The 57,234-nt window shown below is 50.7% G+C and overlaps 2 protein-coding genes and 1 pseudogene across 4 annotated transcripts; all 3 read right to left on the bottom strand.

Moving 5' to 3' along the window:
- Nucleotides 1–24,550: 24,550 nt before the first annotated feature.
- NOLC1 (nucleolar and coiled-body phosphoprotein 1) lies at nt 24,551–37,003 on the bottom strand. 3 transcript variants are annotated; one of them, XM_056120513.1, is made up of 14 exons: nt 36,813–37,003; nt 34,648–34,703; nt 34,403–34,542; nt 34,161–34,303; nt 33,316–33,481; nt 31,152–31,276; nt 30,931–31,066; nt 28,225–28,353; nt 27,952–28,062; nt 27,795–27,868; nt 27,158–27,761; nt 26,896–27,014; nt 26,495–26,587; nt 24,551–26,348 (listed from the first exon to the last, which is right to left on the bottom strand). In XM_056120513.1, exons 1-14 carry the CDS (start codon nt 36,930–36,932, stop codon nt 26,190–26,192), a joined length of 2,175 nt encoding a protein of 724 aa, XP_055976488.1. In that variant the 5' UTR covers nt 36,933–37,003; the 3' UTR covers nt 24,551–26,189. The 3 variants fall into 3 exon arrangements, with proteins under 3 accessions (XP_055976488.1, XP_055976487.1, XP_055976489.1); XM_056120512.1 differs by having other exon boundaries at nt 27,158–27,868; XM_056120514.1 differs by having other exon boundaries at nt 27,158–27,868; nt 34,403–34,558; nt 36,813–36,928.
- A 2,600-nt stretch (nt 37,004–39,603) lies between these two features.
- Nucleotides 39,604–57,026, bottom strand: PPRC1 (PPARG related coactivator 1). The gene is given in 13 exon segments (XM_056120510.1): nt 39,604–40,000; nt 40,277–40,428; nt 40,697–40,818; nt 40,928–40,994; nt 41,092–41,241; nt 45,825–45,882; nt 46,849–46,902; nt 47,171–48,821; nt 48,823–50,028; nt 50,116–50,217; nt 50,308–50,454; nt 52,548–52,736; nt 56,835–57,026. Coding segments are annotated over 13 exon segments (4,155 nt in total). The 5' UTR covers nt 56,988–57,026; the 3' UTR covers nt 39,604–39,896.
- Nucleotides 51,117–51,281, bottom strand: LOC130029988 (uncharacterized; annotated as a pseudogene).
- Nucleotides 57,027–57,234: the final 208 nt, after the last annotated feature.

The following is a 57,234-nucleotide window of genomic DNA, read 5'->3' as shown; positions in this document are numbered from 1 at the left end:
CATGTAACTGACCCAAACTGGATTCTGGGCACTGCATGATCGCCTAAGCACTGTCAGGAAAGACCTGAAGCACAAAACAAGGAGTAACTTCCAAGCACTGCCAGATATGCCCTCAAAATAATATTAATAAAAGATAGTAACAGTAACTAACATTCACTGAGTTTTGATGTGTCAGGCATTGGTTAAGACCTGTTTAGAGCAGGAGAGAAAATCAGCAAGCTAAGGGGATGCTTTGTATGCAGGAGGCCTGCTTCCACTCCAGTATCACCTGGGCCCCAGTACAGAGTCAGAAATAGCCCCTGAGCACTTCTGAGTGTGGCCGCAAAGCAAAACAAAAAGCAAAGATCAGGATTATCTGCGGGGCTAAGGAGGGTCCAGTGGTAAAAGTACCTGCCTTGCAAGACTGAGGCCATGAGTGTGAGGACAGAGAGTTTGCCCTTTTAGGGTTAACAGTGGACATGGCAACCCAATGAGTATGTTCTGAGGATTGTAGCCAGGTGTGAGAGTGATCACTGCAACAACATTAGTGAAAGGACTGGGAATTTATTACAAAGATCGGATAGGGAGAGAGCACTTACTTAGCACCTTCACTTTTTTTTTTTTTTGAGTCACACCCGGCAGTGCTCAGTGATTACTCCTGGCTCTGCACTCAGGAACTATTCCTGGAGAGCACCTTCACTTTTATTTCCATTACCCTTCTGCCCAGATTACTGGGTGTGGTCTTGGTGGCCTCCAAGCTCTGAGCTTCTTGAAGGTTTATGCTGGCCCCCTCTCCACTCCCCACCCCCCGCCAATTCTATTGCCACTGAGTCTATTGCCATCCAAGTGCTCCTCAGCCCCTGCCCCCCAAATTATTAAGGGCTTTTTTGTGAGCCACACCCAGTGGTGCTTAGATGCCATACTTTGTTCTTTTTCCTTTTTTTTTTTTTTTCTTTTTTGGTCATACCCAGCAGTGCTCAGGGTTTACTCCTGGCTCTGCATTCAGAAATTGCTCTTGGGGTTGCTCAGGGAACCATCTGGAATGCTGGGGATTGAACCTGGGTCAGCCACATACAAGGTAAATGCCAACCAACAGTACTGTAGGTCCATCCCCTTAGCTAGTTCTGTGCCCAGGTGCCATGGCAGGCAGTCCTCAGGAAACCAAATGCAGTGGTGCTGAAATTTAAATCAGGTTGTGGCCATGGCTACTTGCTAAACCAGTGCCTTAGTCTTTGTACTGTGTCTCTGGCTCTTAAGTTCTATATTTTGGGTTTTGTTTTTTAGCAGGGAGGTGACATACCTGGCGGTATACAGGGGGAACCGTGCAGTGCTGGGGATTGATTAATTATAGCAATAGAAATTGCACACAGTGGCTGAGCAATAGTACAGTGGGTGTTTGCCTTGCATGTGGCCAACCTTGGCTTGATTTCCGGCATCCCATATGGTCCCTCAAACACCACCAGGAGTAATTCCTGAGTGCAGAGCCAGGAGTATCCCCTGAGCATGGCTGGGTGTGATCTCACTCCCCCCAAAAATTGCACACAAAAGTTATCTATATCCAGACAGTTTGTAAGTTGTGGGTTCATCAGAGAGAGCTGGCTTCTTGCAGATGAGGCCACTATCTGCTTCACAGTAAATGTGAGGAGAGAGGAGTCTATGGAACTGGTCATACCCACTCAAGCAGTCTTGGTCTCTGTGGGCCCACTCAAGGAGTCAGTGGGCCCCAGAGGACTATCCCAAATCTCAGGATCTTATTGGGGAAGTCACAACCCAACCAAAGTTCTCTGTTGAATCAAAGGGGGGAAATCCTGACAGGACATAAAGGGTTTCCAGAGTGACCCAGGAAAACCTCCGGTATAAAGGAGCTAGTCTATTTACAAGCTCTGCCACCTTGCAGGAAAATAAGTTTGCTGTGTGCTTGGAAGAACTGGGGCGGGGTGGGGGGAGAGACAGGGAGTAGGGAAAAGAAGGATGTAGGGGTTGGAGAGGAGGGGCTTGCACCAGGCCAACCCTGATTTGATCCTCAGCACTACAAATGGTGCCCAAGCCCCACTAGGAGTGATATCTGAGCACAGAGCCAGAAGTAAGCCTTGAGCACCACCAGGTGTGACCCCAAAATTATATATATATGTGTGCGAGTGTGTGTGTGTGTGTGTGTGTGTGTGTGTGTGTAATGTAGAAGGAAGTTAGAAAGGAAGAAAAGAAGGAAGCAGGGAATAATGAAGGAAAAAAAGAAAGAAAGAAAGAAAGAAAGAAAGAAAGAAAGAAAGAAAGAAAGAAAGAAAGCGAGAGAAAGAGGAGGAGGAGGGAAGAAGGAGGGGAGGGAGGGAGGAGATATCTGGAGGGTATAGTATACAGCAAGCGGTCAGGTCTGTGGTCTGTGATAGGAGATCATCTCACTCTGGTCTGATTGCAGCACAACAGGAAATGAGCTGCAGGTGGTACAGGTGTTAGCAGGAACCGAGGCACCCAGCCTCCCAGGACCTGCTCTTACCTTTTGCCTCCCAATAACATGAGTGACACAAGCTAGAATCTGGATCCTGACTCTTCACCTTCTGGGTTAGGCATTTTCCTGAGATAATCTCTAAGGGACTGGAGCGATAGCACAGCGGGTAGGGTGTTTGCCTTGCACGTGGCGGACCCGGATTCGATTTCTCTGCCCCTCTCGGAGAGCCCGGCAAGCTACCGAGTATCTCGCCCTCACAGCAAAGCCTGGCAAGCTATCCGTGAGGTATTCGATATGCCAAAAACAGTAACAAGTCCTGCAATTTTTTATGAGATGTTACTGGTGTCCACTCGAGCAAATCGATGAACAATGGGAGGACAGTGCTAATCTCTAAGAATCTCTATATTCTTGGCTTCCTTGGGACATGGCACTTTTCCAGTTCCTCTGTGTCCCAACAGTGTTCTGTATCTGAGGGCATGGTAGGGTGTCCATTCTCTCCCCCATCGGAACTACCAGCAGTTGTGCCCGGAGGAGCCATTGGGAACGTGCCCCTTGGGTGAGACCACAGATGGTCCCAATCGGGATCTTGTGTTTTTCACTAGACTGTGTGTCCTCTATTCCTCAGTTTATGATAACATTTTTGCAAGTCAGAGTCCACATGACACACCCTGAAACCTATCAAAATCTCAATCTTCTGGGGCAGGGAGATAGTATAGTAGATAGGAGGCTTGACACAGCTAACCTGGTTTCAATTCCTGGCATCCCACATGGTCCCCCAAGCTTGCATGGAGTAATTCCTGAGTGCAGAGACAGGAGTAACCCCTAAACATTGCCTGGTTTGATTTTAAAAAAATCCAAAAACTCAAGGTTCCAAAGCTGGAGACATAGTATTACAGCTAAAGTATTTGCCTTGCATGCAGCTGACCCGAGTTCTATCCCTGGCAGCATATACGGTCCCCTGAGAACCACAAGGATTGACCCCTGAGCACAGACGCAGTAGTCAGCCCTGAGCAGAGCCGAGTGAAACCCAAACCCATCGCCCAAACCTTCAGGGTTCTCCCTACAACATATCCTTTGTTCTTTCCATTACATTCAGCATTCCCAAATTAGGAAAAATCTAGAAAAAAGTTGAAAAATATCTTTGTGCTGGGGAGCACTGCACCTCTAGGAAAATTGGGGAAAGGGAGCCAGGGCCAGAACACAGTCACGAGACCCAGTGCCCCCAGCATTACGGAGACTGGGAACTGGAACAGCCTGCTTTCACTGCCACATGCTGCCTCTGCCCACCTGTCCTTGCTCCACTCTGCCCCACATTGCTCCACATTGCCCCAGTGGCTAAATTCAACAGCAGCCAGATGATCTAGGAGATAGATTAACAGGCAGCTGGGGGGGTTCTTAGAGCACAGAGGACAAGAGGCGAGTGGGTCTGGAAGGGTCATGCAGAGACCATCTTTAATCCAGTTCCTACAGTAACTGCATTCTGGAATCTGATTTTTTCACAGCTACCAAAGAATTCATTTTTTTTTGGTGGGGGGGACATTTGAGTCACACACCTGGTGGTTCTCAGGGGTTGTTTCTAGCTCTGCACTTAGGAATCACTCCCAGTGGTGCTCAGGGAACCATATGAAGTGTTAGGAATTGAACCCAGGTTGGCCATGTGCAAGGCACCCTACCTGCTGTACTATTGCTCCCAATTTCTTTTTTTTAAACCCTGAATATTGCTGGAGCAATCATACCGGAACTGTCTACAACCACTACTGAGAGGCAAGGCAGCCTCATATGATCTTGAGTAATACAGGTTTGTGGTAACTATGACAAATTTGTTGCAAAATGTACATATGATATGACACGGTCTAGTGTGGGAATATTAAGTCTGTTGGAGGTTAATAAATAATCTATAATCTAGTAACAGTACTCAAGGAATTTACAATTTAATGGAAAGAAAAAAAACAAATAATTACATAATATTAAATTAAATTAAAAAAAAAGAAAGAAAAACGGGCTGGAGAGATGGAGAGATAGTACAGCAGCTAGGCCGCTTGCCTTGCACACAGCCGATCTGGTTCTATCCCTGGCATCCCATATGGTCCCTCAAGCACCACCAGGAGTTAATTTCTGAGTGTAGAGACAGGAGCAGAGCCAGAGCCCTGAGTGAAGACTCTGGGCATTGCAGGGTGTGACCTAAAACTGTCACTGTCCATCTGCACTTGTTTGTTCATTGCAGCACTGTTTACAATAGCTAGAATCTGGAAAAAACCTGAGTGCCTGAGAACAGATGACTGGTTAAAGAAACTTTGGTACATCTACACAATGGAGTACTATGCAGCTGTTAGAAAAGATGAAGTCATGAAATTCATATACAAGTGGTACTACATGGAAAGTATCATGCTAAGCAAAATGAGTCAGAAAGAGAGGGACAGACATAGAAAGATTGCATTCATCTGGGGAACATAAAGTAACAAAATAGGTGACTAACACCCAAGAATAGCTGAGATAAGTACCAGGAGGATTACTCCATGGCTTTGAGGCCAGCCTCACACGCTAGGGGAGAAGACAGCTCAGATAGAGAAGGGAGTACCAAAGAAAGGGTGTTGGGAGATTTCTCTCACGGTGGGAGATACGTGATGAGAGTAGACTATAGACCGAACATGATTACCGCTCAATGTCTCTTTTGCAAACCACAGCGCTCAAAAGGAGATAACAAAAGGGAATATCCTGCCACAGAGGTAGGGTGGGATAGGGGGATGAGGGTGGGTGGGAGGGATACTGGTATCAGTGGTGGTAGAGAATGGGCACTGGTGGAGGGATGGGTATTCGATCATTGTATAACTGAAACCCAAGCACAAAAATTTGTAAGTCTACAACTGTACCTCATGGTGTTTCACTAATAAAAATTTTTAAAAAATAAACTAAGGGAAACGGTTTCTAGGGTTTTTTGTTATTCGGTGCTGGGGATTGAGCCAGCACTCAGGCATGCCAGGCACACACTTGACCACAGGGCCACACACCTCCTGTCTCCCATTATGCTCTTGAACCATATTTCCTTGATGTTTAATGTTACTGAATGTTATCTCTTCATGATTTCATTGTCCATCAGTGTATCTTATTTATTTTATTTAGTTAATTTTGGGGCTGGAGTGATAGCACAGTGGGTAGGGCGTTTGCCTTGCACGCGGACAATCTGGGTTCGATTCCTCTGCCCCTCTCAGAGAGACCGGCAAGCTACCGAGAGTATCCTGCCCGCATGGCAAAGCCTGGCAAGCTCCCCGTGGCGTATTTGATATGCCAAAAACTGTAACAAGTCTCACAATGCAGACGTTACTGGTGCCCGCTCAAGCAAATCGATGATCAACAGGAGGACAGTGCTACAGTGCTACAGTTTATTTTGAGTTTTGGGGATCACATCCAGTGGTTTTCAGGGATAACTCCTTGGCTATGAGTTCAGGGATCACTCCTGGTAGTGCTCAGGGACCCATATGTGTTGACAGGGACAAAATCAGGATCAGATGCATGTATAGCAAGTGTTATGTACTATCTCTCCAGCCCCTCTGCCATTTTTCATTTGTCTTTTTAATTGAGTGGGAAGAATTCTGTTTTTTTTTCTTTTCTTTACTTCTTCCTTCTTTTCTCTTCCTTTCTTTCCTTTATTTCCTTTTCTTTTTCCTTTCTGTGGATGTTCAGGGCTAACCTGAGCTCAGTACTTGGAGGTTGCTTCCACCAGTGTTCAGGGACCTTGTGTTTCTGGAGATCGAACCTGGGCCCCTGCATGTAAGGCAAGTGATCCAGCCCTTTGGGTTATTTCTCCAGCCCCTGTTTTTCTTTTTGTTGTTGTTTAATTTAATGTTATGTAAATACTTTTTTTCTTTCCATTAAATTATAAATTCCTTGAGTACTAGTACTAGATTATAAATTATCTTTTTTTTTTTTTTGCTTTTTGGGTCATACCCGGCAATGCACAGGGGTTACTCCTGGCTCTGCATTCAGGAATCACCCTTGGTGGTGCTCAGGGGACCATATGGGATGCTGGGAATAGAACCTGGGTCAGCCTCATGCAAGGCAAACGCCCTACCTGCTGTGCTATTGCTCCAGCCCCTGATTTTTTAATCATTAACCTCCAACAGACTAAATATTCCCACATTACACCGTGTTGTATCATATGTACATTTTGCAACTAACTAATCATACTTATCATAAATCAATATTACTCAAGAAGGTTGTATGAGACCGTCTTGTCCCCTGACAGTGGGTGTAGATAGTCCATCAAGTATTATAGAGAGCGATGTAGCAATGCAGAGAAACAAAACAGTTGCTTTCTTAGCACTGTCAAGCCCGGAGATTAGGAGCTTGGCTGAACACCCTCCAAACCGTCCTTCCCTCCTTTCTACCACCAGGAAGCTTTCCACAGCACCCCGCTCACTGGTATAAGCTACCTCATCTACAGACTTGTCAGATCCAATGAGGTGCATCCCTCTGAAATGGAACTAATAGCATGTAATAGCATCTAATGGCAACCAGATAGAATATCAACAGTTACTTTCAGGGGCTGAAGCAATAGTACAACAGGTAGGGTGTTTGCCTTGCACGTAGCCAAGCCAGGGTTCAATCCCCAGTATCCCATATGGTTCCCCGAGCACTACCAGGAGTAATTCCTTAGTGCAGAGCCAGAAGTAGCAAAATAGTTATTTTTGAAAAGGATGTCACACGTCCCACAGCTGCTGCCACATAAAGGGCCCAACTTCAGTTTCACCACTAATCTCAGAAGTGATGCCACGCCAATAAAACTCACAGGTACAGTGATCTTCAGGCTGAAAACTCAGGGCGCCCGCCTGGGAGGGGGGCAGGCCGAGTCCCTGCCCTGCCAAACCCCTGGCAGCTGTACCCACACCCCACAGCCACTGTCATATACATGGCTGAGATTCATGACTAATTTCTGAAGAGATGAAATGTCAATGAAACTCCAAGGTACAGTGCATGTGTGCATGTGTGTGTGTGTGTGTGTGTGTGTGTGTGTGTGTGTGTGCTGGAAACTCGGGTTTTCTCAGCGTGAAGGTGGGCAGCCAGGAATAAGAGTATGCCCTGAGCACTGCCAGGGTATGATGTGGTCCAAAAAACAAAAGGGGAAGAGAGAGAGAGAGAGAGAGAGAGAGAGAGAGAGAGAACTCACTTATCTATATAGAATGACGAATGACGTGTCTGGGAAATGGACAGTATCAAAGATGAGTAAAACACTGCCACTATAGGACCAGAGAGAAAGTACAGCAGGTAAGGCGCTTGCCTTGCATGTGGTCAATCTAAGTTTGATCCCTGGCATCCCATATGATCCCTCAAGCTTGCCAGGAGTGATCCCTGAATGTATGAAACTCCAAGGGCGGTCAAGGGCCCGGGCCATGGGGCAGACGGTGGAGGAGACAAGGGCCAAACCAGTTGATTGATCAGATGCCGTTTATTCCATTCTCATCCCCGTTCGCTCCTGTCTCTCTCTCTCCTCTCCCTGGTCGATCTCCTGGCTCCGGCTCTGGATCTCACACTTGATCTTAATCCCCCAGCCCACTCTTAGAGTCTAGTTAAATCCCCACAACCTTGAGGGGCTGGGCTTGCTCATAGGTGTGGTAAAAATCAATAGGGTTAAAGTTCTTCCCCTCAGGTGATTAGTAGATAGTCCACTGTTCTTCTCGGACAGATTCTCTTTCAGCAGGATGACCCTCCCAAGAGCAGAATCCCTTGGGTGTGTTTCTCCTCTCCTTGTCCAACAAACATATAAGCATTCATAATCACTTGATCACTTGATATCCCGTTACTCATTGATTTGCTGGAGCAGGCACCAGTAATGTCTCCATTCATCCCTGTTGCGTGCTAGCATAGCCCAATGGCATCTGCTCATTCTAGGAACATGCAGAGCCTCAAACCAGGGTCTTCACGAAGAAGTCTGACCATCTCGTAGGTGAGCGGCCACACAATCTTTTGACGTCCCATGGAATCCAGTCGGTAATGGCTCTAGTCCAGTGGTCATCTCTAAATCTCATTACGTGTCCAGCCCATCTGATTTTCGATGCGTTGGCAAATGAGACAGCGTCCCTGATTCTTGAGTGTTGACGGAGTTTTGTACTCCGGATTCTTTCTCTTATTTGAGTGAAGCGTGATACTCCAAGCATAGCTCTTTCAATTCCTCTTTGAGAGACCTGAATAGCATTCTCATCCTGTTTTCGAAGGGCCCAGAAGTCTGATGTATGTTAATGCAGGAAGAACAGTGGAATCGAAGAGATGTGCTCGGAGCTGGAGGTTCTTCATCCTCTTAGTTATTTCTTCGACACTCTTGAAGGCGTTCCAGGCCACTCTCTTTCTCCTGTGCAACTCAGATGCCAGGTCATTCATCATGTTGACTTCTCAACCTAATTACACATAACTGTTGCATTCGGAGATAGTCGTTCCATTGAGAGTGAATGGAACGTCAGGAATGAGACTGTTTCTCATGAACATTGTCTTTGTGAGATTCAGCTGTAATCCGACCTTTCCACACTCAAGGTCGAAGTTGGTCAGCATTTTTGCTGCTTGGCTGATGTTTGGTGTTATTAGAACGATGTCATCAGCAAAGCGGAGGTAGTGTAGTTGCCAACCATCTATCTTCACTCCCATTCCTTTCCATTCCAGTAGTCGCATGATGTTCTTGAGGGTGGCACTAAAGAGTTTCGGTGAAATAGTATCACCCTGCCAAACCCCTCTCTTGACATCAATGATTACTTCTTTGTAGAATGGTGAGATCCTGGTAGTGAATCCGTAATACAGCTCACGAAGGATCCTGATGTATTGAGTTTGAACGCCCTGATTGGCTAGGGCTTCGATGACCGCTTCCATCTCAACAGAATCAAAGGCCTTCTTTAAATCAATAACATTGGACAGAGTGGCATCTTGAACTCCCAAGAAACCTCAATGAGCTTGGTTATTGTGTGGATATGGTCAATCATGCTGAACCCTTTGCGGAACCGGGCTTGCTCACATGGTTGTCCTTCATCTAGTATTCTGTCAATCCTATTCAGGATGACTTGAGTGAACAGCTTGTAGATGACTGACAACAGGCAGATTGGGCGATAGTTGTCAATGTTGTGAATGTCTCCCTTCTTGTATAGTCGTACAGTCCTGCTGGTTTTCCATTGGGACAAACCTTGCATTCAGACAGGTAGCGTGTGAAGAGCTGAGCCAGTGTATTGATGAGTACTGACGGTAGGTTCTTCAGGTGTTCAGGTCTGACCTTTTCTGGGCCAGGTGCTCTTTGTTTTTTACCGAGAAGATGGCGTGTTGGATTTCGGAAGGGAGAATGTTGGGAACATATCTATTCTGCGGAATTTGGTATGGGCAAGTGGACGTGGCTATTAAAGAGATCTGAGTAGAAGTCATGAATAATCTTCTCCATTGCCCTTCTGGAAGATGTGATAGATCCATCAGGATGTCAGAGGGCAGTCATCTTGGTCTTGTAGTTGGTGAAGTACAGGTGGGCATTATGAATGCTTTTCCTGGCTTCTGCCGCCTCTACCAGCACTGCTGCTCTTCTCTGAGGTCTTCCTTGATCGCTTCTCTGCACTGCTTTTCGAGCTCGGGATGTTCACTTGTGGTTGCCTGAGGCATGCTCCAAGCCATGTTGGCGAATAAGCTCAAAAGTTTTTGAAGACAGGCGTTTTTTTGTGGTTATCTCTCTCTTGGCGTTCCTCGCACAATCATGGAGGTGCAGAACCAGTCGATCGTATTCCTCATCAATGTTGTCAATGACGTCATCTTCCCATGTTGTGGCCACAGAGCCAAAGAGCTCCCAGTTGGTGGTCATTCTGGGAGTTCTCTTCTTAAACTTTGCATTCCTTTCTCCCCGCTCTGTGAAGTAGAATTTTGCATGAAGGAGACAGTGGTTTGATCCTGTTTGGAATTTTGGGACAACAGTGACATCAGTCATCAAAACCATCGATTGAATATGATGTGGTCAATTTCGTTGTGGAACCGTCCACCGGGAGACTCCCATGTCCAATGTTTAGATTCGGCCTTCTGGAGCTGTGAGTTACCATGGATGGTCTTGGTCAACATGATGAACTCAGACAGTCTCTCACCCTGTTCGTTCCATTCTAGGCCATGGGTCCCAATGTGGAGTTTTTAGGCTGATCTTGGTCCTATCTTGGCAATAAAATCACTGACAATGATCTTGTAGAAGGTGTGGTCTTCTTTATAGAACTTCTCCAGCTCCATGTAGAATTTCTCAATTTCTCCTTCATCATAATTGGATGTTGGTGCTAGACAACGAAGATAGAAACTGCCGGCAGTGAGCCACATCTATTCAAGTGTAATCGTCCGATTCGAGTTGTTAGGCATTCGAATGAATCAATGCTCATGGCTAAGTTCATGTTGACAAGGACACCGACACCAACACCTCTTTTGTCGCAATTTCTAAGGAACAGTTCTTCTCCACTGTCGAAAACGGCGTGATGTGATTGATTCCTGCTTGTCTCGGTAAGACCAATGATGTCATACATGATCTTTCGCGCTTGTACCATCCGGTCCTCGATGCCAGTGTACGTGCATTGAAAGTACAGACAGTCATTTTTATCTTTCTTCGTTTTGGTAGCCTAGTTCGGCCTTGAGATTTTATCAGCCTCTCCTTCCACATCCTTCTCAACGCTGTCATATTCAGGGTCAGGGGAATGAGACCCACTGTATTTACTGGATTTGGCATATCGAATATACCACGAATAGCTTGCCAGGCTCTGCCATGCGGGTGGGATATTCTCAGTAGCCTGAAAACACAAATAAACTTTACAGGTGTTCCTATTCAAGCATATGTGCTGGTATGATATTCTCAGTAGCCTGCAGGGTTCTCTGAGAGCAAGAACTAGAGAATAAGAAGTCGCGCGGCCACTTCTATAACATAACACTGGGAGCTTGGTGTTATAGTCTCCGGATTCTGGCCATTGATGGGGTTACACAGCAGTTGATGGGTGTAACTGTCTAGCTACTGGAAAGCCCAGTTCCGAACCAAGCAGGCTTAGAGATCTCAGCCCCAGGTCCCGCACACCTGGGTTCCTCTGCTGGTTCTTTCATGCATGAGGCTCATCCATAATATTAATATTATTTAATATATTAAAATTAATTTGATCCCTGGCATCCCATATGATCACCCAAGCTTGCCAGGAGTGATCCCTGAATGTATAAAACTCTGAGGGCAGCCAGGGGTCTGGGCCATGGAGCATATATATATATATATATATATATATATATATATATATATATATATAAAGTAGCATTCATAATATTAATAATTTTGTATGGACACAGTAAGAGATGCATTAAGCTTATGGGATTGCTCTCCTGGAGTCATCTTGATCTCAGACTACAGTGCTCTGACCAGATTAGTCTTTTCTATTCCTTGCAGGGTCCTCGTCTCATCGTTACTTAGTCCTGAGTGACTCGAGAGCACTTTGATGGGTGTGACCCAATCAACCTAAGCTCCTTGTGGCAAGGGAGAAAGGACAAAGCAATGTTATCCTACACCTGAATGCAGAGCTAGGAGTAAGTCCTGACATCGCTGAGTGTGGCCCAAACCCTCTTAAAAAAAACTGTGTCTGTGAAGGAGTCAGGTTGGGGGTTGGGAGAAGATCTGGGGTCATAGGTGGAGGGAAGGGTTCACCAGGTTGTAGAATTAGAGGTAGGAACATTTTATGTCTATTATAAAACCCTATTATAAACCCTATTATAAACAACTTTGTGAATCACTGTGTCTCAATTAAAAAATAATAATATCAGGTGTCAGAGAGATAAGAGCGATAGTAAAGTGAGGAAGGCATTTTCTTTGCACACTGCCAACCCAGATTTGATCCTGGGCATCCCATAGGTCCCCCAAGAGTGAGTCCTGAGTGCAGAGAGAGAAGTAACCCCTGAGCATTGCTGGGTGTGGCCCAAAAACCAAAATAATCATTATCATAATCAGAAATGAGCCATCTGAGTCAGGAATAAGGCCTGAATACCACCCGGTATGGCCCCCAAAACAAAAGAGAATGATCTGATTCCAAGTAACTGAACTGCACACCAGAAAAACATATCCAACATTATTTAAAAGAATGGACTGAAGCAATAGCACAGCGGTAGGGTGTTTGCCTTACAAGCGGCCAACATGGCCTACCCGAGTTTGACTCTTCCGCCTCTCTCGGAGAGCCTGGCAAGCTACCGAGAGTATCTCGCCCGCACGGCAGAGCCTGGCAAGCTACCCGTGACGTATTGGATATGCCAAACACAGTAACAACAAGTCTCACGATGGAGACGTTACTGGGCCCACTCGAGCAAATCGATGAACAACAGGAGGACCGTGATTTAAAAGAATAGAAAGGGCAGGGCTGGAGCGATAGTACAGCGGGTAGGGCATTTGCCTTGCACACAACCGACCTAGGTTGGATCCCCGGCATCCTATATGGTCCCCTGAGCACTGCCAGCAGTAATTCCTGACTGAGTGCAGAGCCAGGAGTAACACTTGAGCATCTCTGGGTGTGACCCAAAAAGAAAAATAAAGTATAGAAAGGGCTGGAAAGGTAGTTCAGTAGTTCAGCAGGTAAGATGCTTTCTTTGTATGCAATGGACCAGGTTTCCATCTACGGTACCCTATATGGTCTCCTGAGCCCCATCAGGAGTGATCCCTGAGTTCAGAGCCAGGAGAAAGCTCTGAGCACAATGGGGAATGGCTTCAAAACATAACAATAGAATATAGAGAACCAGGGATATGGCGGAGTGGGAGAGTGCATGTCTCATATGTACAAAGTGCTGGGTTCAATCTCAGGCACCTTTTGATCACCACTGGGTGTGGCCCCCCCACAGCAGTTAATTTTTTAAAAAAGAATACGATATAATCTAGCAACCAATAATGCAAATTTGCAAATCTTACCTACTCAAAAATACTAACATCTGGGCCGAGGCTGGCTCACTGGTGAAGAGCCTGCCTTGAAAGCGCAAGGTTACAAGCCCAAAGGCCAGAGCTATCCACATGCACATGCTTGATTCCGGCAGCTCTGCTTTCAGGGATGCCCCCCAGGGCAACAGCACCTACACCTCCCAGCACAGACAGCTGTGAGCAAGCACTGCGACTGAAGTGTGCATCCCCCCACAAGCACAACTAAAATGTGTGTGTACGGGAACGGAGCAGGCGTATCATACTCAATGAAACCACGTCCAAGTGTGTGTGAAACCCCACTTATGGCAACAAACAAACAAAAAAAAAAATCAGTAGGGGGAGTGAGATAGTCCAGAGGAAGAAGGGAAGGCACTTGCTTTGCATGTAGTTGTGGTTTGGTTCAAATCCCCAGCACCAGACATGGGTCCCTGAACACCACTAGGGGTAACCCTGAGCACATAGCCAAGAGTCTTCCCTTAACACCACTGGCTGACACCCAACACTCCCCCCACACCCACCCACTTCCCCCAACTCCCCACCAAACAATGAAATTTTTTTTTTGCTTTTTGGGTCATACCCGGCAATGCACAGGGGTTACTCCTGGTTCTACACTCAGGAATTACTCCTGGTGGTGCTCAGGGGACAATATGGGGTGCTGGGAATTGAATCCAGGTTGACCGCATGCCATTGTGTTGTCACTCCAGCTCCCAAACAAGGGATTTTTGGTCTGAGATACAAATGATCAAAGTGATCATCCATACTCTGAAGCACTAGACAGATCTGAGAACTGGAGAAATCACATCAACAGGTTAAAGGAACAAGGAGATCCATTATATTGTTTGTTTGTATGGTTGATTGGTCTTTTTTTTTTTTGCTTTTTGGGTCACACCCAGCGATGCTCAGGGGTTACTCCTGGTTCACGCACTCAGGAATTACTCCTGATGGTGCTCGGGGGACCACACGAGATGCTGGGAATTGAACCTGGGTTGGCCACACGCAAGGCAAACACCCTATCTGCTGTGCTATCGCTCCAGCCCCAGAAGACCCATTATAAATGTGCTCAGGGACCCGAGAGATGGCACAGTGTACACATACCTCTATCAAATATAGTTATACGATCCATAAGTTCAAAGAGGTAGGTGAAAAACCTAACCATAATTAGAGAAGTGAAAAATATAAAAAAATATACAAATGAGGGGCTGGAGAGATAGTACAGTGGGTAAACTGCTTTCCCCAACATCCCATATGATCCCATGAGTACTGCCAGGAGTAATTCTTGAGCACAGACCCAGGAGTAATGCTGAGCATCACTAGGTGTGACTTCCTCACTGCCCACCCCCCCCCCCGCCTTGGGTATACACACACACACACACACACACAGCCTTAAAAAAAATCCAAACAAAAAATTTTCCCCATTTTTTATAATTTTATTTATTGAATCACCATGAGAGCAGTTACAAAGCTTTCGGGTTTAAATCTCGGTCATACAATGAAACACCTGTGCTCATTCTCCACCACCAAAAACCCCAGTATACTCCAGTATACCCCCATCCCACACCCTCCCCCTACCTGTGGGGCAGATGATTTCCACATCACTCTCTCTCTACTTTGATTACATTCAATATTTTGACACCAGACCCACCATTATTATTTGGAATTTTACCCCAACACTCAGATCTGCCAAAAAGGCAACAGTAGATAATTTGTTTTTTATTGCTGGTTATGAATAACATATGGTGTCACGTGGCTGCAGTAGTGGCCGCGCGATTTTGGAATTCCGAAGTTTTAACAATTAAATCTGGAGGGATATCTGTCAAAAGCCACTAGGTTTCGAGATTTGCTCCTGAGTCTCTGGGATCATGGCTGTTGAGCAGCTTGATCAAGAGCCAGAGAGGCCATTCGTGGGTGGTGACTGGGGGTCTCGTTGGGACAGGGAGGAAAGGGCCGGTTCCATCCCCATTCCGTGAGGCCCCGCGTGTCTCATCACTGTGGGCCCAAACCTGACTGTCCAGTGGCCTCTGGAAGATGGTGGCCACCGAGCCACCTAGGGGGAGCAGGCAGAGGGACAGCCCCCTGGGTTGGCCTGGTGACAGTAAACTACAGTGCAGTCCGGATGCATTTCTGCCAAAAGCCGCTGGGTTTCGAGATTTGTTTCTGAGTCTTTGAGATCATGGCCATTAAGCAGCTTGATCAGGAGCCAGAGAGGCCGTTCATGGGCAGCGACTTGAGGTCTCGTTGGGATGGAATGGAAAGGGCCGGCTCCACCCCCATCCCATGAGGCCCCATGTGTCTTGTCACTGTGGGCCCAAACCTGATTGTCCAGTGTCTTCTGGAGGATGACGGCCACCGAGCCGCCAGGGAGAACAGGCCAAGGCATGAAACCTGTTCCCACCTGGGGTGGCCCAGCACTGGTAACCTATTGCAGGGACCGGATGCATTTCTGCCAAAAGCCGTTGGGTTTCAAGATTTGTTTCTGAGTCTCTGGGATCATGGCCGTTAAGCAGTTCGATAAGGAACCAGAGAGGCCATGCCTCCAATTATATAGCTGAGCTGGAGGTGGTTTGTGGGTGTGTCTCCCACATACCTAACTTTTGGCTGTTTACTTTCTTGGTAAAGTTTGCCCCAAGTTTTTGGGGTCTGGCCAAAGGCACAGCAGCAATTTTAAGGTATCTGCATCATCTGCTGATGCATTCACCTCGCAGGTACAGATTGACCCGCTGGCAGCACCATAACCCTGACCAAATGAAATTTTTGTCTACAATTAAACAATAACTCCGAGGGGCCAGGGAAATTGTTCAAAGGGCAGAGTGCCTGCTTTGCATGCAGGGACAACTCAGGTCACTTCCTGGAACATCATGGTCCCCAGTACCTTCAGGAGCAACCCCTGAGATCCAGATTCAAGCTGAAAGCAGGGCTAGGCATGGCCCACAAATAGCAAAAGTAATAATAATACAATACAGAAATGTAAGGTACTGAGATGGGATAAAAGTGGATGCTGGGCTATTGGCATTTTTCTGGGGTAGAGTACACAGCTTGCATATGAGTCCCTAGGTTAGACCCCCACATCATACATATCAAAAAACAAAATCAAAACAAGAAAGCCACTGGTTCATAGTATAAGTGAAATCAATTTATATAATAATAATAATAGCACAAAAAAATGAGAATTGGGGGTATGGTGCCGCCAGCAGGCTAATCTGTACCTGTGAGGTGAGTGCATCAGCAGCCTGATGGCACCTTCAGACTTCCAAATAACCCAAATACCTTTGGCCAGACCCTAAAACCTTGGGGCAAAGTTTACCAAGAAAGTAAATGGCCAAAAGTTAGGTATCTGGGAGACACACCTACAAACCATCTCCGGCTCAGATATATAATTGGAGGCAAGGCCTCTCTGGTTCCTAGTTCCTGATCGAACTGCTTAACGGCCATGATCCCAGAGACTCAGATACAAATCTCAGAACCCAGCGGATTTTTTTCAATATTATTATTATTTTTTATTGATTATTATTATTTTTTTTTTAGTGAAACACCATGAGTTAGTGTTGCAGACTTACAAACTTTCGTGCTTGGGTTTCAGTTATACAATGATTGAGTACCCATCCCTCCACCAGTGCCCATTCTCCACCACCAATGATCCCAGTAGCTGTCCCACCCCCCCACCCCATTCCCCCCACCCCACCCCGCAGGGCCTTCCCTTTTGCCCACTCTTTTCTTTAGGGTATTGTAGTTTGCAATAGAGATGTTGAGTGGCCATCGTGTTCAGTCTATAGTCTGCTTTCAGCACGCATCTCACATCCAGAGAGAGTACTCCAAACATCCTTTACTTGGTGTTCCCTTCTCTATCTGAGCTGCCTTTTCCCCCAGCATGTGCTGCCGGTTTCCAAGCCGTGGAGCAGACCTCCTGGTACTTATCTCAACTATTTTTGGGTGTTTGACTCCCATTCTATTACTTTATATTCCCCAGATGAGTGCAGTCTTTCTATGTCTGTCCTTCTTTTTCTGGCTCATTTTACTTAGCATGATAATTTCCATGTAGAACCACTTGTATGTAAATTTCATGACTTCATCTTTTCTAACCTGCATAGTATTCCATTGTGTAGATGTACCAACGTTTCTTTAACTAGTCATCTGTTCTCGGGCACTCAGGTTTTTTTCAAATTTTGGCTATTGTGAACAGTGCAGCAATGAACATAAAAGTGCAGATGCCAAACCCAGCGGCTTTTGGCAGAGATGCGTCCAGTCCCCACAAAGGGTTACCAGTGCTGGACCATCCCGGGGGGAAAAGATGTTGTCCCTCCACCTGCTCCCCCTTGGTGGCTCAGTGGCCGCCATCCTCCAGAGGCCATTGGACAGTCAGGTTTGGGCCTGCAGTGACGAGACACATGGGGCCTCATGGGATGGGGGTGCGGCCGGCCTTTTCCTCCCCACCCCAACGAGATCCTGAGTCGCCGCCCATGAATGGCCTCTCTGGCTCCTGATCAAGCTGCTTAACGGTCAAGATCCCTGAGACTCAGAAACTAATCTCGAAACCCAGAGGCTTTTGGCAGAAATGCGTCCGGACCCTTCAGTAGGTTACTGTCACCAGGCCATCCCAGGGGGGAAAGAGTGCTGTCCCTCTGCCTGTTCCCCCTTGGAGGCTCGGTGGCCATCATCCTCCAGAGGTCATTGGACAGTCAGGTCTGGGTCCGCAGTGAAGAAACTTGTTGGGCTTCACGGGATGGGGATGGAGCACGTCCTGGTCTCCCTGTCCCAACGAGACCCCAAGTCATCGCCCACGAATGGCCTCTCTGGCTCCTGATCCAGCTGCTCAACAGCCATGATCCCAGAGACTCAGGAGCAAATCTCGAAACCTAGTGGCTTTTGGCAGATATCCCTCCAGATTTAATTGTTAAAACTTCGGAATTCCAAAATCGTGCGGCCACTACTGCAGCCACGTGACACCATATGTTATTCATAACCAGCAATAAAAAACAAATTATCCACTGTTGCCTTTTTGGCAGATCTGAGTGTTGGGGTAAAATTCCAAATAATAATGGTGGGTCTGGTGTCAAAATATTGAATGTAATCAAAGTAGAGAGAGAGTAATGTGGAAATCATCTGCCCCACAGGTAGGGGGAGGGTGTGGGATGGTGGGTATACTGGGGTTTTTCATGGTGGAAAATGAGCACTGGTGTAGGGATGGGTGTTTCATTGTATGACCGAGACTTAAACCCGAAAGCTTTGTAACTGCTCTCATGGTGATTCAATAAATAAAATTATAAAAAAAGGGAAAAAAACGAGAAGGGAAAAATGATAGTAAATTATTGTTATGTTCCTTTTAAAAATTTTTTTGCAGGGGGCTGGAGCGATAGCACAGCAGGTAGGGAGTTTTCCTTGTACTCAGCCAACCCAGTTTTGATTTTCAGCATCCCATATGATTCCCTAAGCACTGCCAGGAGTAACCCCTGTGCATCGCCAGGTGTCACCCAAAAAGCAAAAAAAAAAAAAAAAAACAATTGTCTGCAGGGCCAGAGAGATAGTACAGTGGGTAGGTGTTTGCTTACAGTCAATCCGGGTTTGATCCCCGGCACCTACATGGTCCTCCAAACACCACAAGGGCTGTAAGCTTAAAGCCAGGAGTAAACTGCCAGGTATAGCCCCAAAACAAATAACTCCAACACCCCACATGTTGGGCTGGAGCGATAGTATAGCGGTAGGGCGTTTGCCGTGCACGCAGCCAACATAGCCAATCTGAGTTCGATTCCTCCGCCCCTCTTGGAGAGCCCGGCAAGCTACCGAGAGTATCTCGCCCGCAGGGCAGAGCCTGGCAAGCTCCCCATGACGTATTCGACATGCCAAACACAGTAACAACAAAGTCTCCAATGGAGACGTTACTGGGCCCGCTCGAGCAAATCGATGAACAACGGGAGGACAGTGACCAGTGACAGTGACTAGTGACCCCACATGGTGGGCATGAGCGCCACCTACTGACCTCAGTAAAGTATATTGTCACTGTCACTGTTCTGTTGTTCATCAATTTGCTCGAGCGGGCCCAGTAACGTCTCCATTGGAGACTTTGTTGTTACTGTGTCTGGCATATCGAATACGTCACGGGGAGCTTGCCAGGCTCTGCCGTGCGGGCGAGATACTCTCGGTAGCTTGCCGGGTTCTTCGAGAGGGGCGGAGGAATCAAATTCGGGTTGCCATGTTGACTGCGTGCAAGGCAAACGCCCTACCGTTATTATTGTAACGTTCCTTTAAAAAAAATTCTGCAGGGGGTTGGAGCGATATCACAGCGGGGAGGGTGTTTGCCTTGCACACGGCCGACCCAGGTTCAATTTCCAGCATCCCATATGGTCACCCAAGCACCGCCAGGAATGATTCCTGAGTGCATGAACCTGGAGTAACTCCTGTGCATCGTTGGGTGTGACCCCCCCCCCAAAAAAAAGGCAACTTATGCAAGCTCTGCAGGGACAAAGGGGAAGGAACAGAGGCGGTCAGTAGGAGCTTATGCTTCGCTCTCCAGAGCATTGCTTTGAATTACCCATTCTCTAACATTCCCAAGTAGCTCAAACAAAAAATTCACTCTCGGTATGGACACAAAAGGCCATGAACAAGGGGTAAAACTTGCATGATCTCACCCTTACCTCCCAAATCTCTCCACTTGATCTAACCTAAATGCCCTCTTTTTTTCTCACTGGAAAAACTTCCTCTTCTTTGCACTGTACGTGCCTTCCTCACATCTGATAAGCTGATATACTTTCTTTGGATTCTTAGGACATGGTATTCTCTTGCTTGTCCCCCAAGGGGACAGTATTTTGACTTTTGGTGGTTAGGTACAGCAGTTCCTGAAGTTGGTCCAAAGAAATGAAGAGCTGGATTCATGCGACAAGACATGGCTCAATGAGTTGAGTGAGACATGCTTCACATGAAGTGGGTCCACACCACCAGGAATGACTCCTGAGCACAAAACTGGAAATAGCCCCCAGTACCACTTCACCACTTGAATGGAAAAGAGGAAAGGGGGAGGGGGAGGAGGACAAGGAAGAGGGGAAGGACAAGGAGAAGGAGAAGAAAGAGAAGGAGGAGAAAACTGGATTCAAAAATGAAAGAACAGCAAACTCAAGGGCTGTTGAGAATGAAAAGAGCATCTCCTGTGGGACAGAGAGGAGCTCAAAATGTGCTGAGCACAAAGTATAAAGGAGACCCAGGTTCAATTACTGACTCTGCATAGTCCTTCAACCACTAGCAGGAACAACCCTGAGTACAGAATTGAGAGTAGCCCCAAAGCACCGCCAGATATGTGCCACCCCCCAAAAAAATAGTTTCCCTTATCACCCTGCTCTAAAAAATTAAAAAATCTATTACAAAGAAAATGCATTTAAATACATCTGAGGAGCAGCCCATGAGGAAATCTACTGACCATGCTGGTGAGATTTATTGATCATCAGTCTGCCACCAGCCCTTTCTGTTTTGTTTTGGGCCACACCTGAATTACACCCAGCTCCACACTCAGGAATTACTCTGACAGTACTCAAGGGATCATATAGGACGCAGGGAATCAAACCCAGGTTTGCTGAGGCAAGGCAAGCGCTTTCCCTGCTGTACTATTGCTCCTGCCCGCTGTAACCGGCCCTTCTGAAAACGAACTTCCTGACCTTTTTCCTGTATGTGGCTCATGAGCCTTACAAGCCAGATGCTGCTCTAGGACGTGAGCTCTCCCCATCCATCACCCTCTTGGATGTTTTTTTTGGTGGGGGTGCTCCCAAATATTGCTCGGGGGGCTTGGGGATCACTCCCATAAATTCTTAGATGTGTTGCTGGCAGTTAACTGGTGGTGCCAGTGGTTTATTGCTACACATGTAGCAATAAACTTGCTTTGACTCCTGTTCTCTTTGAACTCTTGCCTCTTGATTGGCAGCCTCAAGTGGCAATGGAACCATTCCAAACCATCAGAAAAGTATTCCAATGTGCAACATTCCCCATTGAACAATGAGCTCTCAGGGTACCATGTTTTTCATTTTTGGTGGAGGGAGAGTCACACCGAAAGAGGTTCAGGGATTGCTTGTGGCTCAGTCTGCAGCTGTGTTTGCATTGCAGTGCCAAGGAGAGAACCTGGAGGCTCATTCATGCAAGATACTTGCTCTACTACTGAACCACATCCCCCAGTCCTTCCAAGGGAGTTAGATGGTAGGCAAACTGTAGGTAATGTCAAATACAGGCGAATTTTTTTTTTTTTTTGCTTTTTGGGTCACATCCAGTGATGCTCAGGGGTTACTTCTGGCTCATGCACTCAGGAATTACTACTCTGGCAGTGCTCAGGGGACCATATGGGATGCTGGGAATCGAACCTGGGTCAGCCATGTTGGCTGCGTGCAAGGCAAACGCCCTACCCGCTGTGCCATCGCTCCAGCCCCACAGGTGAATTTTTAGATCTAGACAAAAACCTCCTTGTCTCAAAGAACCACTAAAATACTATTTAATCAACCCTGATTAGCTAATCACCAGATACTCTGGGCTTTTCCCTAGTGGTTCTTAATTAGTGGCAACATTATCTACTGGATATCCGGCAAATATCTGGAATCATTTTCAGTTGTCCAAACTGGGAGATGTCATTGGCATTTAATGGGTAGAGGCCAGGGATGCTGCCACATGTTCCAGGGCATCCCACAGGAGAACAGCTTGGCCAAATGGTACAGTAGGGCGCAGATATAACTCACTGGCAAAGCACCTGCTTCTCATCTATGAGGTTCTGAGTGTGATTATCGGCACCAAAATACAAACAAAACAAAAGACTGGGGGAGGGAAAGGCAATGATCCCGTGGTTGAGAAACTCTATTAATATGTGCCTAGCAGGACTGGATAGTATAGGGCTAAGGCACTTGTTTTGCAGACAGCCGACCCAGGTTTGATCCCATAAGGTCCCCTGAGCACCACCAAGAGTGATCCCTGCCTGTAATCAGGTGTGGCCTCACAATACAAAGGAAAACAAGACAAAAATCCTGCCTAGCCAGGACATAAACTGCAATGAACCAACCTACAGAGAATGCTGGAGGGTCTTTTGCCTATATCTTGCAGGGCCCTCTGAGCACAATCACTGATCAGTGGATTTATTCCAGCAATGGTGCCAAATGTCCAGACCGTCTCATAATTCAAGTTTCTAAAAGGACCAATTCTATATATAAATCGAGTTCAAGACCCACATGTTCCAAGCATAAGCCTCGAAGCGAGCAGCTATCACTGGTGCCACAGTTGTACCACAGGTGGGTGGGTATGAACTGAAGAACCCAAGGGCGGTAGACAAAGATGGAGATGGAGAACACACCTGGGGCCAGGAACAGAACTCAGGGCCTCACGTGCCAGGCATGTAGCTCCATCCTCTTCAGCCACATCTTCCGTCTTAGAAGTTTAATTTTCATTTTATTAAATTTACAGGGCATAATATAAATGAAAGCATGAGGGGAAGGAATGGGGGGAAAATGCCAATTCATTTATTTTCAAATAGCAGTCTTCAATTCCAGTTACTGTTTACTTGAGGAACTTTTTAAGAAAATCCTCAGAGAAGGATCTCTGGTTAGCCTACCCATGGACAGGTCTCCTGCTATCCATGTCCTGAGAACACCGCATGGTCCTCCAAGACTCAGATCAGGCTCAGTAAACTTTCACTTTTTCAGGAGGGGAGTCTTTGGACCACACCCAGCAATGCTCCTGGCTCTGCACTCAGTAATTACTCCTGGCAGTGCTCAGGGGATCATATGAGATGCCAGGTGATTGAACCTGGGTCAGCCACATACAGGTAAGTGCCCTACCCACTCTACTATTGCTCTGGCACTGGCCAACTTTTACTCTAACCAACACTAACCAATATATAAAAATATTTTATGAGATACCCATCATCTTGACAGCAGAGAAATGGCCCAACTCCACAACTAATCACCAAAAGAACATGCCACCAAATCATCCCAGATAGACTGGTCTGGACTGAAAACTCTGGGGTCTTCTTGGAATGGGGATAGGCAGATTCCCTCTCTGCCCAAAGGCACAGCAGCCAACAGCCATACCTTGATATCCTTGACTTAGAGAAATAGCTCTGAGCCTCACCAAGTTGCCAAGTCACCCCATTGTTTCAGCTCTAAACTTTGGTGTGGCTGTACACAGAGCCATGGGACACCTTCAAATTTCATAGTCCCGTCACACAATAGAATCACAGCAAATCCAGTGAGAAAGTTTTATAGAAGCCAACCAAGCTCAATGAGCCTAAACAATAACACAGAAGGTGTGAGTAGCACCAATCAGCCCAGTAAATTCTATGACTCCAATTAACACCGTTGTGATATATAACAATGATCGTGACTTTTGTCAATCTAACTTTTGATAATCCCATTTGCCTTTGTGTTTGTTACTTCATAACAATATGAAGTAAATTTGTTTATACCTGCTAAAGGGCAGGCTGGGTTGGTGGGTCGGAAACTGGGGGAGGGAAGGTGTGGGATTGGTGCTAGATTGAATGCCCTAAACAACTGCATTATGGGGGCTGGAGCAATAGCACAGCGGGTAGGGCATTTGCCTTGCACGCGGCTGACCCGGGTTTGAGTCCCAGCATCCCATATGGTCCCCTGAGCACCGCCAGGGGTGATTCCTGAGTGCAGAGCCAGGAGTAACCCCTGTGCATTGCCAGGTGTGACCCAAAAAGCAAAAAACAAAACAAAATTTAAAAAAAACAACAATTGCATTATGAACTTAGTAAATCAGTGTTACAATTAAAAAATTTTCAAATTTATGATTTGAGGGGCCTGAATTGCTAGTACAGCAAGTAGGGTGTTTGCCTCACACGTGGACTACCTGGGTTTGATCCCCAAGCATCCCATATGGTCCCGAGCCCCGCCAAGAGTAACCTCTAAGCATTGCCGGGTGTGGTTCAAAACACAAAAGATTTATGATTTGAAAATGTCATGTGAGACCCATCAAATATTAAGTTCCTAAAATATGCAAAAATCTCAGGCAATACAAATGCAAGCTGGATCTCACTGTAGACCATTTTTACCAACCCCAATTTATAGCAGGCAGAGGCTGGACTACTGCCTGGAAACAGCACCAGGAGACAAGTGATCAGGAGCCAGCAGACCACTGCCAAGGAGGCTTTGCTAGGAATTCACAGAACTAAACGTCGGTCCTCTGATAATGTGAGCTCTGGTCTATCGGGAAGGGATTTGGACTCAATAAAACTCCCAAGACACATTATAAACCAACCAGTTTATTATTTTGTTAGACCGTTTAACTTTTACCATGCAGACTGATGCACCTATGTCAGCATGAACAGTACATTTTCTTCCCAGAGGCAGTTACACGGAAGACCAAATTATGATCTGGTTAATTAGCAGGTGTGGATTCCAACAGGAAGAACTCATCTTATGACCTACAGCTGATGCATGAAGTTAGGCCATGCTCCCACAGTCCAGGGAGTTGGTTGGCTGGCTCTTCTCACTTCATCTTGTTCAGGCCTCTGAGAACCTCTTACAATCAGCCACGTTTGACCTAGGAGGCAAAGCTCTGCTCACTGGTTTTTATTTCGTTTGGGGTGACAGACTCTGGGGTGTTCAGGGGTCCAGGTGGTGCTGGGATCAAATCCAGGCCTTCGTCATGGAAAGCCTGCACTCCGGCCCACTGGGCTATCTCCAGCCCTCACTATTCTTTACTCATTACTTTCACTGCTACAGTTGAAAGTTCAGGATGGCTCCCAGGTAACGACGACAAAACACAAATCCTGTTATGTTTTTGCAATCCCATTCTACTCATTTTACCAGTTAACAGACTTTTGGAAAGATTCTTCCTATCTCCATCAGCGCATGTTTAGGTTACCTTATAAATTTACTTGACTAATAAAACCCTAATTCCTACAGAGGATTGAAGTTTTTTAATTATAGTATTTCTACTCTTCCTTTCTTAATTCTCAACCATCTAGGAGTTAGTAAAACGCTTTCTGGGTCGCACTGCTGTCAAGACAGAATTATCAAGTGTTATGTGCTTTTCACATTAAGTTATTTTATTCTCTAAAAGGTAAAAAAAATAAAAATAAAAAAGCATGCAGTCCTCAACTGAGTACGCAATGCTAATAAGGGCCATCGAAAAGTGTTTGAATACAAAACTTTATATGCTCAAATTAAAAACATGTTTTACAAACAATAATAACCAAAACAAAACAAACTACTCAAACAGATCTCCGACATTCACACTACACCACAATTCTGCCTGTAACAAAGCAATGAATTTTATCCCCTAAAAGTAGGTAAATGCATGTGGGATAAAAACTTCGTTTAAACTTAATGAGTGAAGATGCACAATTTCGTGCTGAACAGACAGATGTAAACCATTCCTCACCCCCCTCACCAGGGCTCAGGGATCAGAGGGGTGTAAAGGGCACCCGTGTGCTACATAGGCAGAGGAACCCCACTGGCAACCCATAAGGTTCCCCTGTACTATGTTTTGCACAACAGCTTTTATCTGTCGGGACCCACTCCTGAAAATCACAGCCAAAATCAACAGGAAAACAATTTAATATAAAATATACAAATTTCTCAATACGAGGACTTCCACAGGGCAGGGAGTGGGGACCACCAACAAATTCCCTTAAACAAACAAACAAAAAAACCACTCCCCTTACCTCATCCTTGCTACTCGACACTCAAAATCAAATCTGTACACAGCTACCAACACAGAAAGGACCAGAGAGAATGTTGGGACATTCAGACCAGTCTTCGGACCAAATCTAAACCGTGGCCTTCACTAATACCCTCCCCTTATGGAGCTGAGGACTTCCAGGTCCACCAGGGAAAGTGGTCTTGGTCACGGGGAGGTGGGCTTGAGGGGCGCAGGTCACTCGCTGTCAAACTTAATAGAATTGACCTGGACAGAGATGGAGCCTCCCCGGTAGCTGCCCCGCTTCTTCTTGGTTTTCTCATGCCGGAAGGATTTGCCTTTGGTGAACTTCAGAACCTGATTGGCTCGCTCCCCCCAATCTCCAGCGGCACCTCGCTGGGAAAGAGAGAGGCAGCTCACACGAAGGCCAACAGGACCCTGACGCGTGCTCCCTGTTCAAAGCCACCCAAACCCAGAGAGCTCCCACCAGCTGTCCTCCCTGCCCCCTCCCACCCACAGCGAGCCGACACCCTTCAGCTCACCTTGGCATCAAAGGAGTTGTCGGCCACTCGGGCATCCACCTCGATTTCTTCTTCCCTGACCCTTCGGAATGGGGACGAGGCCCTCTTTTCTCCCTGGAGAAGAATTCAGTAGGACACTAAAGATGAAGGGACAGTTGACCGAAATGCCCTCCTAAGGCCACACAGGGTGCCTGTGCCAGGTGACCCCAGGTTTCCCTTTTTCCTTTTGGGGGGGCAGGGTGGATAGGTTCCTGGTGGTGCTCAGAAACCACTCCTGGGAGTTTTGTGGGACCACGTGGAACGCCGGGGGTTGAAGCTCGGGCCAGCGGCGTGCCAGGCACGCGCCCTTCCCACTCTCCTATCGCTCCAGCCCCTCCTGCTCTTTACGCACGGACTCTGGAGAAGAAACGAAGACAACTTACTTTCTTCCTTTTGGGAAATGTGTTAGGGGTCTGGAGCTTTATCTTCTTGGCTTGAGGCGTCTCTGTCTCCGTCTCCGTCTCCTTGGCAGCTCCGTTCTGCTTCCGCTTCTTCCCTGAACCTACACAAACCAAAAAGGCAGACACTCAGGAGAGCAGCCTGGTCCCTCCACCCGGCTGCCCGCACAGGACCTGCCACTGGCCAGGGGCCTCCTCCACCTCCCCCATTTACCCACCGTGAACTGGGGGGCCCAAACCCACGGACCTGGCTTAGGAACAGCAGCCACCGCCTTTTTCTTGCCCCCCTCCTCCTCGCTATCCTGCTCCGCTTTCCCATTCTGGGCAACCGGTGCAGAGATGCCATTGGTCTTGGGGGTCTGCGGTTTTGCGGCGCCCTTGCCCTTGGGCTTCTCTTCCTCCTCCTCTTCTTCCTCACTGGAGTCGTCAGAAGAGTCGCTGCTGCTGCTCTCAGCCTTTACTTTCTTCGCGGCTGGCTTGGGGGTGCCTGCAGCTCCTGCTGCCTTCTGCGGCTTCTTTTTCCCTGGGGCTTTGGACGGCTTCTCTTCCTCCCCGTCGTCTTCCTCACTGCTCGAGCTGTCAGAATCAGAGCTGCTGTCCCCACCTTGCGGAGGGGCCTTCTTTGCAGGCAAAGACGTGGCGGCTTTGGCTGGTGCCTTGGCCTTCGGGGTGGCTACTGGCGTCTTGGTCGCCGCTTCCTCCTCACTGGAACTGCTCTCCTCCTCACTGGAGCTGCTGTCGGCTTTTCTGGTCAGTGGCTTCGGGGCACCGGCTGCCAGCTGCTTGGGGGTGGAGGCTGGCTTTGCTGCAGGAGACTTCGGGGTGGGCACTGGCTTTGCTGCAGGGTGCTTAGGGGAGGGGGCTGGCTTTGCTCCAGGGTGCTTGGGGGCGGGCGCTGGCTTCGCCACAGGGTGCTTGAGGACTGTGGCAGGAGCTTCATCCTCAGAACTGTCCGAGTCTAGACAGAGAGACTGAATGAAGAGCTCCGCCAGGCAGCCTGAGGGGAGGCCCAGCTGCCCCACGGGCTTCCAGGTGCCTTACCCGAGCTTTCGGAAGAGCTCTCTGCCGCCTTCTTTGCTGGAGCCGCTTTAGCAGCCACTTTTGGGGGGACTGTCTTAGCTGCGGGTTTCATCTCTTCCTCGGAGCTGGAATCTGGGGAGAACCTATGGCATTAGACTGAGGCCCGAGTCGCAACTAAAAAAAGCAACAAAAAGCTGGGTACAAAGACCGACAGAGCCTCCATCCCAACTTCAACCAAAGAAGACAGACGTGGCTCTGGTCCCCGCTCTGCACGTGGCCCCCAGGCCGGCTCACCCGACTCCTCGCTGCTGTCCTCGCTGCTCTTGGCCGGCTGTTTCTTCTCTGCTGCTTTCTTGGGAGCTGGGGTTCCCAGGGGCTTTTTGGGAGGCAGAGCTGAAGGTGGGGGAACTGAACTATAGGGACCTGTTTGAAAGGGACAGAGAGGTGGTTTTAAAATATGTAAAACAAAAGGCTGGAACAATAGCACAGTGGGTAGGGCGTTTGCCTTGCATGTGGCTGACCCAGGTTCGAATCCCAGCATCCCATATGGTCCCCTGAGCACCGCCAGGAGTAATTCCTGAGTGCAGAGCCAGGAGTAACTCCTGAGCATCACCGGGTGTGACCCAAAAAGCAAAAACAAAAACAAAAAACATATATATATGTAAACAAAAAGAAATTTTTTTTGGGGGGGAGGTGAGGGAGACACCCAGTGATGCTCAGGAGTTACTCCTGGCTCAGCACTCGGGAATTTTACTCTTTGCGGTGCTTAGGAAACCACGTGGGAGGCCAGGGCTCAAATCTAGGCAGGCAAGTGCAAGGCAAGCCCCTTATCATCTGTACCATCTCTTCAGTCCCTGTACACAGCCTCTTTGTCAACAAAACCTTTTAGAAATGACACTCTGGGCCTGGCTTGCCAGCATAGGCGCCCAAGTTCAAATCTCGGGCATCCTGCCATATACTGAGCGCACTCCCAGACAGCTTCTGTTGGGTGTTTTGTCTGTTTGGGGGCCAGAACATTTAGTGGTGGTCAGGAGAGACACCTGATCAAGAAAAGTCTTCACTGCAGCCCTAGACCTGCCCCCAGGCCCGCAGCTCTGCTGAGCCTGGAAGCTCTGCTCTCTCTGATCCCTAATACCTCTACCAATTTGTGGTCACATACTATGTATGGAGCGATAGCACAGCGGGTAGGGCGTTCGCCTTACAAGCAGCCAACATGGCCGACCCGAGTTCGATTCCTCCGCCCCTCTCGGAGAGCCCGGCAAGCTACCGAGAGTATTGGATATGCCAGACACAGTAACAACAAAGTCTCCAATGGAGACGTTACTGGGCCCGCTTGAGCAAATCGACGATCAACGGGAGGTCCTTTACCTTACCTTACCTTACTATGTATGTATGTAAAGGTAAAGGTAAAGGCCCTCCCGTTGATCGTCGATTTGCTCGAGCGGGCCCAGTAACGTCTCCATTGGAGACTTTGTTGTTACTGTGTCTGGCATATCCAATACTCTTGGTAGCTTGCGGGTAGGGCGTTCGCCTTGCATGCGGCCAACATGGCCGACCCGAGTTCGATTCCTCCGCCCCTCTCAGGGAGCCGGGCAAGCTACCGAGAGTATTGGATATGCCAGACACAGTAACAACAAAGTCTCCAATGGAGATGTTACTGGGCCCGCTCGAGCAAATGTATGTATGAGTACCATAAAAATAGGGGTAAGCTCCCCCTAGCGACAACAGCTCCAACAAGCACCTCAACTGAAAATAGAGGAACACCTGGTAAGCACCTCACGTTGTGTGCTTCAACCGGAAGTGTGACCCTAGGCCAACACATGCAGGTACCAAAACCAGGAGTGTGAGCCTCATGAGCACCCAACATGCCGTGTGAGCCTGACAAGCAGCTTAAAAATATGAGGGGGCTCACAGATCAGGGGAGGTAAGATGCTCGTTCTGCACACAACGCATGTTCAATGTTCCCCGACACTGACAGGGTCACCACCTGAGCACAGAGCCAGGAATAAGCTCTGAACACTACGGATACGGCTCAAACCTCATCAACCCCTAACCAATAAAAATGTGATGGCCAGGGAGAGCTTGAAGCACTGGAGCACGCACTCCGCACAGTGGAGTCTGAGATTCAATTCCCAGCCCCACGTGATCCCAAGGACACAAAGCCAGGAGAAGCCTCCAACTCATAACAAGGGGCTGGAGCGATAGCACAGCGGGGAGGGCATTTGCCTTGCATGCAGCCGACCGGGGTTCAAATCTCAGCATCCCATCTGGTCCCCTGAGCACCGCCAGGAGTAATTCCTGAGTGCAGAGCCAGGAGTAACCCCTGTGCATTGCCAGGTATAACTCAAAAAAAAAAAAAAAAAGCAAAGTACCACAGCCAGGCATGTGTGCAGTGGCTATCCCAACAACAAAGGAAAAGGCAAAGTAGGGAAATAAAAATCTAGTAACTTGGGGGGGCTGGAGAGATGGTACAATGAATAGGGCATTTGCCTTGCACGTACCAACCCAGGTTCAAGCCCCTGAACCATGTGGTACTCCAAGCCCTGCCAGGAGTGATCCATGAGTGCAGAGCCAAGAGTAAGCCTTCAGCACAACACAACTGGGTCTGGGCACACAACCTGCACTAAAAAAAAACAAATAACCCACAACTCTGAAGATTAACAGAAACGGGGCTTAATTCCAAAGGGGCCACAAACAGAACTTAGCAGGTCACTTCCAAACATAGGTGACAAAGGCTCTCTCTCTGGGAGAAGCTGATGGTCAGTAACAAGATGATCCATGGAGAGACCAAACAGTACAGTGGGGAGGGCACTTGCCTTGCACGCAGCTGACCCAGTTTCGATCCCTGGCACCCCCATATGGTCCCCCGAGCCCTACCAAGCATGACCCCTGCACAGAGACAGGATTAAGTGGCCCCCAAATCAAAATAATAATAAAAAAGAACAAAAGATCCTGTGGGGAGATCCCGGCCACTGTGCAGCACAGCTTGCGTCCAGTCACCTGGCTTTTTCATGGGTTTTTTCTGCTCCTCCTCCTCTTCCTCGCTGGAGGAGTCCTCACTACTGGAACTCTCCTGGGCGGGGGCGGCAGCCGCTTTCACCGGGGCCTTGACCACAACTTGCTTTTTTGGGACAGCCTGTGCCAGAGAAAACCAGTTACACGGGGAAAAGCAGAGGCTGCTGGGAAAGAGCTGCCCTCCCCGCGCCAGCTCCGGCCCAGACCTTCTTGGGGAGCGCCGCTGCCGGCTCTTCCTCGGAGTCATCGCTGCTGCTGCTGCTGCTGCTGCTGCTACTGCTGCCAGCAGCTGCTTTGCCGTTAACTTTAGGCGCTGCCCGCGCTGGAGTACCTAGCAAGGAAAAGGGAAATGTGTCAGGACCAGAGCGGATAGTACAGCAGGTAGCGCACTTGCCTCGCACGTGGCTGACCCGGACTCGATCCCCCACACCCAGCCAGGGGTAAGACCTGAGCTCCGAGTGTGACCCTAACCAAAAACAATCCCAAAAAAGAAGCTCAGCGCATGCAACGCAGGCTGGGGATGAGAGGGCTTAGGGTTGCAGAGCCTGCTCCTGGCTCTGTGCTCAGGGATGACCAGATGCAATGCCAAGAATCAAACCCAGGTCTGCTGCATGTAAGGTGCATCCTGCCTGCACTTTTCAGAGCCAATTATCACCCACCACACAACACGGCGTGAGATTGTGTGGCCTCCATGAAGAAAACGAGGCCCAGGAAACATGCGCGAGCACAAGTAAAGGGGAGCAAATCTCGAGTACTGCAGTCAAATGTGCAAACATCACGCGCTGGGGCTCCACGGCCAGGCACATGTCAGCACCCCCAGTGTAGCAAATGTCAACAACAAAGAAATGAGGCAGGGGGTTAGAGGGGGATTTAGAAAAACAAATCGGGACCTGAGAGATCACAGGCTGAGCACAGGCCTTACGTGTGGGAGGCCTGGTCTGAGCCCTTTTTAAAGCAAACCCTGAGTACTCAGAGTAACCTTTGAGCCACCCAAAACATCAAAGATATTTTTTCAGGGAACTAGGGGTTTTCCGGTACAGCAACACAGGCCTGCAGGTGAGATGGCCTAGTTTCAATTCCTAACACCACAAAGCACAAAAGATCATTTCTTTTGCTAAAGACTTTCTCTATTGACTAGACCTTAATAAAATTGTACAGTAAGCCAAAGTCTTCCTTAACGATACGTAGGGCCAGAAAAATAGTTCAAAGGATTGACTGCATTTTGCATGCGGGAGGCCCAGGATCAATCCCTGGCACCACATGGTCCTTTGAGCCCTTCCGGCTTTTTCTTTATTACTTTCGTTTTGGGGGCCATACCTGGAGGTGCGCAGGCCTTACTCAGACTCTACTCAGGGGTCACTCCTGGCATGTCTAGGGGGGAAATATGAGGTGCGAGAGGTTGAATCCAGGTCAGACACCTGCAATGCAAATGTCCTACCCACTATGCTATTGCTCCAACCCCTCTCTGGGCACTTCTGGAAGTGACCCCCAAGCACAGATATGGGAGCAAGCCCTGAAAACCAAATGGGTGCAGAAAAAAAAAGAACCATTAATAACAAAATAAATATACACATCTGGGGGCCCTGGGTTTGACCCAGTGGCTGAGTGTGAACCACGCAAGCATGAGGCTGCGCGTTCAGTGACCAATGCCTCCCACTGAGTATGGTGCCCACAGCACCTCCAACACCCCAACTACAGGCACGAGCACAATATCCAGAATGTGCTTGAGCACCACCACTGAGGAGAACTATGCTGATGGGATCTATGTGACCTCTTAAGTGGGCCAGAGCCCAGCAGCCCCCAGCAAGCACCAGAACTGGGCAAAAACCATCCATCAACACAACAAAGGCAATGGAAGGTGGGAAATAACCCATTTAAAGGGGGCAAGGTGTGGGAGGGAAAGTGCATATCAGCACGATGAGCACATGTGTTGCCCCTGCGAGAGACCTGGGTCCCATCCTGAGCACTATTGGGAGTGACCACTGAGCACAAAGCCTGGAGTAGCCTGAGTACCTCCAAGTATGCCCCAAATCAACAACAATGAAGACTCATCAGTAGTCTCTCATCAACAATTTTTACCATTTTGCTTCTGTGGTGAATGAGCAATTTAAGCACAGACCCCAAAAGAACCTGGTCCCACAGGGCTTCTTGTGAGCAGAAACTGCACCTGGGGGGCTGGAGTGATAGCACAGTGCGCAGGGCGTTTGCCTTGCACGCAGCTGATCCAGGTTCAATTTCCAGTATCCCATTCCAGTTTCCTGAGCACCACCAAGAGCGATTCCTGAGTGCAGAGCCAGGAGTAACCCCTGAACATCACTGGGTGTGCTTTTTGGGTGACCCAAAAAGCAAAAAAAAAAAAAGAAACTGCACCTGGTTTGGTGGGGGCCTTAGCCTGTGATTTAGCGGCAACAGGAGTTGTCTTTTGCTTCTGGTTCTTTGGTTCCTCATCCTCTGAGCTGGAGTCAGAATCCGAATCGGAACTTTCGGCCTTTTTAGGAGGAGCTTTGACAGTCTTGGCCTGGGGTTTAGCTGCCTTCTGTGAGGAAACACACAAAGAGCACAATCAGCTAGAGCTTCTGGGACCCCAAAGGGCTCTATTACCTTTCAGGGTTTTGGAGAAGAGCAGGGAAAGCTAAGCAGAACCAAGAGGGCAGTAATTGGACATGTCTGCCCCGTCCCCACAATCTAGGACACTCTCCCTCCTATAGACGTGGGAAGCCCAACACCACTAAGGAGACAATGGGCTAAATTTCCTCAAGACTGAGAGCCCAGGGTTGACGTGATGGTACAGTAGGTAGGGCATTTGCCTTGCACATGGCAAACCCGGGTTCGATCCCCCAGCATACCATATGGTCCCCTGAGCACCACCAGGTGTAATTCCTGAGTGCAGAGCCAGGAGTAACCCCTGAGCATCAATCACCAGGTGTAACCCAAAAAGACTTAAAAAAAAAAAAAAGACTGAGAGCCCAATTGCAACTTCCCATTTTCTGGGGAGCACTGGGAATAGAACCCGAGCTCAGACGGCAAAGCAGGCCCTCAGCCACTGAGCTACTCCCAGGCCCAGACTGCATTCTTTTATCAACTCTGAAGGTTCCCAGGATTTCATCCCACATCTATTGTATCTACCAACTTGGTCTCTACCTAGGCTTCGACCTAGAAGTCAAGATGTTAGGGTTATTCTTTCCAATCCCTTAAGAAACCCCAAAGCTGCAAACCTGAACAGGCTTTTTCTTGCTGTCCTCCTCGTCATCGTCGTCGTCGTCATCATCACTGGATTCTTCACTGCTGCTGCTCTCTGATGCTTTGGCTGCAGCCTTTCCAGGAGGCTGAGGCACACCAGCCCGCTTGGCAGGTACAGCTGAACAAAAAGCCCCAATAAGGACAGTCACGTGGCACACAGACAGGTTACAACCCCACCCCACTCACCCACCAATGCCTAATTCCTGCTCCGCCTCACCAGCTTTCTTTGCTGGAGGCCCCTGGGCTTCCTCCTCTTCCTCACTGCTGTCCTCACTGCTGTCACTGGATGAGGCCTTCTTAGCCTTCTTTGTCAAGGGTCCGTTTGTCTGTGACTTCCGCTTTGGGGCCTTGGGGGACCTACTGAGGTAGAGTTCTGGGAGTATCAAGAGCTTCCCCAGTCAAGATAAAGAGCCCAGCCCATGGGAGGGGAGAAGAAAGCCAGTGGTACAGAGACAGACTTACCTGAGCCAGAAGCTATAGATGTCCAAGAGGGATGAGGCATTGGCGTCCTGCTGGGTCTATAGGAGAAAAGAGAAAGAGCCAACTAAGAATATTTTATTCTGGAGGCCGGAGAGGTGATACAGCAGGTGGGGCACTTGTCTTACATGCGGCCAACCCAGGTTCAATCCCAGGCATCCCATATGGTCCAGAGCCCGCAAGGGGTAATTCCTGAGCACTGAGGAGTGTGGCCCCAAAATCCAAAACAGAAAAGAGAACATTTTGTTCTGGTTACAAGAGGGTTGAGATTTTGTGTTATTCTCTCACTTGTTAAAGATGACTCCTTAGATACAGGGAGTGGCTTGGAGGTGCTTGCTGTGCTTTGCAGGCAGGAGGTTCAGGTTCTACCCCACACCCCAGGTGTGACCCAAACATACACAGACACACAAAATCTGCTTTATGTATTCTCCGATATAAATGTTACACCTCTATTTACTTTTGTGGTTGTGTCCTGCTGTGTTCCAGGCTTATTCCTGGCTCTGCCCTCAGGAGTCACTACTGGAGAGGTTCAGGGGACCATAAGTGGTGGTAGAGATTGTGTCCAGGTTATCTGCCTGCAAGGCATGCACCTTACCCACCACTGTACTATCTTTCTGGTCCCTAAATGTGACATCTTTAAAGACTTCTTGAATAATAGGATGGAGCGACAGGAAGTGGGTAGGGTGCCTGTCTTGTATGCCACCAACCCAAGTTCGGTGCCCTACACTCCTGAGCACCACCAGGAGTGATCCCTGAGTCCAAGACAGGAGCAAGCCCTGAGCACCGCTAGGTGTGGGCCCCAAAAAAGAACCCCAGGGCACCAATAGAGGTCAACCTTTAAGGGATCACTGCTGAGCAGAGCCAGGAACAGTCTCTCAGCATCCAAATGTGTAGTCTCCTCCACCGCGCCCACCCCCTAAAAAAGACACAACACCAAGAAGCAGACTGGAGCAATAGTATAGCAGGTAGGGCACTTGCCTTACACACAGCCAAACTGAGTTCAATCCTGGAAGCACATTTTGTACATATAAAAGCAGTACACTATGTGATCACCTAATAGGCTGCCCTTTCTGAAACTAATCAAATTTTTGCAACTTCACTGTCCACAAAGAACAAGTCATCAACTACCCTCTTCTACTAATGGGGATGTGGCTCAGTGATAGAACACATGTTTGAGGCCAAAGGTTTGATCCCCAGTCCAGCATGGTGCCCTGAGAATCCATTGCTCCCCCCCCCCCAAAAGCCCTCACTTTATTCAACCTTGGTTTTCCCCAGACACTGTTTTTCTTGAGTTACAGATTCCAGACCAGGAATACATCCTTAACATTCCACATTAAGCCAACAATGGTAACAGCTTTGTCCTTAGTACTTTCAGGATCAAGTACTGAGATCACTACTTTGTATGCATCAATTCTACCAAATGGGTGATGACATCACATTCCTGTAGGGGGACAGAGTCTGAGCAGGCTGCCTGAGTCTTAAATCTCTACAATTTAAAAGTCGTGGAGCCGCGTGGCAAATCCAGATTTAAACTGAATGCACAGATGAAAGGCCTGCCGGGTAGGATCAACCTCGCTTCAGCATGACCAAGTCAGAACGCTGCCTCTACTCTCATTCAATTTTTTTTCTTTTAAAGACGTGAAGGTAGAGAAAGAAGTAAGCGTTCTGGAGAGAACACGGGATTCTTCGGAGTGGAAATATGCCAACAACGAAATATAAAGATAAGTAAGCGAGATACGGACTCAAGGGAAAACGCGGGCTTTAAGAGCAAGCCATACTTGATTCTTTACTAAGCCTCCGTTTCTGACGCGATACCATTATCTATGAGTCCTGGGCAAATTCAAGTGATTTAATCAGTCAGCGTAAAGACCAAAGTGGGAACCAGCAGCTTGCAAAGCCTCGAGTGGGTCTCAGGGACTCCCTGCTCCCTGCCCAGCCACGTGACCCGAGCACGAGGGTCTCACGCCGCCGTCTCAGCACCAGAAAACCCGCACCAAGTCCTGTCGCTAGCTGGTCCTAAGGCCTCGACACCAGGCTCTCTCCGATCACCGCTAAGAGCACCTACAAAGGCCCCGCAGCCAGGCTGCCGGACCCCACAAGACGCCCCCTCCCCGGAAACCCGAGGACATAACAGCTCCGCCCTTACTCACCGCGCCTGTTGCCTTGGCAAACTTATTGGCCACCTCCGACAGCTGGTTCTCGCGCAGGAAGCCGAGCACCAGAGGATACAGGTCGCTAGGAACCACGCGGCGCAAGCCGGCGTCCGCCATCCTCCGGGCAATACGCGTCACTACCGTCGCCGACACGCACGACTCAGGAACTCGAGCATTAGGCGTGCTGGGGGCGGCGCTGCGTGACGCCATCACGCCGCGCGGGCGCAGACCGGAAGGGGCGGGCACACCCCCACTGCGCAGTCCCGGCTCCACCGCTCCGGCAGGGTCAAAGTTCTTTCCGGTCCCGCCAGTGTCGCCATCTTGGTGAGGGCGTTACCCGACGTCCGCCACCTTGTGAAGGCGGAGCCTTCCTAACGTCAGGCGCCACGCCCTCGGCCGTGGCGGGAAAACTCCGGATTTCCCGCGCTGGTCTTTTCTGGTCTTTTCTGCTAGCGGCAACTGTCTAGGGGGCACTGGTTTCGCAAGTCTCCCAGAAAGGTTTTGGATTCCAGTATAATTAGTAAATTAGCATGCGCGAACTGATCGTGAACTCTCCAGACTTGGGTCACGGGATCGTCCAGCCGCTACTTGCACTCGCCCCGCCAGCGAACACCCGTCTTTCTTCTTCACTGCCTTTTCTCCGATGACTTCCGCCTCCACTGCAGAGAATCCTTCAGATTATCCGGCATAGTACTGGGGTGTTGGTCCCCAGAACTGCCCCTCTCGATCATGTCTTGCCCTTTGAGACTCCCCTTCCTCCCCTTCCCAACATTCAGCCTTAGCTCCAGAAAGGGAAAATCACAGATTGGGCACCTAACTGCAGTGGCACCACCAATTTCTTCACCACAGCTCTGAAAATCACCGTTTTCAGAAGATTGAGGGGGAAAACTCGTAAATTAAAAAAAAAAATTTGTCCTGAGAACTAAAATATTAATGACCATTAATTACCTACTACTTCCTGACAATACCCCTCAGAATTATGGACCCATTTCCCCATCTGTAGAGTCTTATCAATGAGCCGAGAACATGCATCAGGCAGGAGGACCAAGGGTACAGTCCTGGCAACATATTCCCCCACCCCCTCACCATCATGCTCTGCCAGGGCTGGCCCCAAAGCAACCAAAAACAGACTTTCTAGTGCTGGAGAGAGTACACGGGTCAGGGCTCTTGGTCTTGCATGTGGCTGACCTGGGCACAGAAGCAGGAGCAGGAGTTGCCCTGAGCATCTCTGGTGTAGCCCAAATCTCCCAAAAATTAAATACAGAATATGCTATCACAGAGATAGCACAAGTGATAGAGCATATGCCAATGTGTTCAGAAACCTGAGCTCAATTCCAGGACTTGCATGCCCTAGTCCACCAAGATGGCCCTTAGAAAGAAACGTGGCTGGAGAAAAAGCTCAAAGGCTAGTGTATGACTTGAATGTGGGAGGCCTGGATTCTTTCCAGGTACGGCATGGGCTGCAACAGAGAGCTGGGAGTATCTCCTGAGAACTGCGGAGATAAAACAAACCCCATCTCACCCCACCCCACCAAAAAAGTAGCATCTTTGGCCCTATCAAATCAGGCTGCATTCTAAGAATTTTTTTAAATATTTGGGAGGAGGGGCAGAGAAACAGTAGTGATAAAGCATTTGCCTTGCTACACACAGCTAACTGGACTGTATCCCCAGCACTGCCAAGAGTAATCCCTTAGTACAGAACCAGAAGTCTTGAGTACTGCTGAGTGTGCCCCCAAACACATTTTGGTTTTGTAAACACCCAAGGGTATGCAGGGGAAAATGCAGTGCCAGGGATCAAGACCACAGGCAAATCATGCACTCAGTCTGTCTCTCCACCCACCCACCGTTTTTTTGCCACACTCAACAGTTGTAAGATTCATTACCTGAGGTCCTAGCAGTGCTGTGGCCCACTCCTGGAAATACTCAGGTCCTATGCAGTAGTGTGAAGACTTTGTGGGCCACACCTAGAGGTGCTCAGGGCTCACCCCTGGCTCTGAGCTTAGGGATCACTCCTAGTGGGGTCGGGACCATACTGGGGTACAGGGGATCAAACCTAGATTGGCTAAGTACAAGGCAAATACCCTATCTGCTGTACTGTCACTCCAGCTCCTGAACCCAGACTTCCTGGAATGCAGTACAGATGTAGAGCCCAGGGCTCCTGGGTACAAGTATAGTTCTTTGAACTAACTTCCCAGATTCATATGCCCCCCTTTTGTGGGGGTGCTGGAGAGAGAGTCATACTTACCAGTATTCAGCAGTTATTCCTAGCTCTGAGCTCAGAAATAATCTTGGCAGTGGACAGGAACTCAAACCAGGGTTGGCAGGATACAGGACAAGCACCTTAATCCCTATACTCTCTGGCCCTATCAAATGTTTTCAAGTTTTTTGTTTTGTTTTGTTTTTGCTTTTTGGGTCACACCCGGCAATGCACAGGGGTTACTCCTGGCTCTGCACTCAGGAATTAACCCTGGTGGTGCTCGGGGGACCATATGGGACGCTGGGAATCAAACCCGGGTCGGCCGCGTGCAAGGCAAATGCCCTTCCCGCTGTGCTATTGCTCCAGCCCCAAATGTTTTCAAGTGTGAGAAGCAGCACTCTAGATGACTGACAGCAAAGTCACTGTCACATTTTAGTTCTAGTTTTGTATTTAAATACAATAACGTTTTGAACCTGGCCAGAGGTATTCTTAATGAACTTAACAAAGTTACTGATACAGGATGTGTGTTCAGGAAAAAAGTATGTGTGAAACTAGCACCACTGAAAGAAGCACAACACTCAGGTTCTTTTGAGTTGATGTTTATTAATCTGCATAGTTACTCAGATGTTCCAAATACTGGGGGCACCCCACAACCCCAATCTTACACAGGAATGCAAGTTAACTTTTTTAATGCTTATTTAAAAAAAAAAAGAAAAGGAAAAAGAAAAACCCCTTAAAAATCTGATTTAACACATTTTTATTTCACTTTTTTCCATTTCTTTATAAAACAGTCATTCCTCACTAGCAGCTCTCCCCCCTATGGTGGGGGAGGGATGAGGCTGGGCACCTCCACAGATAAGGGAAAGGGGGAGAAGAGCCCAGGGTTACCTCCTGAGGTTCTTCTGGGCCTGTTTCAACAATGTGTCAAAGTCAAGAGAATCAAATTTGCTCTTTACAGGAGCTGGGTCAAAATCTTCCCGATTGGAGTCTAGAGAGAGAAACACACACACACACACATACACACAAACTCGAGAGTGTTCTTCCCAACCACGGGTCCTCAAAGGGCCCAACCCAGTAACGGAAGCTAAATGCACCCTGATTTTAAGTCAAGGAGAGCCCCCACTTCTCATTTCTGCTCTCATCCCACCTTTTAGATACTTGATGTCTGATGAAGACAAGTCTGCTAGCCTTACTCTCAAAAGGTTGGGAACCCTTCTGGGGAGGAATCAAAGTACAAGGGAGTTCCCGGCCTCCCTCTACTCACCAAGATCAGAATAACTTCTCTTGCAGAACTGCCTGCGGCCCCCAAAACAGAGATCAAAGGGCTGCTCATCTGCTTGCCTCAGCTTGTGGCCACTCTCGATGGCTGCAAAGGCCTCCTCGGCATAGCGGTAAGTGACGAAGCCATAGTTGTCACTGGTCAGGAGGGTGGGGAAAGGACTGGGATGGCTCTCTGGGCACAGGCCACAGAGAAGAGAACGCTCCCCGGGAGAGAGGGGTACTGGGGTGGTTCTCATTCCCCAAAGGGCCGACCTTTCTGACTGTAGGAATGAAGGTGCCCCCGTTGCCCAGCACACATCAGCAAGAGGTAAAGACAAAGTATTACAAAAATCAGCGAAGACAAAAGCATCAGAGAGATGAAGGGACCGGAAAGCACGTCCTGATCACTAGGGCCCAGGCTTACCCTTGGACACGGAAGTGGATGGTGCACTCCTCAATCTCTCCAAAAACAGAGAACCTTTGCTTCAGCTCTGACCGAGTCATGCGGCCAGGTATCTTCCCAATGAAGACTACTCTTCTCTCTTCCTGTGTTGGCAAGAACATTGGGGCACTGAGCCTGCGCACGGGGGGGCAGGTGGCTCTGCTCACGGCACAGGCACAAGCCCCCCGCGCCCGGGACCCATCTTCCACTCACTATTGCACGCTCCTTCTGCAGCACTCTCTGCCTTTGGTAATGGTCGTGTGAACGGTAAGAGCTGTACCTGACAAAAGAAAATGCCATGAAACCCCCAGATGTCTCGAGACTCTCAGTCAGGCACGTGCCTCCCAGATGCTCTGACTCCCTGAACACGTGCTCACCGCCGCCTCCTGTCACTTCTCCGGCGGGGGGATGGAGAACGAGAACGGCTTCGGGAACTGGATGAGGAAGAGGATGTTGAGGAAGATGATGATGAGGAGGAGGAGGAGGAAGAACATCTTCGGGACCGTCCAGAGGAACTGCAACTGGATCTGGGGAATAAAGGGGCCCACAGGAATGCGGGGAGTGACGCCGCTATTCACATACTAGCCTCCCTTCGGCTCCAGGCTGCCGTGCTATCAGGAAGCTCAGGACCAGAGAACAAGCAGAGAAATCTGAAGACCCTCCACAACTGACCTGAGAACCACCTGTTTAGTTTTGGGGTCACACCTGGCAATGCTCAGAAGTTACTCCTAACTGCACTCGGGAATTATTCCTGCAGGCTCAGGGGGCCATGTGGGGTGACGGGGTTCAAACACAGGTCAACTGCGAGCAAGGAAAGCAAGCTAGCCAATGTCCTATCATTCCAACCCTTCACGTGAGCTTTAGATGTAGCTGGAAATATTTCAGAGTGTTTCATAGTATATTTAAGTATGTAACAATGAAATTTTAAAATATTTAACAAGACAGAAAAAAATGGAGGTCTGCGGTCAGAGCAACAGTAATACAGTGGGCAGTGTTTGCCTTGCACATGGCCAACCTGGGTTTAACCCCCAGCACCTCAGATGCTTCCCCAAACCCAATCACTCAGGAGTGATTCCTGGGCACCGCTGGATGTGGCCCAAAAACAGAACAATAAATATTAAAATCAAAATATAAATGGAGGCCCGACACTATTAGAAATGTATCAGATAATGCAGGTCCAAGTTTCTGGATCCCGCTCCCCTACTGTGTCTCAAAGAAGTGCTATGACACAAGAGTAAGTGACTGTGCGAGACCTGCAACAGGGGTCATTTCTGAAGACATGCCTTACTGTCAAAAACCAAAAATTCTTGGGGTTGAAGAGGGTAGTACAGGGCATAAAGCACTCAACTTGCATGTGCCACTGCCCTGCCAGGAATGATCCCTGACTAGAGTCAGGAATAAGTACTGAGCACCACAGGATGTGGTCCCATAACCCCTCAAAAAAAAAAAAAAAAAAACCCAGAGGACAAGAGTGATAACACAGCAGGCAGGGTGTTCTGAGAAGCTTTGAGCACCGCCAGGAATGCAGGAATGATTCCTAAGAGCAGAGCCAAGATTAAGTCCTGAGCATTGTCAGGTGTGGCCCCAAAATGGAAACAAACAAAAAAAAATCCAGACACAAATTTAAAAAGGTCCTCAGGAGCTGGAGAGATAATTCAGCAATTCAGAGGGTAGGGCATTTGCCTTGCATGGAGCCAAGCCCAGTCTGATCTCTGGCATCCCACATAGTCCCTCCAAGGCCCATCAGGATTAATTCCTGAGTGCAAATCCAAGAATAACCCTTGAGCACCTCTAGGTGTACCCCCCTGCCCCCCGCAAGTCTTCAGTAAGTGGGAAAATTTGGGCATTACTGAGAAAAAGGTAGTCCCATGAGACATTGGGCACATAGTAACACCCAACAGACTGCCACACTCTTTAACAGCCATCTATTTCCCACCTTCCACCTTCTGATACAGAAATGTGAAGAATATAAGGAAATCAATATGATCACTGACAATCAGACCCTTCTGGTCTCCCCAAAGCAAGTCTCAGAGAGTTTTAGGTGCTGAGCACAAGCTTTGCATATTGGAGACCACACAGTCCCCTAGGATGACTATAGGTGGCTCAAAATCAAGAACCAAAAAAGAAAAGGGAAAGAAGGATCCCCCCCACTCCCAACCCCGCCCGGGATCTCCCAAGCCTCAGAGGGAAATGAAAGCTAGGGCCTTGGTTTGCCTTTCAACTGCCCAGAAAAGGGGACCACAGAGCAGCCTCAGGGCCTGGAAGCAGCAAAGTCCATCAGAGGGTTGGTCCTCTCAGTGGAGAGGCCCAACAGACCATCGGAGCTCACCTTCGCCACCTCTTGTGTGGGGGGGAGAGGGACCTGGACCGGGACCGGGATGAGGACGACGATGAGGATGAGGAAGATGATGCTTCGCTGGTCTGGTTGGACCCAGAGCTGACAGAGCGACTGCTGCGGCCCCGACGGCCCTGCCAGCCCCGGTTCTGGGGACTGGCCGACCTGCAGGCTTTGCGGTAACAGCGCATTGACCGCTGCTTGGCTGAGGGCTCGGGAAGAGTCCTAGTGTCAGTCCGGCACGGCGAGGCCTCAGGGGAAAGCAAGGCGGAAGGGGCGAGGCACGGGGCAGGGGGTTCTGCCTGCTCATTGCTAGTCCTGTGGTCAAGTGGCTCCTGGGAGGCAGCAGTACGTGGGGGCACTGGGGCAGCTGGGCCCAGGGACAAGACAGGTTTGATGGTGATGTCCTGATGGCGTTTGACATTCCAGCGGGAGCCCACCTCTGGAATGACTAGAGCAGGCATCCTTTTGGGGGGTGTCCTGCTCCGAACACAATAGTCATGGTCCCCGGAGCCCACATGAACTGGACTGGGGCCCTGGGCCCCTTCTTGGAGGCGGGCTGCAGCTGGATGTTTGGCCTCTGTAACTCCTTCAGACTTCAGGGTCCCCTCCTGGGCCGTGGATTTAGGAGATTTGGCTTTGGCCAGCAGAGAGACAGCAGCCAGGGGCTTCCATAACTGGTGGGGAGGGGTGGCTGGAGGGGTGAGCCCTGTGAGGGGAGGGAGGATGGACAGCAGAATGAGATCTGAATCTACACTTCCAAACACGGCGTTAGGGGATCCCGAGACCCCCACCTATCTCACAAAGTACACCAACAACGGTCAAGGGCCCAGCGGCTCCCATGCTGCACTATTCCCTCAACTTCCCCATCATGGCACCTGCAAGAGAAGCCCCGCCAGCTAAAGTCCTCCTGAACCCCTCAACCTGTCACTGCATTAACTTTGCTGGGGGCCAGGGCCTGTGGCATCTAGCTCTTCCTTCACTGGCCCACCCTCCCCACCCAGCACCCGCTGGCCTCTCAGCTGTACCTTGCCTGGGCTCAACCTTGAGATGATCGCCTACCCCAGCGTCCTCTTCATCTGCCTCCCACATTCCTGCTGGGCAAACCCCAAAAGCAACCTGGCAAGGCTTCTCCATGCACAGGATAAAGTCTGAACGGTGTGTCTGGCACTCAGCTGTTATGATCTGACTTCCTACAGACGACTCACCCACCGCCCAGGTCCGTTCACCCAACTCCAGTCAAAACTAACCATTCGCGATCCCCACCCCCCCGAAACAGCAGACTAGTTCTGTTTCTCGCTCAAACTGCTCTCCCTGTTAGAATGCGCCATGGCCTCAGTCTACCTGAGCCCGGTGCCTTTCTCGTCACCTTCTCCATAAGCCTTCCCTGAATGTACGCCTTCCGTCCCAATATGAAGACACAGACTGCTTTCACATTCAACCAAATCCGCAACGTGCTCACTTGTGCGCACATCCTTGAGGCGGAGTATCAGATCTCTGAACTCCCAACACCTACATACTTGGTGCAGAGAAGGTTCTACAAACGTTGGCTGCAGACACTAATCAAAGGCACGAGATCCCCACCCTGAACCCACCTGCCACGTTGGCCAGTTCTGGGGCTTGTAACCGGTCTAAGGGCTTCTTCTCCTGGGGAGTGTCAACGCTGCTGGTGGGGGGAAAATGGAAAGCCTGATTGATTGCCTCCTCGACATCCTATACATCTGCTTTCCACGCAGAGCAGAGGGAGAGGAGAGGAGCGTGGGCGCAGAGGAAGTAAGGTACACACACTGCCCTTATCATTCTCCTCCAGCACGAGAGAGGATCGTAATGACCAAATTGTAGGCGGGGCCCCAACTAAGCGCTGTCCAATCCAGGAGGTAGCCCAACTATATAACTGCAAAAGCACCACCCAATTCAAGGCAGGAGACTCACTGGCCCAGCTCAAACCAACCCGAAATTAACATGTAAGGGAACACGCTGCACAGAATGGGACAGGGTATCATGAACATGAGAAATGGCCTCTCCAGGTTTGCAGATGGAAAATAGGGAGGTCCAGGGCACTTATGTCCTCCAAGGAGTCGGGACACGGAGTCCTCGCTGCCAATCCCCTCCACCCACATCCTTGTTTTCCACCACCCCATGTTGAGCAAACTTCAGATTTCTTAAAGGAAGGAAATACCCAAAGGCATGAGTTTGCCGGAAGGTAAGGGTACATCCAGGCCTTGGCTGGAGGACAACACACATCCTCCTTACCTCCCTACCAAGATACCTGTGTGTCCTGCCCAGAGCAAGGGATGGGGCAACAGGAAAGCTCTAGAGCTGACTGAACATCCCTGCCACAGTGGCATCCAGCAGGCGGTTCGGGAGCGCCAGCTGGCTGCTGACCAACAGCTATAGGGTAATGCCCATAGCCAAAATGCCAGTATAGCCTGACCTGCAATTTAAGAACTAATCTCTTCTTGGAAAAATGCTAAAATACATTGTGTAAGTTTCTGAGCTATGGCCGGGATAAGTGCCATGAGCCCACCGCTAGGGCTCACACCATGATTTATTGAAAATCTGCATGCTTGGTTAATTCCCCATTTCCCCACTTCCTCACGTAATCAATTATAAAAGGCTAGCTTGGGAGAAAGAAATTGGGAGCTTGATCAGAGTCTTGACTTGCTCCCATTCTTCTGTCTCTTTTTCTCACTCGCGCACCCTCTCCCGGTTATCCACGTTGACTAGTCCCGCGGGTCGGGGCAGAGTAACTCACTCGGAAGTCTCCATACTCACCCTGAGTTTCCTACAGCCAAGCTGTCAGCAGGAGCGGGGGGAGGGCACTCCTTTTTGGCTGCAAAAAAACCACACTAGTTAAAAGCCCAACAGGAGGTGGAAAAGTTCACTCTGAGACCCAAAGAAAGAAAATCTACTTTGCCTACATAGTGCACTGGGCTCTCCCCAGCCTTCCCTTCCGGGGGGGGGGGGGGGGGGGGGGGGGGGGGGGAGGGGCGGCACCAGGGTCACTCAGACACAGCAGGGGTCAAAGATTCCAGCAGTGCTGAGAATGGAAGTCAGGACAAGCGCAGCAAGACATGGCTCTCACCCTTGAGCCCCCCACCAACCCCGAACTACTTCCAATCGTCCTTTCTCCATTCAGAAACAGGGTCCACGCTTCGAAATCTGACAAAGTTCTACATAACCTGCCTAAACTGTTCTCAAAGTTCTACATGACGTGCCAAACCATGAGCTGTTCTTGTTTTACAGCTGATTAAATTCTGTATTTTGCTTGATACTACAAGATGCCTTAAACTCAGGTGGGGGTGATTTTGGAAGGTTATTTGCCCCAGGTAAAAGCATAAGCTGATTCAGAACAGGACACAGCATCCCTCACGGCCCCGCAATCCATACACTGCACTCAGAAAGCTGTCCAACCATCCCCCACAGCGACAGCCTTCCAATCAAACCCTCAGGCATTGCTGACCCCTCTGCTTCCATTCACCGCACTCCAGACGAAGTCCTGTCTTTTTGCTAGGTCCAGCTTGAGCACTACTTAACTCAAGAACCCTGCCTCCATTCGAGCCAACTCCAAGCTCCCTGCCCATCTGTTCCTACCTTGCTGAACTGCCATCCTCTCCTGAGCTTAGTCACAGGTGAGCCCTCGTTCCAGTGGGGGGGGGGGGGGGGGGGGGTTCTAATGTCTGAAAATACCTCCTCCAGCTCAACAACTTCCCCCGTGTTTAAGAATCACAGCATGTTGGGCCCAGAGAAAATGCCACAAAAATGTTAACCACCAGAGTAGCCACGTAGGCGCCCTCACCTTCTGACTGCTCAAATTGCTCCAGCAGACTGGACAGGTCTGATGCCTCAATTCCTGGACAAGAAAACCAACATGGAATCAACAAAGTGACGAGTGACCGCAAGCCCCATCACCTCACTTCTCCCTTCACGCTCCGCTTTCCTACAGTACTCAGCAACACAACGCAAAAAGGAAGGCATCATCTGCCCGAGCGTCTGCCCCCCCCACGAACCTCCTCAGGGCTCTAAGGCAGGCCGGCCCCCCAGAGCTGGCTTAACCTTGCCTACGAAGGACAGTCCCCTCCCGTGCAGCTTCTATACCCACAGGTCCACGTGGCACTCACCGATCTCACTGATGAAAGCTTGCACGACATCCTCGGGGCCCTGGGCGCGCGGCTTAGGCAGGAAGGAGAGCTTCCTCAGCCGGGCCGGGTGGAGCGCGGGCAGCTTAGGAACAGTGCTCGGCTTAGGCGTGGCTGCAGAAGCCGCCTTGGCTACAGGAGAAGGTGGCTTCTCCCTGGGCCGGGTCTCCTGCGGCTCCGGCTTCAGTCTCTCAGACTCGGGCTCCTGGACGGCCCCACACGGTGGAGTCTTGCCCGGGGCGCTCTGGCCGGGGGAGGACACCTTGTGCTTCAGAGGAGGTGCAGGCACTGGCTTCCCCTCCACTCTGGCAGTCTCGACGGCTGCGGCTCCCTGCCCAGCGGAGGCTTGAAGGCCTTGGGGAGGCGCCATCGGCACAGGAAGTACACTTTCAGAAGGGCCAGCGGGGGCGCCACTGGACTCCACCTTGGGTGGGGGGACAGCCCTTCCAACGGAAGCCAGAGGCAATGGAGGTGGGGGCACAGCAGGCCAGAACGGAGGGGGCTGCAGTCCCGGGCCCCAGCCCAGGGGCCCGTAGGAACAGCTGGAACTGTAAGGTGGGACTGGGGCAGGGGGAGGTACCCAAGGCACGTTGCAAGTAGGGGGCACAGCATAAGCACCAGGAGTCCCAGACACTAGGGGTACCGTCGGCGGGGGAGGCAGGCAAGGGTAGCCAGAGGGGGCCACGGGGGGGTAACACGGCCAAGGCGGCACAGGAGCATAGTGAGGGTACGGATCAGGGGGCACCGGGAGACTCGGAGGCTGCAGGGGGGGCGGGGGGAGACTGGAGACCCCTTGCCCACTAGCAGGAAGGGGCAGCATGGCAGTCATGCCCAGTCCACCAGGAGGGAAAGGCGGCGCAGAGGGCATCGGGGGGAGCATGGACTGCACGGCAGGGGGAGGCAGAGGTGCGGCCGGCAGTGGCATCTCCTGGGCTGGCATCTGCTCAGGAGTCGTGGAGGACAGAGGCTTGCTCGCGGGTGGCTCTGGACTAGGAGAGGCAGGGCTGGGAGCCACAGGGACAGAGCACGCGCCTGGAGGAGAGACCTCAGGGCTTCTCTGCGCAGCCGTCTTCTTAGTCGGGGCTGTCGGGATGACAAGACAAGGGATGTCTGCCAGCCCCGTGGGGGTCTCCGGGAGGCTGGGCCACTTCCCAGCTGGGGGCTGCGAACTCCTCTCTTCTGCCTCTGCTTGACGCTGCTGCCTCCGTCGCCGGTACTCAGACAGGCTAAGGGGTCGGGGTTTGGCTTCCTGGGTGGGGGCACCGGCACCATTTTCCACCTTCAGAGGACCTGCGGCCTTGCCTTCAGGGACGGGAGCTTTCGAGAGATCTGAGACCTCCGACTCCAGAAAGAACGGAGAGGCTAAACTCGCCTGGGCAGATAGCGCCGCGCCACGACGGGGATCAGTGGGCCGAGACTTGGCCAGTACTGAGTCACCTGGAGGGGGGTCTGTGGGAACAGAGTCAACTGGCATCGGCATAGCCGGGACAGGGGCAACGGGTGGCATGTCATCTGCGATGGGAACAGCCACCGCAGGGCCCACCGCTGTGGAGTCAGTCGGAACTGGGTCAGAGGGGAGAGAATCAACCAGTTCCAAGTCAGCTGCAGCAAGGCCACCTGGGGCGGGGGGCAGCAGGTGCAGGGTCGGTGGGAACAACGCCACCTGCTGTGGGGTCAGCTTCAATGGAGCCAGGTGGCTCAGGGTTGGCTTGGGCAGAGTCCCCCAGTGAGAGATGAACCTGAACTGAGCTGCCTTGGACGGGGTCAACCAGGGAGGGACGGAGGTCTCGAGGACCCTCCCCAGCTGGACTAGCTTGTCTGGCAGGACTCTCCAAGCGGCCGGAACTTGGTTTCTCCAAGGCGGCTGCCCAGGCCCGAGCCCAGGCCCGGGGTTTCCCTCTGCCACAGGAGGCTCCTGCCTCTCTCTGGACTTCTTCTGGAGGCAGGGAAGTCATCTGTCCAGTCCCTCTACACTGCCCGCGAGAGGATGACCTCAGCCTCCTGGAATAGCCTTCTGCACTGGCTGCGGGCTGATCCTTGCTCTTCTTCCTCCTGCCCTTTCTGGTCTTCTGGGAACTCGATGCGGCATTGTCTGGTGCGTTCAGAGGCCCCTTGGGTGCCTCTGGGTCCATGCTGTCCTGGGGCGCCATCAAGCTGCTTAAGTCTAACTTTTCCCTCAGGTCCAAGGACAGACCCTCTTTCTCCAGGCTGAGGGCTTCCTTGGGCATGCTGGCCTCTGTCCCTGACTCCAGTGTGGGCATGAGCAGTTCCAAGGCCGGACCGGCCTCCAGGGCATCATGCAGGAGCCCCGGCTGGGGTTCAGAAGGGATCTGCCGCACCACAACTGGAATCTCCAGGTCACTGCCAGCTGTAGCCGCATGTCCCACAATCTCCAGCACCACACAATCCTCAGGCAGGGCCAGGCCCTCGGTCTGCTCCTGCAGCTCACCGTCCAGTGAAGTCAGGTGGGTGAGGGCGGGCAGGCAGTAGGGATGCATGGCTCGCACCAGTTCACTCAGGGAGGAGATGCTCTCATCCCCAGATGCCTGCCCGGATATCTCTGCTGTCGCTGCCATCTTCTCTTCCTCCTCAGGACAGGCTAGGTGCATGGGGAAGTCTGGAACGCTGCTCGCAGGCTTGTCAAGTTCCCCGGCAAGCAGCTGGTGGCTGAAGCGAGCCACCTCCTCCTCTTCTTCCCCATCACTGCGCTGCTGGGGAGGAGACTGGCCCCAGCGGGGTCTGGTCCTCGAGGGACGCCAACTAGGAAGTTTGGGGGATGATGTGTCCAAGAAGGAGGGTGGGGAGAAGTCCCAAGAGGGATCTGCGAGAGACATTTCAACCTGCCGGAAAGAGAACAGGAGTTAAAAGAGAACAAGGCCTATTCCGCATTACCCTCCCTCTTAAGAAGCCGCAGAGGTTAGGCTTACCCCACTCATTCTACTACTGCCTGTGCTGGCTGCCAGCGGGTCAACTGGGGTGATGAGGTCACGCTCTGGGGGTGTCCGAGAGATGGTGAGCAGCTTGTGCAACTAAGAAAAAGACTTACAATTAACATGGGCTCCCAAAGGCAGTGTGAACCCCTGCGGCCCCTCCAGGCCTCTCCCCCAGCCTCCACTCACAGAGGAGCCCTCTCGGGGTGACACAAGCAGGTCCGAGTCAGGAATGCTATCAAACGGAGACAGATTCTCAGAATCCGCATTGTCCAAGATCTCAGTGAGAGCCGTGAGCAGTGACACCTCATTCTGGTCCTCCAAAGACAACCTGCTCTGCTCCAGAAAGACAACAGAAGGTGGCACCAACATCCCTAAATGCCCTCCTGGACCACCAAGAAGAATCCATCTCTCAGGATCAGCTTAGTCATCTTGTCTGAGAGGAGAACTCCAGGAGGTGTGGCCTCCAATCCCTTGTACCTCCACCCAACACCCCCAAGGTCAACACAGACCTTTCAGAACTGACTCGGGGGACCTTCCAAGCAACATTGTAGGAGCCCTGTCATAACTGGCCAACCTAGCCAGCAGGGTCGGTGCTTGGGCAAGGTGATACAGTGTTGCTTGGGGGGCTCCACAATGTCCCAAGGATTTGAGTTTGGACCGTGCATCTTTGTCATTGTTTTTTGGCAGTACTGGGGATCAAACCCAGGGCCTTAAACATTCAAGGCAAGTGTGTTACCAGTAAGCTACTTACCCTGGCCCAGAATTGAGTTCTTTTTTTATATTTTCAATACACCACTCCTGGAAGCACTTACAAGATCAAGTTGACAGGGCCAGAGAAATAGTACAGTGGGTAGAGTTCTTGTTTGTACATGCCAACCTGGGTTTAATCTCTGGTACCCCACATGGTCCCCCAAGCCCCAGCAGGAGTGATCCATGAGCACAGAGATAAGTGTAAGCCCTGAGCACTTCCAGCAGTGGCCCAAAATAAAAAAAAAAAAAAGACAACGACCAAGTCAACACATAGGAACAGAGCAAACTCCTATTCTGTCTTCTGCTCAAAATCCATTTACTCAACTGTTGTAGGATATGGGACATATCAGATATTAAACTGATAATAACAGGTACTACATTTGACCTTTGCTATGAGGCCAAGAAACAGTAAGTCTTTATTTTATAGGGGCCCATCTTTACAGTGATCCATCCACTGTGGTGTTGGGAGCCATGAAGTGTCAGGGCTTAAACCCAGGGTCTTTAACCAGAGATCAAGCTCGACAGGCTGAGCATATGCTTTGCATGCAAGAGGGTGAGTCTATCCATCCTCTGCACAGCACCATTCCCTAAGCACTGCCAGGAGGAGCCGGCAAGAGGCACCCAATAAGGTCAGGAGTGATAGTACAGCAAGCAGGGTCCCTGCCTTGAACGCAGCCAACCCAAGTTCAACCCCCGGCATCCCATACGGCTCCTCAAGCACCACCAGGAGTAAATCCTGCGTGCAGAGCCAGGAATAATTCCCAAGTAATACTGAGTTTGGCCCAACCCCTCATCCCCCCAAAAAGGGGCACCCAGTCTGATTCAAAACAAAAATTAAAAAAAACCTGGCCCTTCACATCTTAGGTTTATAAGCTCTGCTACCTGAGGTATCTTCCTGGTCCCCAGGATTGAATGTTTATTTGCTTTACATACTCTATCCACGGGCTGGAGCGACAGCACAGTGGGTAGGGCGTTTGCCTTGCACATGGCTGACTCGGGTTCGATTCTTTCGTCCCTCTTGGAGAGCCTGGCAAGCTACCGAGAGTATCCAACCTGCACAGCAGAGCCTGGCAAGCTCCCCGTGGTGTATTCGATATGCCAAAAACAATAACAAGTCTCACAAAGGAGACGTTACTGGTGCCCGCTCAAGCAAATTGATAAACAACAGGAGGACAGTGCTACAGTGCTACTCTATCCACACTTAGAAAAGACATAGTGTTTAACAGATAAACTTGGCTAGGAGCCAGAGAGACAGTTCAAGGAAGTAAGATATTTGCCTTGCCCTCAGCTTCCTCCACTCAAATCCCTGGCACCATGTATGGTCCTCTGAGCTCAGGGTCATTTCTGAGCAGAGCCAGGAACAGCCCGTGAGCACCAGCAGGTGTGGTTCCCCCCCTTGCCCCTCCCCCAAAAATAACCACTTTGGTTAGGCTAGACTTGAGTTCAGATATTAAAACCCTAAGAACATGTAAATCAAGGTCACAGGCAGGGAGAAAGAAAGGCCCACCAGAGTATACTTACATAGAACATAATCTGACAGTCTACAGAGATAAAACAAGCAATTTCAAGGTCTCAAGGCACCCAGAAGCCTGGTTCCGGGGAATCCAGAGCTAGCAAGTCACAGCCACCCATGCAAAGCTACTTCTTAAAGACCCCCATGCCCAGTCCTTGCTTACCTCTCCAAGGCTCCCAAAATCTTCAATGAGGGAGATGAGTGACGCATCCATGTAACTCTGCATGGTCCCCAGCAGTGTCTCATCTTGTAGCAACAAGGCATCCATCTCCAGGTCCTTGTCCCTCAGAGTGGGGCCCAGTCGTGACAGACTGACAAAGCCAGAATCATCTCCTTCCTCTTGAAGCAGCACCTGTGGCAAAAGTCCCAAGAACAGATGAAGGCTCGTGTGTGGGCTGTGGGGCAGGCAGCTGACTGACGAGCCCCCGACACCAGGCGCACAGCCCCCTCACCAATGGGTCAGACTCTGTACAATCCAAACCATGAGCCAACTCCACAACCACAATGGCAGTGTTCAAGAATCTTAAGGGCTGGAGTGACAGTACAGCGATTAGGGCGCCTGCCTTATATGCGGCCAACCTGGATTCGACCCCCAGCATCCCATATGGTCCCCAAGCACTGCCAGGAGTAGTTCCTGAGTGCAGAAGCAGGAGTAACCCCTGAGCATCGCTGGGTGTGACCCAAAAAGGAAAAAAAAATCAAAGTTTGTTCTTGGGAGAGGGGAAAGGGAAAGAAGGACCTTCTTGGACTAGCTGGTTGGGTCCACAGTATATTAAACTGGTGGGGTAAGGAAACCATAAAAAAAGATCAAGCTGGGAGTTGGAGAGAGAGTACAAAGGGCTGGAGTACATGTAGAGAACATGTTTTACATGACAGAGTCCTAGATAGATTCCTGGCATCACACAGTCCCTAATCATGACTGTGCCTGTACCCAGAGACGAAGCCGTCTGATGCATGTCAGTGATAGCTACTTCACTCCGATCTCTCGCTGTTTAACTCACATCCCATCTTCTTCCGGATGACACCTCAGACTCCCCATACTCCTCTGCTCTCTCCTCGCACCTCTGGATCTCCAGATTTCAGTACCACTTGCTTTCCTGGCAGTCATGTCCTGGCTCATCCTCACAAAATTCCTGGGGGCTGGGGATGCAGCTTGGAGATAGAGCACTTGCTCTGCAATGTGTGAAGCCCTGGGGTTAACCCTGGCACAGCAAAATCATGAATAAAACTAGATCTCAAGTTCCTGTGGGGACACCAGGCAGTACAGGAGGTTAAAGCATGACAGGGTCCCTAAGCACAGCATAGGGTTCTCAGCTCAGCCAGAAGTAAGTCCTGAGCATGGCTGGGTGTGGCTGGCCCTGCTCCCTCCCACAAAAAAACAAAGTTCCTCTGGGGCACACGACCCTTTGTATTTTGTTAGCTTATATCCTTCTCCTTTTTGGAAGGGGTGAACTGCTTATACATCCTGCAGGGCTAAAGAGGCCACCAGACCCAGAGTCTGTAACAGAACTGACAGTCATACTAACCTCAGACTCTGCTACTTCAGGCTCTACAATGTAACACACAAGCTCTCAACTGTTGCTCCAAGGACAGAAGTCTCTTTCCCATGGTACCAGGGGAGAGCCGAAGAGAAAACTCCATTCTGCATATGGAGCAGCCCCACCCCACCACTCCCCAAAGAACTAGCAACCCTTTCACCTTGTCAGGCCGGAGCCGCCCGCCCAGGCCTGTCAGGAGTGTGGGCGTGGGCAGGGCCCTAAGTGGCTAGAACAGAGCTGACAAGACCAGCGGCCAGAGCCTCGGCCATCTACTCAACAAAACTCATGAAGCGAGGGCAAGATGAGGCTTCAACAGACAAGCCTTTCTGGAGCCAGGGGAAAGGCCATCTCCTCCAAAGGCGGAAAAGCAACAGGTGTGACTAGGAGTCCTGGTGCCCGGGGAGAGGAGAGGCGAGACAGAGACACTCGGGAGGTGAGGTCTGGAGATGAAGTGGAAGGTGGCAGGGCTGAGGAACGCGTTCCTCCCAGACCTTCACAATCCTGTAATTACGACCAGCATCTGAAGAGCGCCTGGCTCAGCAGATCCTGGGCGAAGAAGGGGCCTGCCCTGTGACCTGTCCTGCCACCTCTCTGACCCAGGCACTGGGCCAGAATCTCAGGGACAAGGCACAGCTCTCCAATCCCTCGCCCCAGCAGCATGGCCCCCAGAACTAAGATCACCGACAGACCCGGAGCAAGTTACAAGCTGCACTGAGGCTCTTCTGGATTCGACCCTGGCCAATTCCTGAGTCTCTTCCTCTATCCTCCCAAGAATATTACTGTACAGTGCTACTTCTATTAGTACTGGTCTGAAAATTCCTCCCTCTGGCTTACAGGGGTCCTGATCGCCCTCCTCCACCTCTTCTGTTGCAGCACCCTCTTCCACCACATTCTAACACATTCATATACAGGTCTCTCCCATTTTGGCCATAAAAAAAAAAAAAAGAAAAAGAAAGAAAGAAAGAAACACCACCACCAAGAAAAAAAAGTCTACCCCCTCCTATAAATGCTCCTCCATGCACAGTCTTCAGGTCCCTGCATAAAAACTAGATTTCCTATGGAGGAGTCTCCATCTATGGGGGGACACCTTTGGTCCACTCACCATCATTTGTCTAGCCCAATAATCCAAGACCCGGATGACAGGGGAACATGCTGGTTGGAGTCTCCTGAGCTTGAACACAGTAGCTCAATAAACAGCTGGCTGATGAGCTTCCACAGACCCACCTTTATGGGGATGGGGGACACACCTGCAGTCTCCATCAGATGACCATGGCACTTGGATTACAGGGAGGACCATGGATCCTTCCAACCTCTCCCATATAGTTCAAGTAGTGCCCTGTCCCACGGGACGGGAAGGGAAGGGAAGGGAAGGGAAGGGAAGGGAAGGGAAGGGAAGGGAAGGGAAGGGAAGGGGTGGTGGGCAGCTCCAAGTTCCGGCCCCAGAGGCCCCAGTAGCCCTTCTGGGGGTAGCGTCTGGATTCATCTGTTAAACCTGACATTGCCTGGCAACCTACTGTCCACCAACTGCCACCCACCCCAAAATGCTTTCAAAGACTCCGCTTCATTCTTTCAAAGAGACAGCAGCAGTTCAGATGAAATCTAGGCACCCCTCCACGCAGAGTGGGGGACAGACTGCAAATAAGGCAAGCTGAAGGCCCAGGGCTGGGGGGGGGGGGCGTGGGGAGGAGAAAAAAAGACAGCTGACTGGATAGAAGCCCCCAATGCAAGAGTTCTGCTAGGGTAGCACAGTTCTCAATGGCCTCCAACTTTTCCCAGCCCCTGGCCACAATGCCAGCGCGCCTTCCACAATGCCCCCCTTCCCGCCGGCATTGTCGGTCCCGGGCATCAGGCCTCGGCAGCCACCGCGGCTGGGAGGGTGGAGAGAAAGTGAAGGGCAAAATGCACGATTCCCTTCTCTTCCTGCAGCTTGTCCCGCGTGTCTGCGGGCGCGCTCCCTGCACCCGAGAATCGCCAATGAGGGAGGACTGCGGGCAACCCCAACGCCAGTGCGGGTGACTCACAAGCCGGTCAGACCGAAGCCGCCACCAGCTCACGCCGCGGCCCCGCCACCCCCACCCCGCCCACCCGCCCCCAACACACGCCGCCAGCCGCCGGGAAGACGCCCAGCACCTCTGCAAAGTCGTCCGACCATCCGCGGGCGGGAGACGCCGCGGGACCCCCAGCGCGAGAGGGGGGGGAAAAGTCCTCCAAGGTTCTGGGCAAAGTTGCGTGCCGCAGCTCCCAGCCCCCGCCTCCTCCGCACCTTCCCTCCCCGCCGGGGGCCCTCCGCGGGCCCGGCCGGCGATGGCGGGACCGGGGGAGACACACCCAGTTCCCGGCAGTGCGGCTCCGGCGCCCGTCCGAGCCGCCGGGCAGCCCAGAGCGGGAGAGCCACGTGGACAGGGCCTCCCCGCCCCCACGTGGACCCGCGGCCCGCTCCCCCCGCCGGGAGCCCAACCCACGTGGGAGCCGCCGGGCCGCCCGGAGGGGGAGGGGAAGCAGACAAGTTCTCCCGGGAAAAATCTCTCCCCCGGCCCCACGTGGCTCGGAGAGGGGGCCCCGCACGCGGGACGCGGGCCGCCCCCCACGCGGCATCCTCGAGATCCAGAGGCCGCCCCCCGCCCCCCCGCCCCGACTCCACGCCCCAGCCCCGGGGCCCCCCGCCGCGGGCCGTGTCTCCCACACCCGCGGCTGCCCCCCGAGCGTCCTCGAGGAACGGCCCTGAGGACCCCGCCTCCGTCCGCATCCCCGCAGCGAACGGTCCGGGGCTCCGCTCGAACCCGGCCCCGCGCCGCGCCGCCGGCCGGCATCGGCTCGCGAGCGCTTCCTCCCTCTCCCGGAGCGTCCACGTGTCACCGCCCGGCACACGCCGTTTCTGCCTGCCAGCTGCGGGCCGCCCGCCAGCCTCTCACCTGCTCTCCGCCGCTCCCCGCGCCAACGGTCCCATAGGGCGCTTGGCTCCGGCTCCCCCAACCGCTGCCGCGGACTCCGCCGCCGGGGTCGGGGCCGGGGCCCCCACTCGGAGGCGGCGCGACTCCGTCTCTCCGTGCCCGGCGCGCCGCCATCTTGGCCCCTGAACGCCCAGCGCAGCTCCGATCGCCGGCGCCGCCTCGCCCTGCCGATTGTGGGGCGGGAACTACAAGTCCCGAAAGACGCCGCCAGACTACGACTCCCAGAAGGCCCAGCGGCGCGACAAGTGCCCGGAAAGAGGCGCCTGGCTTCGCAAGGGCGTCTGGGAGTCGTAGTCGCTTTAGCGAGGAGGCCGGCGGCACGTATTCTAGTCGTTCGGTAATGCTTAGCTGTGTTGGGATC

Source organism: Sorex fumeus, unplaced genomic scaffold (genome assembly GCF_029834395.1).
Source record: "Sorex fumeus unplaced genomic scaffold, SorFum_2.1 ptg000043l, whole genome shotgun sequence".
In the NCBI taxonomy this organism is placed as follows: domain Eukaryota; kingdom Metazoa; phylum Chordata; class Mammalia; order Eulipotyphla; family Soricidae; genus Sorex; species Sorex fumeus.
The sequence above is the reverse complement of the archived record's forward strand: the minus strand, read 5'-3'. Positions and strand labels throughout refer to the sequence as shown.

What these genes read in the sequence shown, in the direction of transcription:
- NOLC1 (XM_056120512.1), bottom strand. Translation starts at nt 36,932, where the DNA reads ATGGCGGACGCCGGCTTGCGCCGCGTGGTTCCTAGCGACCTGTATCCT. An exon ending in ATCTATAGCTTCTGGCTCAG is followed by an intron (nt 34,543 to 34,647) that starts GTAAGTCTGTCT and finishes CTACCTCAGTAG; the next exon opens with GTCCCCCAAGGCCCCAAAGC. An exon ending in CAGCGGCGCTCCCCAAGAAG is followed by an intron (nt 31,067 to 31,151) that starts GTCTGGGCCGGA and finishes TCTCTGGCACAG; the next exon opens with GCTGTCCCAAAAAAGCAAGT.